At 35.4% G+C, this 71,151-nt stretch overlaps 6 protein-coding genes and 1 long non-coding RNA gene across 8 annotated transcripts; 2 read left to right on the top strand and 5 right to left on the bottom strand.

Annotated features, from left to right (window-relative positions):
• The first annotated feature begins 8,272 nt into the window (after window positions 1-8,272).
• Window positions 8,273-15,219, top strand: LOC133852749 (kinesin-like protein KIN-14R). Its single transcript, XM_062289496.1, has 19 exons — window positions 8,273-8,643; window positions 9,337-9,635; window positions 9,740-9,911; window positions 10,020-10,090; window positions 10,174-10,357; window positions 10,842-10,951; window positions 11,036-11,135; window positions 11,212-11,298; window positions 11,392-11,568; window positions 11,663-11,936; window positions 12,081-12,242; window positions 12,343-12,558; window positions 12,645-12,682; window positions 12,874-13,037; window positions 13,181-13,432; window positions 13,516-13,581; window positions 13,838-13,912; window positions 14,004-14,069; window positions 14,515-15,219. The coding sequence occupies exons 1-19, from the start codon at window positions 8,421-8,423 to the stop codon at window positions 14,971-14,973; spliced, it is 3,195 nt and encodes a 1,064-aa protein (XP_062145480.1). The 5' UTR covers window positions 8,273-8,420; the 3' UTR covers window positions 14,974-15,219.
• A 5,409-nt stretch (window positions 15,220-20,628) lies between these two features.
• LOC133851973 (dof zinc finger protein DOF5.7-like) lies at window positions 20,629-22,667 on the bottom strand. Of its 2 annotated transcripts, XR_009895865.1 has the most exons (2): window positions 21,264-22,667; window positions 20,629-21,041 (listed from the first exon to the last, which is right to left on the bottom strand). XR_009895865.1 is itself a non-coding variant. In XM_062288609.1 (1 exon), the coding sequence occupies exon 1, from the start codon at window positions 22,337-22,339 to the stop codon at window positions 21,317-21,319; it is 1,023 nt and encodes a 340-aa protein (XP_062144593.1). In that variant the 5' UTR covers window positions 22,340-22,667; the 3' UTR covers window positions 21,172-21,316. The 2 variants fall into 2 exon arrangements, 1 of the variants encoding a protein (XP_062144593.1); XM_062288609.1 differs by lacking the exon at window positions 20,629-21,041 and having other exon boundaries at window positions 21,172-22,667.
• Window positions 22,668-33,124: 10,457 nt separating this feature from the next.
• LOC133851385 (probable mannitol dehydrogenase) lies at window positions 33,125-35,834 on the bottom strand. The gene is made up of 5 exons (XM_062287790.1): window positions 35,705-35,834; window positions 35,456-35,569; window positions 33,889-34,402; window positions 33,533-33,686; window positions 33,125-33,447 (listed from the first exon to the last, which is right to left on the bottom strand). Exons 1-5 carry the CDS (start codon window positions 35,803-35,805, stop codon window positions 33,242-33,244), a joined length of 1,089 nt encoding a protein of 362 aa, XP_062143774.1. The 5' UTR covers window positions 35,806-35,834; the 3' UTR covers window positions 33,125-33,241.
• Window positions 35,835-39,659: 3,825 nt separating this feature from the next.
• Window positions 39,660-41,322, bottom strand: LOC133851384 (putative UDP-rhamnose:rhamnosyltransferase 1). Its single transcript, XM_062287789.1, has one exon. It carries the CDS (start codon window positions 41,192-41,194, stop codon window positions 39,797-39,799), a length of 1,398 nt encoding a protein of 465 aa, XP_062143773.1. The 5' UTR covers window positions 41,195-41,322; the 3' UTR covers window positions 39,660-39,796.
• A 4,237-nt stretch (window positions 41,323-45,559) lies between these two features.
• On the bottom strand, window positions 45,560-47,396 carry LOC133851383 (putative UDP-rhamnose:rhamnosyltransferase 1). Its single transcript, XM_062287788.1, has one exon. The coding sequence runs from the start codon at window positions 47,266-47,268 to the stop codon at window positions 45,871-45,873; it is 1,398 nt and encodes a 465-aa protein (XP_062143772.1). The 5' UTR covers window positions 47,269-47,396; the 3' UTR covers window positions 45,560-45,870.
• Window positions 47,397-49,437: 2,041 nt separating this feature from the next.
• LOC133851388 (uncharacterized) lies at window positions 49,438-52,238 on the top strand. The gene is made up of 2 exons (XR_009895803.1): window positions 49,438-50,107; window positions 51,995-52,238. It is a non-coding gene; the product is annotated as an uncharacterized LOC133851388 (long non-coding RNA).
• An 8,310-nt stretch (window positions 52,239-60,548) lies between these two features.
• Window positions 60,549-64,760, bottom strand: LOC133851386 (probable mannitol dehydrogenase). Its single transcript, XM_062287791.1, has 5 exons — window positions 64,554-64,760; window positions 63,979-64,092; window positions 61,494-62,007; window positions 61,222-61,375; window positions 60,549-61,053 (listed from the first exon to the last, which is right to left on the bottom strand). Exons 1-5 carry the CDS (start codon window positions 64,649-64,651, stop codon window positions 60,848-60,850), a joined length of 1,086 nt encoding a protein of 361 aa, XP_062143775.1. The 5' UTR covers window positions 64,652-64,760; the 3' UTR covers window positions 60,549-60,847.
• Window positions 64,761-71,151: the final 6,391 nt, after the last annotated feature.

Raw genomic sequence — 71,151 nt, 5'->3', positions numbered from 1 at the left:
AGCAACGTTGAGACCAGAGAGGAAAGTAGAGTGAGCTGGCCTTATAAACTTCTTTCTCTCTTCAAGAAATAGGCAATTTTAAAGAGATGTGCTGGATTAAGCTTGTAAGATTGTCTGTGTCTACCTCTTCCTCATACAAATATTTCCGATGTGTTGTAACTTCATCCCATTCCCCTTTCCCTCTGTAAATCAAAAAAAAAAAAAAACGTTGGGACCGGAGGGGCATGGACCTTCCAAAGTTTTCTGAAAACAAAATATTGACTTTTATGGAGAATGAGTAAATGGGCTAATGGCCCTTGCAAGTCTTCTTGTCTTTATGTGATAATTAGGTGTCGGATTAGGGATGAAACCGAAAACTCTTATCAAAATGGGCAACACGTGAATGACAAACATATTAGGGTAAACGTCTAATAAATCCCTGAGTCGGAGCGCCATTTGAATTCAATCTCTCACTTTTTGAAAGTAAGTATTCAATGCTTAACTTTTTCGCGAATTTGAAACAGGTCCTTCCGTCATTTTTTATCTATTTTTCTAACCACCGTTAGTGCCACGTCATCCTTTTTGCCATGTCATCCTAAAATATTATTATTTTATTTAATTATTAATTTAAAAACTTAAAATTTATTTTTTATTTTCTAAAAAAAGAAAAAAGAAAAGTAGGAGGTATGGGGCGGCACCCACCCCCTTGGACCGGTGAGTTTTCCTGTGAGTGTCTTTTTTTTCTTCGTTTTGGTTTGTTTGTTCTGTTGGGTGGTTGTTTTCTGATTGAATAACAGAGGGTTCAGGTCATCCCTCTCAATCTCTCCAAAACCGTAACGGCAACAATGGGTCAAGAACTCGACAAATGGAGATCGACCCAAGTTGGAGTTGGATGTGTTTGTTGGAAGTGCATTTGGTTCATACTTGTCTAAAATTTGGGTTGATGGAATAGGCATAGGAGGCGTTCGAGAGATTGCCGATGATGGATGTTGTGTTTTTGAATGCAAATTTCGTCCATTTTTCTGATTTGTTGCTTGTTGTGCATAATGTGAGAAAAGAATTGGCCTTTATTTACAAAAGAATAATTGTTGTGCACAATTTAAAATAAGTTGAAGCGAAAAAGAATAATCAATTGGCCAAAGAATCTAGTTCAACCATTTGGAAATTTTACAAACAAATAACCAAAATATGTTAAAGGGAACACCACCAAGCGCAGATCCATGATTTTAACATGGAGGGAGAGACTGCTTCAACAGTTCAACTTGTTAGCCTTCTCTTGGTCGAACACGCAAAACATGTAGAGGTACTTTGAGCAACGAACCTTGAACATGAGTCTTGACAACACCTTTGCTCTTCTTGATCCTCACCGAGCGTGCATCTTTCCTTCTTGCGATGACAATTAAATATTTGATCTCTTGGATTTGCATAGGCTGTGGGTTAAGCGACAGAGAACAGAAAAACACTCACCGTATAACTCATCGGTCCAAGGGGGTGGCTGCCGCCCCATACCCCCTACTTTCCTTTTTTTCTATTTTTAGAAAATAAAAAATAAATAAGTTTTTAAATTAATAATTAAATAAAATAATAATATTTTAGGATGACATGCCAAAAAGGGTGACGTGGCACTAACGGTGTTTATAAAAATGAATGGAAAAATGACGGAATGACCTGTTTCAAATTCGCGAAAAAGTTAAACACCGAATACTTACTTTCAAAAAGTAAGGGATCGAATTCAAATGGCACTTTGACTCAAGAATTTATTAGACATTTACCCAACATATTAAGATTGAATATTAAATTAATATATAAAAAATAAAATTAGTATACATTTAGTGTTAATAGAATATAAAACACAAAATAATTGTTTATTAATGTGTTTAAATTTTCAACTCAACCACTTATCAAAATGAAACTTGATTTTTTTTAGATCCTAAAAATCATTTATAATTGAGTATGTATTAAATTCGGCTGCAATTTCTCTTTTTATGTACAAATTAAAGAACCAGCCCGAAACTCATATTCGATTTGTTCCGAATCCTATTTTTGACAATATTCATAGCTAAAAATGCTTGATTTATTGTTGCAGTTAAAACTAAAATAGTAAGCACAAATACAACAATTCAAAAAATAAGTTTGAAGACAATTGAGATATTCTGCTTACCAACAATTAGCACTATTCATAAATATTTGGCAATTCTCAAAAGATTGAATGTTGAAGTCATAATTGTGGAGTTTTATTTTCAATTCTTATATTTCAAGATTGGTAAAGTATCGTAGATAAAACTCGCGTACCAACTGACAATTATAATTGACTATAAAAAAAATTGCGCACAACTCGAAGATCAAGAGCCGAGCTAATACAAAACTCCACCCAATGGTCGTTGAACCAGCAATTAAATTCTTGCAATAAGTAATCTATTATGGCACAAAAAATAACAAGCATTCATATATAGGACATCTATGTTGAATTATTCACAAAATGACTTCACATTGGTTAGTAAAACATAACATTTCTTATCTCTAAATTGCCGATAAGTACTTTAGTGGATGAAAACAATATGAGTAACATTTAAAATATCTTGAGATTTTAAGTGTAATTCCTGGCATAGGTAATCAGTGGTCTATATGGTTTTATGAGATGCAAGATGAAGACAACACACAAATGAGGTCATTGCCTAATAAACCAAGTTTGCTTATGCTCGTTTGGAATAAGTAGCTCCCTCATCAATGACTTTAGGAATAACTACACGTGTTGGAATGAGTATTTTGATCGAGTTATAAATTGATTTCAAGTGAAAACTCCAATGAGTATTTCACCACCTTGAGCAGCTCTTAATTGTTTATTACAATTGCACGAGGCACCAACAATATTGATAATAGAAGTTAATTTAGTCAAAATTCGATGAGCGATAATAATTTCTTTTGATGCTGCCACTAATGCCAATTGAAATCGATATGTGAAATAATTGATGTAGTATGCATATGGACAATCATTTGAAACCAAAGCTTGCAACTCATTTCACCCACATCTCATGTTACTTGCACCGTCAAATCTCTACCCTCGAATATTTTGAATATCTACATTGTAATGAGACAATACAGAATATATCCTATTTCTTATGATTAATATCGCAATGTCAACGACACGAAGAAGCCCAACAATTTTTTCGCACAAAGCTATATTTGTCGACAAATCTTAAAACTAAAGCCATTTACTCATCGAGTTTAATTAACAATTATACAAAACTTTGCATCACAAATTTCTTCGTGAATTGCCTTTGTCATTTTGGTTGAAAAACATGTAAAATCTATCCATGTATCCTTGGTGATGTGCAAGAGGCTTCCTTTTTTTTTAAGTGTCACACTTTCATCTCGTCCTCTACAAGAAACACCTCGAAATGCAAGCACCTGACCAATATTAATTTAGGCCTTCAACTACAGCCGATTGTTTGCACTTTGTTCATAAGTGAAATTGTCAACTATCTTTTGTATGTATTAAGATTGGTCAACATGGAGATGCTAATACTGCCTATAAAATGATAATATCATTGGAGTTCATATTTATTTTACATTTAATAAAGGAAAATCATGTGTATTATTGATGTTCTTGTCAAGCTTTGTAACAAAAATCTCAAAACATTTTGAATGCTATTAATTAGGTTTATAGTGTAAAATAATTTATCCAAAACTTTAGAGATAATGGTTTGGATAATTTGCTTGAGGATGTTATATATATATATATTATATATTTCCAAGCAATTTGAAATTAACATTCCATATTGAGTGCTGGTTATCTTGAATGTGAGGTCATCATCAACGGGGTCACGTTACAGTAGAGTATCATTATTATTTTGATATATTCATTGCTATCATAGACTTTTAATTACAATAACTCGATAGTAAGTTTGGTAAAAAGACGATGAAACTTTTGACATTTATCTCAACTTTGGATCAAAATGATGCCTATACATAATTTAAAATTGATGATATATTTAGTTTTGCAAATAAGTATTAACCTCTTGATTATTTATTTATTTATTTATTTTAACATGATAAAATTAACTTGAGATTTTAGTTAAAGCATTTTGAACTTAATGTGCTTAATTATCTAAAATTACAAACTTTGTCTTCCATTGCATAATTATGTTAAGGATTGGTAGATATAGAAAAATAAAAGACATATCATCTTATTGATAAATTAATGACTCATATTGTTTTGACTATTCCAATGTCTATAATAACTACTGAACGTGCATTTTTAAGTATGAACATTGTTAAAACAATACTTCGTAACAAAATGGTAGATAAATTTATTGTAAATAATTTAGCTGTTTGTATTGAAAGGGAAATTGCTGAGAGTTTAAATTCATATTCGATACTTGATGAATTTATTTATCTAACAGAATGTAGGTTGTAATTTTAAACTTTTTTTTTTTTTTTTTTGTATTTTTGTTTATGATTGTACTAGTGCCAACACGTTATGTTGTTGATATATTAATTTTTTGGCATATATTTATGAACTTTGATAAATATATTTTTTGTAATACACATATTGCAAGATAAGTTGCTTCATTTTTGTTTTAAATTATGTTTATCATAATTTTAATTTAGCCCTCGCAATATTTTTACTCTACCACTGTATCAGTATGGGGCCTAGCTAAACTTAAAAATTGTGTATGAATGGGAGAATAACAGAAATTACAAAGGATTATGTTCATTCTTATTTCTTATTCTTAAAAATAATTTCTTTTTGATTGCAAATTCATAATAATAATAATAATGCGAAAACGTGAACTTCGAATAATTATTATTGAAAATGTTTCAAATGATATTTATGTTTTCTATTTTCAGTTAAAAAATAAATAAATTTTGGTGATTAAAAACTTATTTTTAATGTAGCAAAATATGTACCACCTAATAAGTGTGATTTTCTTCCTTGCATGTATCCATGAAAATATGGTTCTAGTATTTGTGGAAGATCGTAGTGGATAATTAGTAAATACTCTTATTAAATCCTTCCCCCTAAAAGAAAGGAAAAGAAAAAAGAAAAAAGACAAATAAATACCAAAAGTGTTTTAAGAGCAGTCCCAGCAGCTTATGTAAAAGCCACTATAAATCTACAATACATAAGAAAACCACAAAAATGCTCCTCCATCAGCTTCGCTATCCCAACGCCAGTTTACATTTGTTGAAGATCGGTGAACAGTGCAACGCCACATGTGGAGTTGCACTATTCATATATGGGTTTATTTTTTTATTGTTTCTTCACAACGGGGAAGCTTCTAGATGGGTTTCTTTTGCAGAATTTCTTCGTCTCTCTCTTTGTGTCGTTGGAGGTTGAAACGCTCGAAGCTAGGCGCCTCGCCGGCCAACGAAAATTCCCGATCGTGTCGTCGATGGACAACCTCGCCGTCGATGGAGTCCCTGATCCTCCAGCTCCACGAGATCTCGGCCATGAAGTTCGGTAGCTTCAAGCTCAAGTCCGGCATCTGATTTTTGGCTATGGGCGTGACGCTTTCGCCAGATATCGCGATGGAGATTCTGATTCCGGCGTGCGCAGTGGTGGGGATCGGGTTCTCGCTAGTCCAGTGGCTCATCGTCTCCCGCTTCAAGGTCTCGCCAGGCAACGACTCCGACTCTAACAATATCGGCGCCGGAAAGGATGGCTACTCCAACTCTGCTAATTTATTGAGTTTTTTTTTTTTGTGTGTTTGTGGGAAACGGAGATGATGGGCTGGAGTTGATGAGAGGAGGGCTTGATTTGGGTATTTGACGAGGGAGAGGCTATCGACGATGGAGATGTTGTGGAGGAGGACGCCGGAGGGGAAATGAGGGAGAAGATGGCGTGGGCAGAATCATCCAGAAGAAAAAAAAAAAAAAGAAAAAAAAATTAAAGAAAAATAATAATAAATAAAAATTTTAAAAATACTTATTTTAATAAAATAGAGAGAAATTTAGATAATCTGATGGAGATGCCTTTTAAAACTCGTTAGCTAAATTAGATAAAGTGAGTTTTGGTTAGCTATAATAAATTGAGAAATAGATAAGCTGTTGGGAGTGGTCTAAGGTATGGCTATTTGTCTATTTGAGTCTGGAGATCCTTCTGGAGGGGGAATCCAGAGATCAGCATGAAGTGATTTGCTTCAGGTCAACAGCCCAGATTTCAATGACTTCTCGATATCGTTGTACAGCTTGATCATCAGATAAAGACGTGATGAGCGAGGATGACGTGATGAGATTGCCCAAATAAGGCCAATGGCTGATCAGAATCCGGACCATATCAATCTCATTTGTGGAAGCCTAATGGGCTGGGCCTACAATTCTTTGCACGTGGACCAGAACAACAGCACAAAATTTGAAAAACCCACACGCAGGGATGAACCCATGTATTAACTAAGAGCAGTCCCAGCGGATTCGTTATTTTTTCCTGGCTATAATAGATAATCATACCCAGAAAAACCCGATTCTATCGGCTTCTCTATCCCAAACATAAACTGGCGTTGATGGAGATTTGTGAACAGTGTAACACCACATGCAGCGTTGCACTGTTTACGGATCTATCATTTTTTCTATTATTCTTTATTTCAGGTTGTCTTATTCTTGATCGTGTCTCCCCGCCTTTCTCTCCGCAAAATCGTTCCATGTCCCCTTCACAAGTCCTCGAGAGACGAGGCCGGTGGATCCTGCTGCGACCCTCTCCCATAAAATGACTCTGACTATGCCAAAACGCCATATTCGATTATTATTATTACTATTTTTCGGATCAAAATTGATGGAGGTGATGGTGGATGATTCGGCTGGACACAAAAACGAATCGTTGAGAGAAACCAGCGGAGCCCTAGCGGTGGGTCTGTGGAAACCATGGGCCGTGCGGCGGAGATGATTCACCGTTCATCAAGATCTCATTCGATTGATTTTGATTTTGATTTTCCAGTGGGTTGTTTTTTATTTTTATTTTTCGGAAGTTTCTGGATTTGGGTTGCCGATCTTCTAGAGGTTTCTGGTGGTCTGGTGTAGTGGTTATGGTTGTCAGTTGTCTGGTGCGGTGGTGATGTCGTGATGATTGCCGGTTGTGTGTAGTTTGTGTGGTGTGTCTATGTCATAATTCTGATAATTCTGGTTGATTCCAGTTGGTTGATAATGGTGTGGTGAATTACAGTGGGTTGATTTTGATCTTGAAAGTGCAGGTCGTTTGGTTGATGAAATGCCTGTGAGGTGATTTCGGGTTGGTGGAGAGGATTGAATATGAGGTTTTAATAAAAATAATTAAAAAATAAAAAAAAATGATTATTTTAATAAAATAGATATAAGTTTAAATAATCGGTTCGATGATAGTTTTATTGGTGGTTATTTAAATTAGCAAAAAGTGGGTTTTGGTCATGTAAAATAAATTGAAATGTAGATCATCCATTGGGGATGCTCTAAGGGGGCTTTAATTTAATTTAATTTGTTTTAATCAAGTTAAAATAGATAAATAGGTTTAAAATTAAGTTTACCACTACTAAAAATAAATTTGACATCTCATTTATACTTTGCCCATTTATGAAAAATCCTGATTTCATCCCTGCCACACATGTATACTAATTTATTTCAAAAAATAAGTAAAGGGTGTCCGGCGTCCGCGTCGCAGAGCACCCAGACATGTTAAGAATAGCCTATAAAGCTACGTTGATCCACGAAATATAAAACGTGATTCTAAAATTTGAGAAAAAATAATTAATTTTATATAATTAGATTAAGATTCTTAAAATAATGTTGTACTATTTGGTTACATTGAAACTCTTTATATTAAAAATAATAAGATATAAAATAAGATTAACAATAATGATTGCAATGACGACGATGATAAAGAAAAAAAAAAAGAAAGGTAATTTTTTCAACTAAAAAAACAAAAAGAGATAAAAAAGGGAAAGAACTGTGATTTTAATAGGTTAAGATCAGCAATTCCTTATAAATTTAATAGTGATTTTCAAAAATAAAAAGATGAAAGAATTAGGGAGGAAGATAAATAGCACGTCTTAATAACTGATCATTTAATTTTTTTTAAATAATATATTAATACATTTACTATATAACATTATATACACAATTAAATAAAACAAAATAAAATCTCAGACAATAAAATAACTTCTCTCTCAGTTTGGTAATAATGTGCTAAATTGGTAATCATACTATTAACGGATGGCGGATTTTTTATTTTTTATTTTTTATTTTATTTTTGGTTCGGACTTTTAGCTTAACGGTCACTTTTACCCAACGGTCACAAATTCAAATTCGAGCATTCTCAAACAAATGTAGCAAAAAGTAAAAAGAACCCAAAATTCTCACACCCTTTTCTTCCTCTCCTCCAAACCCTGATCATTTCTTGCTGCAAGAAAAGCTATTCCGTCGCCGTGACTCAAGATTTTCCCAGTTTCCAAACACCGAGAAGTCCAATTTCCATGGAAGAGATCCAATTCAACACTTTTCACCAAAACCCAGAAACCCTGGGTCCAGATTCGTCAGTCTCCCGGGCCTTTGACTGGGAAAAAGTTGAACCTTTGAATCAAGAACCGGAAGATTCTGCCATGAATGATGAGGGCGACGAGTCTTTGGTGGATTCGATGCTTTGTGACTCCAGATCAAGACTAATCCCTTCTGGGTATACCAGATCCAACTCAACAGGTTAGTATTATGAACTTCAAGATTTAATCTTGGTCTGGTTACCGAGAAAATGAGGGGAGTTATGAAGAAATTAAATCATGGGTCTTTCGTTTTTCATTAAATAGGACGCCAGAAGCAAGAAACCTGAAGCAAATAATGTGATAAAATTATTTGAATCAGTGGATTTCATTTTTTCTTTTCTATTGAAACTAAAGAAAATTGAACAAATGAGTGTTAGATTTTTACTATATTTTCTAAGCAGACGAACATAGGACTAGGGCTCTATATGTTATTTTGGCGGATTTGCTCTGCAAATGTATGAAACCCTAGGACTTCCACTTTACACCAGTTATTATCAGTTTATAAATAGCTGGAGTGTCGGTAATGTACTCCATGGTTTATATTGATATTGAAATTTTGTTTTGTTTTGTTTTTTTTTTTTTTTCTTTTTTTTTTCTTTTTCTTTTTAGTAGTTGTGCAAACTTTACAAAAAAGAAAGAAAGTTGTTAATGCTTTTGTTTAGTTGTAATTGTCAGATAACCCCTGTTGATTGTCGTAATTTGCATACCATATACGATCTATTTATGAATCGTTGAACTTAAACACAGGCTAAAGCTTTTGAGCTTTCTTAGTGGTTTGGAAAGTCATTTCTTGGGGGTGGGGGGACTTGGAAAAGTCTAGTATTTAATTTGTTATATTTCCTTCTTGAACCAGAGGAATGTGTGATGTTTGTAAATGCTGGAGGTGAGGCTCCAAATGAGGTAGATTCCATTACGAAATTTGTGGGTGACACATATTATGAAGGAGGGGATGTTTTACGAACCAACGAGCCAATAACTGAGGCTGGAGATTGCCCATTTATCTATCAATCAGCACGATTGGGAAACTTTTGTTATCGTTTCAATGATCTTCCTCCTGGAAACTATTTGGTTGACCTTCATTTTGTGGAGATCATAAACACAAATGGACCTAAAGGAATGAGGGTATTCAACGTATACATCCAGGAAGAAAAGGCAAGCAAATTTAAGCAAAGGTCCAAGCTTCTGTACATTTGATTGTACTAGTAAACTGACTATAGTTTTATTCTGGGTGTTCTCGTTGTCCGTGAATGTGGCAGGTCCTATCAGACTTTGATGTTTACTCTGTAGTTGGAGCCAATAAGCCATTGCAGCTGGTTGACGTGAGGGTCTCGATGAAGGAGGATGGAGTAATCGTAATACGATTTGAAGGAGTCATTGGAAGCCCAGTAGTTAGTGGAATTTGTATTAGGAAAGCACCAAAGGTGTCAGGTAAATTTATTTGCATTTCTTTTGTTTGCTTTTAATATTTAGTGGTACATGACTGTCATTTATGAACATTTTAAGGCATGTTTAATTTACTTTATGATTTGAGTACAGTTCCTCAGGTGAAACAAGAATATCTTAAATGTAACAAGTGTGCTGCTGAGATAGAAGTTCCTTCAGCTCAGGTTATACACAACTTACGTGAACAGTTGAAGCATTGAAGCTTCTTAATTGTTGCTTACATGGTCTGTGAATTTGGGGTTTGCAGAAGAAACTTATGCAAACGAAGTCCACCATAAAATATGAGAAGAAGATAGAGGAACTCACCATGCAGTGTCAGCGAAAGAAAAAAGAATGCTACGAGGCTTGGATGTCGTTGACTGCAGCAAATGAACAACTGGAAAAGGTCAGGATGGAACTTGACAATGTGACGTTTAAGACACTATCTCTAGGTGAGCTTCAAATGTCTAGTATTTTTTGAATATAATAGAACGAGAATGCTTCAGCAAAGTCAATGAACAACCCAATTATGTTTAATGAATTAATTATGTAAATGTACATTACATGAATAAAACATTTGTTCAAAGTTGTGCATTCTAATAAATGTTGTCATTAGCAATATTTTATTCACAATAAGTCAGTAGTGGCAAGATTCTTATGCAATAGTAACATGATGGGTGCTGGTGATCATCATAGATTAAAGTATTTCACACATTCTAGGCAGAACTCACTTGCTAGTGTTAATTACTTATCCATTAAATGCAAAGAAAAAAAGGATGAGGAAAGGATCCATTAGATTAGTGGGTAGAGTTATTGAGTCAGGTTTGCCTCAGAATGACTACCAGGACTCTCTTTAAGTTCAAATACAGGTTATCCAAGGCTTTCTTCTCATTTGGAAATAATAACCTTTCTCATCTTTTGTTTTTTCTCTGTTAGATCAAACTGTAGAGAAACAAGCTGAAAATTTGAGGAATATCTCCAGCAGGTATGAGTATGATAAGAAGCACTGGGCAGCGGCAATCAATAATTTACATGAAAAAATAAAGGTGAGTAATAGAATGCTATTGGAGCTTAATCAAACTTCATTTTAAGTTGTTATTAAGCATTTCTACAACTGGTTTGTTTTTCAGGTGATGAAAAGAGAGCATGCCCAGCTTTCTTATGAAGCTCATGATTGTGCTGATTCCATTCCTGAGTTGAATAAAATGGTTTTTGCAGTTCAGGCTTTGGGTACGTTTGAGTTAGAAATTAACATTGTAAGTTGATAAATGTTTTGGCTGCATGGACTCATTAAATCACTCTGCAGTTGCACAGTGTGAAGATCTCAAAGTGAAGTACAGCGAAGAGCAAGCTAAGAGGAGGAAGCTCTTTAATGAAGTTCAGGAGGCTAAAGGCACGTTTCACTTTTATGCTAAATAAGCAAGTTGTTTTTATGTTATCTTTCTAATGATTTTAACCCCCACTATTTATGTCTTACACATATCAGGGAATATCAGGGTTTTCTGCCGCTGCCGTCCATTAAGTAAAGAAGAGATATTGACTAACTGTACAACAGTTGTAGACTTTGACGCAGCGAAGGATGGATGTCTTGGAATTCTGGCTGCTGGCTCCATAAAAAAGTCTTTCAAATTTGACCGAGTTTACACACCAAAAGATGATCAAGGTAAATATTTATGTCTGTCTTTTGGTTGATAAACTAGCGATATTTTGATTTGTGAAATGTGTATTAAGAGTTTTTGCATTGGGTTTTTTAACAGTTGATGTGTTTGCGGATGCTTCACCAATGGTGACATCAGTGCTAGATGGCTACAACGTGTGTATCTTTGCCTATGGGCAAACAGGAACAGGAAAGACATTTACAATGGAGGGTACCGATCAGAATAGAGGAGTAAACTATAGGACTCTTGAGCTCTTGTTTAAAATTGCTAAGGAAAGGAGCGAAACTTTTACATACGACCTATCTGTTAGTGTTCTGGAAGTTTATAACGAGCAGATAAGAGACTTGTTGGCTACATCTCCAACATCGAAAAAGTAAGATTGATGTTTCCTTCTTTAAATGCATACATGCAGCCAAGCTAGCAAAGCTTTGGAAGCATACTAGACTTAAAATGGCTTGAAATAAGAGAGAAATTTTCGGTGAAGAAGTCTTACTAAATTTTTTATTTTGAGTATTAGGTTGGAGATAAGGCAAGCTTCTGAAGGATTTCATCATGTTCTGGGAATTGTAGAAGCCAAAGTTGATAGCATTAGGGAAGTCTGGAGTGTACTGCAGGCTGGAAGTAATGCTAGAGCTGTTGGAAGTAATAATGTGAATGAGCATAGTAGTCGATCTCATTGGTACCAAGTTCTGTTGCTTTTTCTCATTGTGCATGACCATGGAAATTTTTACTTTAAATTGTTACATGTTCTCTCATTATTGATTGGCCATACTTTTCAGCATGCTTTGTATTATGGTAAGAGCAAAGAACTTGATGAATGGGGAGTGCACCAAAAGCAAGCTATGGCTTGTAGATTTGGCAGGCAGTGAGAGGCTTGCGAAAACTGATGTGCAAGGGGAGCGCCTGAAGGAAGCACAAAATATAAATAGATCACTTTCAGCTCTTGGAGATGTCATTTCTGCTTTGGCAACTAAAAGCAGTCACATCCCATACAGGTATGAATTACAAATTGGTTGTCTTTAAGTCATTCCTCCATTATAATTCACATTTGACTCTAACAATGTTTGTTTTTTTGTTTCAGAAACTCCAAATTGACACATTTACTTCAAGACTCATTAGGTAAATTTAAGTCAGTCGAGATATAGGAGTGTGTGTTTGTTTTTTAGGAGTGTAAGACATTTGCTTGTCATGTCCATGCTATCAGTATCAGATTGTACAAAGGCTAAATTATCCTTTGATTACGAGCTTTTGATCTTGCAGGCTTTTATTGCTTCTTTTTCATGTAGTTGTTATATATATGTGCATTGCAGGGGGGGACTCCAAAACTTTGATGTTTGTACAAATTAGTCCTTCAGACCAGGACTCGGGCGAAACTTTGAGTTCTTTAAATTTTGCATCTCGGGTTCGAGGGATTGAGTTGGGCCCTGCCAAGAAGCAGATTGATACAAGCGAGCTTCAAAAGGTGAAAGCTATGGTAGGTCTTGTGAACTCTACTTTTGTCCAGTTAAAGTTTAAATATCCATTTCCCTACTTTTTTTTTTTTTTTAATTTATTATTTTTTATAATAGCAGTAATGATTAAGTTTGATTTTTAATTTATTTATTCATTTTCATAAAGCTTGAAAAGGCAAGGCAGGAATCCAAATCCAAAGATGAATCTTTAAGGAAGCTAGAAGAGAACTTACAGAACCTAGAGAGCAAGGCAAAAGGCAAAGATCAGTTTTACAAAAACTTACAGGAAAAGATCAAAGAGCTTGAAGGCCAGATTGAGTTGAAGAAAGCCATGCACAGCCAGTCTGAGAAACAAGTTTTGCAATTATCTGAGAGATTGAGAGGGAGGGAAGAAATCTGCAGCAATCTCCAGCAAAAGGTTCCTTTCCACTTCAATTGTATAGTAGATATATTCTGCTTCCTTTTTGTTTATTGCTAATTTGAAATTAAATTTTTCTAAAGGTCAAAGAGTTAGAGATCAAGTTTATAGGACAAGAGCAGTCAGAATCTGCATCTTTCCAGCAGAAGGTTAGTGTACCAATTTTAAAATCTCTGTTTTTTGAACATAAATAATTTGGCAGGGTACTGTTTTTATTTTATTATGTATCAATATATTTCTTGGAAATCAATATATTTTATTTTATTTCTAACACACTAAATATTCAGTATTTGTGGCCAAATGATAGGGGTTCTTGGATATTCAGAATTGGGTTACTTTGTCAACCAATTGTGATTATGTTAAAATAAAAGCTGCAAATGCTAACCAATATTTTACTTCAAGCAGGTTAAGGAACTTGAAAACAAGCTCAAAGAGCAATTGCAAGAGTCCGAGTCTCATACTACCATCCTTCAACATAAGGTTGTCAAAAACTCACTTAGTGCATATGTTGATGAGCTAATAGGAAGTCAAAATTAACGATGTTTTATATGCCTGTTTACTTCTTTTTCAGGTGAATGAGCTGGAGAGAAAACTGAAAGAGCAGGAACAAAATTCAGAGTCTTGCTTACACCAAAAGGTCTTCTTTTCCTTTTAATTTTGAATAAAAACTCTGTGATAAGTATATATCTATGAGCTAATTTTACTTGTTAAATTAAGTTTGTTATGAAATATTTCTTGAAGAAGTTTCATTGTGTTACAATTATTTGAAGAGCCTTAAACGATCATATATTATTCTAATTCATGAATCAATTATTCCTTTCCAAATTCTTATGATATGTTCATAATTCCACAAACAAGAGAAGATTGTATTATGGGTTTGGATCCCGGTTTTATACGACTGATCTATATTCTTGGACCGTGTTTACCACCCTATGTAATATATTCATGCATCATTGCCATTGCCTACTAATGGTGCTTACTAATTAGTTTCTCAATTTTAATTTGATCTGAGGGAATTGTAAGTTGTAATTTTATTGACAAAAAGGGAATATGAAAATGATCTATTTGACATGTTATGGCAGATTAAGGAGCTTGAAAACAAGTTGAGGGTGCAAGAGCAACAGTTGCAGTGTACTCATGATTGCACTGATGCAGTTAGGGCCACTCCTAATGAAGGAAAAACCTGTATAAGAGATGACTTCATGAATGAGATTGAGCATCGTATACTGAGAAGTTCAAATTCACTAAACCGCTCATTGAATCAAGGGTCTGTAAGAGGAAATGATTCTCTCCATGAGACGAGGAGGAAAAGAGATCAATTGAGAAGTGCTGATACAGAGAACAATATATTTTTACCGTCTTCTTTAAATGATAGCAAGCTCAGTAGGAAATCTGATCCACCTAAAATTGCAACAAGGGTCATGAGAACAACAAAGCTTGTCACTACTGCTCAAGGGCCCTTGACTCACAAGAGGACTAGTAGAGATCAGGTTCAAGGGGTGAAGGAGAGGGACACTAAGAAGAAGATTTGGTCAAGATAGTGAAGCAAGCTCAACAGAAGTGATCCAACATTCGAACGTGTGTGTTCTTTCTGTTTTCAGTATCATATTCTGTACAAAAGAAGAAATGAAATTCTTTTGTTTGTTTTTCAAAACATACAAGCTTCTTTTTAGAAATTTAATTGTTTGGAAGGCAAGCATTGCTGCTTCTGAGTATATTTTAACCCATCTTACCAATGCTAGGTTGAAATTTTAATGGGATACTAAGTACTACTACTTTTACTATAATTCTGTTACAAATTCAAACCGTCCACATGAGTGCCACGTGGTGCCGCATGGATGAAAAAATTAAGTAAATTTAATTGTTTAGTGACTAACGTGGATAAGTATCATGTGAAATGTCACATCAGTCTATAAAAAATTAATAATAAGAGGATGTTCTTCATTCTAGGATTTTTTTTTTTTTTTTTTTTTTTTTTTTTTTAAAGCAACGGTAAAGATTCATGGATGAGGAAAAGGATATCTCCCCCCTTTTAAGAGCAAAAGGGTTGTCCTACAAATGACTCAATGTTGTCCTACAAATGACTCAATGTGCCAGACAGCAATGTTGGTGGTCTGTCCTATAATCAGTGGAAGTCAAACGTAACCGGCCCCCTAACTGCAGCAATAAGTTAATACTCTTTTATGGTGTGTTAAGGATTAATCTAAATGCATATTCCTTTTTGGTTGGGCAGGTGGGGGGAATAGTGCTGCATGGACATCAAGATCTTGTTTCTTAGGTAAGCTTGCAAAACGGCAAAGCTGCAACCTTGCGCCCACTTTATGGAGCAGGCAAAAACACTACTAGGATAGCTAGAAATGCTTAAAAATGTGCATGTTTGGGCAGACAATCTCATGCCACAATGTTCTGTTAATAGCTCAACCCGCACACACTATATGTTTTAATTATCTATGCTAGTGCATGTAGCCAGCGAGCCTTGCAAACAAGTACCTAAAAGTGATAGCTAGTACTTTAGGTACTCCAATAAAAATTTGGAAAATGCTCGGGGCACTATAATTTTTCGACAGTTCACAGATAGAAGTCATTTCATGGTTATGATTTAATGTTGTTGCATCTAGCTGTGTAAATTTACTTGGCATCATCAACACCATTAGATACAACAATATTAAATTATGATCATGAAATAACTTATCTCTATTTCACTAGAAATTATGAGATGATCCTATTCAAGAACCCTAAAAAATTTTAGTGGTTAAGTGTAAGTAATAAATGTAACCTAGAAAGTAGAAACAACAACTAATCTTTGTTAATTATATTGGTGCAATTCGCTAATAAATTCTAGTGGACAAATATCTCAGCAATAATTTGCCTCTTGCGTAGTATGAATGCCTTCTTAAATGTGTATAAGACATAAATGCATACATCTATATCCGCATATAATGCATTTTTACATCTTCTTGAAGCCAATAATATAGAATTTAGGTATGTTTTATTACTTGAAGTGTTATCAAAATTACAATTGCCTAATATTTGTACCTTTCAATTCCCTTAGCAGCAGAATAATTGAAGAGCAGAGACCAACTGCTCAAGGAGTGTAGCTGTGTGTGTAGGCTACAAGTCATGGATCGAGGAACAAATGAATAAACAATGCATATATATAAGAGCTTTGGACACACGTTAGAATCATTGTCCTTCCTCCTTCCTTGACAATTAATTTGGTAATTAACCCACAAAAGAGACTAGAGGTTTTTTTTTTTTTTTTTTTTTTTTTTTTTTTTTTTTTTTTTTTTTTCTTTTGGTTTAAATATTTTTAAGGAAAAATTACAGTTTTAACCTTCTAAATTGTCAGTTATTTTGCAAGTAACCCTACGAACTATCAACGCTTAGACTTTGGCCCCCAAATTACCAAAAAGTTTCAAAAAGACCAATTTTGTTGAAATATGCCTATAATACCCTTGTCACTTGTCATTTTTCAATTAAAAAAATTTAAAAACTAAATTTTTTTATACTATTTTTTAATTAAAAAAAGACACGTGGCATGAGTAATATAGGTATATTTCGACAAAAAAAAAAAAAAAGTCATTTTAAAACGTTTTGGTAGTTTGGAGGGCCAGAGTCGAAGCGTTGAGGGCTGGTAGTTTGAAAGGTTAAATTGTAATTTTTCCTATTTCTAAGAAAAAAAAAGGAGGACATTTAAACTAACTAGAACTCCCTATAGCTATACGTATCATTTTAGATGAAAACTTGAGGCATGGCCTTGGACTACAGCTCACAATCAAAATACGATTAATTAATCTAATTAATCAGTACTAGTTCGAATTGAAATCCATATTAATTTACCTACCACATTACAAAAAATAATAAAAATTGAAAAAATAAACAAAAACAAAACGCACAAAAGGCTAAAATAGAAATGATTAGGGTGGTTTGGTGGGAGGTGTGGGGTTGAAATGTCGGATCCCCAAAGACTAGAAGAGGCCAAAAAGGGTGATGGGCATGGAAGCATTTTTCTCGTTTTGAAGAGCTAGCTCAGGCGCTCCCACCGTTAAACACGTCATCACAGGCGACACGTACGTATATCAAAACAAAAAATCTAATTGGTCAACAAACGTTATTATGCGATGATGACATGTTTGATTAGTTAATTGCACATATGGTCTAGCTTTAGAGAGAGAGAGAGAGAGAGAGAGAGAGAGAGAATCTTCTAATCTAAGTGTTAGAGACACATGCATAGCAATTTGTTCTTCATGAAACCCCAATATTACTCATTAGTACTTCAATATTGATTGATTAACCTCTAATGGTTGCAATTTGATTCATCTATTAGTGACACACCAAAAGCTAAAACTATATATACAAGTTCTAATTAATTGAATTTTGCTTAGTTCTTTTAGAATATAGTGGAGATGTAGATAGTATTTTCTCAAAATTGTCACTAATGGTACGTATTAAAGTCAGGTTTTGATCTGGAGATCTCTGGGTTATGAGCCATGCATCCGATGCGACAAATGTAGCATTAGAACTAATTAAATTGGTACCGTCATTTGATTTTGTAGCATGTATATATTATAGAATATTAATAAAATAATTAAATCAATCATTTTCTTTTGGTTATAAGTAGTGATTTAACAATATTTAAAATTGAGTTATATATATAATTAAGTAACTATAGGGAGGAATATGATATAGATGTGACTAGCTAATACTTTTTTATTTGTAACATGATATATATATATATATATATAAGGTGGCCGAACCACCCCTATGGCCATTGGGGGTGGTTTAGCCACCATCAAGAAGCAAAATGGGGGTGACCGAACCATCTCCAAGGCCAAAAGATCATAACATTTTTTATTTTTATTATTTTTATTATTTTTTTCTTTTTGGCCCTTGGGAGGTGGCCGAACCACCCCCATTTAGCCTAGGGGTGGGTTCGGCCACCCTCAAGCCAAACCCTAATCCTAACCTTATTTTGGCCATTGAGGATGACCGAACCACCCCCATGGCTTTTAGGGGTGGTTCGACCACCCCCAAGCCAAACCCTGACCCTTTTTTTTTTAAATTTTTTTTTTATTATTGGCCCTTGGGGGTGATCAAACCACCACTATGCCCTCGGGGTGGTTCGGCCACCCCCAGACTGGCCGGGCCACCCCCAGACTGGCCGAATTGAGGTGGTTGAACCCACGCTCAGACCAAACGGAGGTGGCTAAGCCACCCCAAGGCTCTTGCAGGTGATTTCGGCCACTCCCATTAGCCAAAATGGGGTGGCTGGCCACATTTTTTAATTTAATTTGTATTATTTTTTAATTAAAAAATAACACGTAATAGTGGTATTATATACATATTTTGACAAAAAAGAATACATTAAAGATCCCTAAAAAAAAATACTAACATTAAAAAATTAATTTAATAATTTAATTTATATTCTTATATGCATGATGTATCTCGGTAGAAAAAGCTCTTTTTCCTGCACAGAAATATGCTCCAACCGTACAAAATGGAGTTCCGTAAGATCGGTTCCATGCTATTTAACGTGTGTCAGCAAGGAATGCAATAACTTTGCTGCAGGGGTTTTGTGGTCATTTTGACATGGGTTCCTGACTTCCTGGTGGGTCATCAAGGTGGGTAACAAGGATGAGGAGCACCGTAGAGTTTCTCATTAAGTCATGAGCTTCTTGCAGGGTGTAAGTTGTAAATGACAGTTGACACAAACACAAACACAAGCAGTCATAACAAAAAGTTTCCTCCACTCAGTCTATATCACGTTAATCACGCAGATTCATGTTCATGTTCAGTTCTTGAGTCATCGATCTCTCTTTCTCTCTCTCCAACAAAAGGCTAAATATTAATTATTATATATATATATATGTCCATATTAATTTGGAAAGAAAACCCATATCCTGATATTCTAAAAGTCTAAAAGAAAAGAGAAAAAGGCTATTAAAAATATGTGTACCGTATAAAAGTAGCAACGATAAAACAAATACAGAAATGATTGCCATGCTTTTGACGAGGTTCTGTCATCTGTGCGCGCGTGTGTGGGAGAGAGAGAGAGAGAGAGAGATGGTATGAAAAAGCACAGGCAAGAAGTTAAAATCAAGGATGGGGGACCTAGCATATCTGAGGCAGGGAGGTGGCTATATATACATGACCTCTTTAGCTTCATATAAACCTAGGAATGTTGCATAAGATGTCTCGAACAAATATAGTTTGCTAAGAGCAAAAAAAAAAATGGCATCGTGGAAGGAAGCCTGGCAGATGTGATAGCTCACTGTATAGAATGTCAACTTCCAGCCATGATGTGGGCCAAACAGAAGGCAAAGAGAGAGAGAGAGAGAGAGAGAGAGAGAGAGAGAGATTGGCCTTGTTACAGGCTGTGATCACTCAGTTACACAGTTTTTCTTTTTCTTTTTAGTTTTTTTTTTTTTTTTTGGCGTTTGAGGACAAGCAGAAGAAATGTGGTAAAGATAGGGGGGAAGAAGCAGAAAGACATCTATTTACGTGACAATCGTAACTATTCCAAGAAGAAGGTGAAGAAGAATAGCTATTAGTGGAGGACAAAAAAGCTTAATCATTCATATGAAAGTTCATTTGCATCGTTCTACATATAGGCCAAAGCAATATGGTTTTTAATAATTGAAAAAATTGCATGGACAAAGCTTTTTTTAATGAGCAGCTTAATGCTAATCCTTTTCAAGATTGTGGGGCCTGTTGTTTTTCACAGAAATAGTGAAAGCAAAGAATAAAGATGACAAAGGCAGCAAAGGAAAAAAGCAAAGCTCTCTCTCTCTCTCTCTCTCTCACTAGTCATACAACAGATCGAGAATCACAATGAGATGATGCTCAGTAGCAATTAGCACGGAAGGGGGGGGGGGGGGGGGGCGTGGGGGCACTCTCCAACACACTAAAAAGCTAATCGTAACAAATTTTTTCGCTATGCAAAAAAACGAACCCTAAGCTTTAGATGCCATATTTCTCATTCATTCAAATGTTGACAGTCTTTCATTCAATACACTTTCAAACCACCACTTTTTCAGACACCACCAAATCACATCATAATGGACCTAATAATTACGGACACAAAGAGAGAAAGAGAGAGAGAGAGAGAGAGAGAGAGAGAGAGAGAGAGAGAGAGAGAGAGAGAGAGAGAGAGAGAGAGAGCTGGCCTAGCTAGGAAGAGGCTGCCAAACGAAGGCCTTTCCCGGCCAGCCACTGCTACTGTGGTGTTTCATTAAATTGATGCTGTTCTGTGGCTGAGCAGCCTGAGACTCAGTTCCTTGATAAAGATGGCTATAGAGAGGGAACACACACAGACTGAGAGTTTCTGGGATACAGACTGAACATAAAACAAATCAAAGATATGGTATTAAGGGCCATATAATAACAGTCCAAAAAGTCCACCACAGATCCCAAAGAGATTTTGTAGAGAAGAAAAGAGCATCATCAAACATTCAAACCCTTAAAGAACCGGTGAGCAAGAACGCTAGAGATTGATCGTTCAAAAAAACCACTGAAAAACATCATAGTAATTAGGGGGAGTCCGACACCCATTGCTTTCACTTCATCATCTAAAACTAGCATTTATTTGCTACCATAATCGGCAATGGCCCTGCTTACATGCAAAAGAAATGGAGAGCACTACAATTAGTAGCATCAACATTAGCAGCCAAAATAAGAACTAAGCCTACTGAGATCAACATCTTCCTGTGAATTAATAATTAGAATATAAGCTTGATCAATATCGATCAGAACAAAACACTATCTCTTTTTTCCCAACTTTTACATGTTGATCTGCACTCAGAAAAAGAACAAGAAATTAACAAACATATACCTAAATGGTTTTTGATAATTTCACATTTTCCCTATTTTCAACATCCTTTTCATCTAGGGCAAAGCGCTATATTGTTGCAAGTCACCCCATGTTTGAATTCCATTCCAGCTGCCCGCGTTATTGTGGCCACCGTTGCCGCCACTGTTGGTCGGAGTAGGTGTCACCGGCCCAAAAGAGTTCCCAAAGAACCACTCCGTCGCTATCTGATCACCACCTGTACCTTCTCTCCTTGAATTACCAACGCTGGAAGCCTCTGGTTTTGAAATCTCCAGATTCTGGAAAACAATGGGTTGCGGTTTCTGAGTGTGGTTTTCAAGAGGAACCGACGAAACGTTGTTATCTTTGTGACTCTCTCCGCCAAATAGCATGGCCAGCCGCTGCTGCTGTAGCTTCCAGTGCAAGTCCTGGTTTATAGTACTCAGAGACTCGATGGAAGAAGCAAGATTGCTGTGAACGTTCATGGAGCTCGTGTTCTGAACTCCAGGACTGAAACTACCACCGGCAGTTGCGGAAGAAAGCGGATAATTGAAAGCCATCAGAGAATTAGAGCTTCCAGAAGGATCAAGATTAAAACAAGGACTGGTGACAGTTCCAGAAGCAGCAGCAAAAGTAGTACCCGAAACGTCTCCAAATGAAGAAAACTGGTTGTAATTAATAGCAGTTGTTGGAGGGTGGAGTCTAGGGAATGATAACCCACCAAGCTGAAAATCCATGGCTGGGGATAGGCCATGGAAGAACTTCAATCCACCGATCTCCGAAGATGAGGCTGAGTCTTTGGAGTCGCCGGAGAGCCTCGAGGATGACTTAACCTTCTTGTTTTTCCTGCAACCGCCGCCTATGGGAACATTGCGCAAAGCCCCACCTTTTGTCCAGTACCTTCTACAAGTCTTGCAGAAATGCCTTGGCTGCGTGAGGCTGTAGTTGTTGTAGTAGCAGAATTTGGTGTTGGGTGAGTCGCATCGGGGGCACTTTAGGCCTTGCTCTGGTGGCCTCGCCGACGCAGTTTTGCGGCTACCAGAGCCTTGGCTGTCGTCTCTGACAACCGACTTTGCCGGAATGTTATCCGGTGACATCATTGCGAGAGAGAGAGAGAGAGAGAGAGAGAGAGAGAGAGAGAGAGAGAGAGAGAGAGAGAGAGAGAGAGAGAGAGGGAGATGTGGGAGCAAATAATTAGATGTGGATGTTGTGGGGGTTGCTCAGTTTCCTTTTGCAGAGGCAAAGATACTCAATTCAATGGTTTCATGCTTGGGGGTGAGAAACGACGGAGGGAGGGATGCTGATGGATGGGTGCTTGTGATCTTCATCAAAGACATAGATTGGGATGTTAATTAGAAAATAATATTTATATTTCAGGAGGGCTAAAGAAAGACTATATCTGGTAGAATAAATAAAGTAAAAGGTAGACTAGGGGAGAGAGAGAGAGAGAGAGCAGATCTCACTAGAAAAAGCAGTCGGTCTATATATATATACAAGGAGAGATAGGAGAGGGACAGGGAAGCTAGCTAGATGATCTGAAACTGAACTGGCAGAAGGAGAGATCCACAACTACGAGCTAGAAAACGATTGGATAAAAATAGTTCTTCATGGTCGATGATGAGAAATATTGTTGGTCATTAATCAATCAATAATAAACTATCATGCCATGTACTGAAAGCAGGAAATGGATTAGGATAGGAATTTAGTTTTAATATTTACTTTTATTTTAATACACATATATAAACAAATTGTTCCTTTAATTATATATATATATATATATGTAGTGTATGTATATATTGTGAGTGTTAAATTCCAAACCAAATAATATATGGTTAATAATATATATATATATACACACATTGTTGAGTTTAAGCTCATAGACTTAAATTGAGACCCCCTACATATTTATCTTTCCAATTTTAAGTGTAATAAAAAAGCAAATACTTCGGTTTGGATGAATATCGTAGTCTTGACACATTCGATAGAGTAATGCTAAGGACCATCTTTTTATCTTTATGGAGTAGATGTGACTTTTAAAATCACAATTGAATCATGTAGTGATTCTAAAAGTCACATCAATTTTGTAAGGATAAAAAGATGATCTCTAAAATTATTCAATTTAATATGACTTTGGAAGTGAGTTGCATTTGGTAGTCATGATTGCATCTGATACAAACTCTCTTATATATCAGGATCCTCTTCAGTTGATTTTGTGAAATTACAAAAATACTTATGCGTATAAAGAACGAGCTCTTCTCCAGTTCCTCTCAACTGGCCGGAAAGGATCCTGGCCCCTCTCTTACAAGCAATACTTTTGGATATGTGAAGAACTCAAGTGTTAAGGGAAGCTTAGCCAATGGATAGAGGTTCACAAATTAGTATAGTCTACTGCCATGGTATTTCACTTTTATTAGTTAGTAATTGACCTATATATATATAGAAGATTCATAGAGATTAATTGTATTGCATGTGAATATTAAATTCTACATTAGATAACAGCTATAATTGTGAGTAATTAATATAAATTTGTTAGGTGTACTAGTGATATTGGATGATGCTTCAAAATTCCGGTTAACTAATTAAAACATCATCGCCCCCATTTTAGACTATAACGACTAAAAAATTGCAACTTGTAAAGGATTATGTATATCTGGTATCGGGATTAACACTTAATCTTATGGAACTCATCTTATCTTTTTCTTTTTTGGCCCAATTACTCCGAAAAAAAAAAAAAAATACATGCGTAGCCAGAAGTTAAAAAAAAGTTGTCAATTTAATGTATCCAACTTCAAATTTTTTGCAATCACACCCCTCCGGTTAGATTTTGAGGTTAAATTAGACGGTCAAATGGTGAAATGACTGTTATATCTGTGTAACCTTTATGGAATTTTAAAATTACCCTTAAATTACAATTAATTTTTTTTAAAAAAATAAAATAAAATACATGGATATTTTGAAAAATTTTATGTCATCCGTTAGGATTTTAACGAAAAATCCTAGTGGATGAGTGATATATTTACTCTTATAAAATTTAATATACTAAATTGAGAATTTTTTAACTTTGGAAGAAAATTACAAAGACGATAAAAGTTTAGAAATTTAGTAGATTTTTATTTTTTAAAAAATTGAATCTAGTACATAGGGAGTGAAGCAGGATGCATAAACATGCGTGAAGAGGGTTGGATAAAGATGGAAATAAGTGATATCAGAGAGCAGCAATGACAGGGCGGGGCATGCAGTACTAGGAGGAGTAGGGGGAGGAGTAGGGTTAAGCAGATGGAGTCAGTGAGGCAACAGCAGCACCGCAGCAGTGGGGCTCTGCCACTCACTGCACCTTTGTCTATTCCTTCCTATGTAATGTCCCTTTTGAACCAAGGTTAACCCCACTCTACTTTACAGAAGGCATAGAGGAACAAACACGCGTGAATTTAATTAGCCCCCTTCTCCTTCGCCATCTCATTTACTATTCTCATAAGCCATAATTAAGATTTAAGGAAAGTAATTCAGAGTCTAATTAACACGCCGCTGATTTTGGTTTTAGACTAGTCATTTCGAGAACAAAAAGAAGGTGCTCATCAACTTATCCATCTGTAGCTCAGATTATGCCTCCGAGTAGCCAAATTTATATGAGCTGTACGGGGAAGAAAGCTTTAGTCCATTAATGAGCCTTAATGGCTTGCCGGGGCTCTCTCAACCTTTTAATTCTCGATCTACACCGTTAACATGAGTCAGGCATGCATGCAGAAGGAAGTACATCTGTGACGAACCACAGAATTGCGAAGATATATATATATATACTCTTCCCACCAGTTGAACAACAGGTTTTAACGGTCTCGATCATCGCTTGCTTGTTTGTCTTCTTGTGGCTTGGCTGATTAAAAAAAAAAAAAGAAACTTTCTGGGAACCATGGGAAATCTAGTTTTACTGTGTGAGAGACAGGAAAAGAGATTTTCTTTGAGCCCATTTTCTCTGCTATTGAACGCAGCAAGGACTGGAGAAATATCTACTTTTTCCCTGCTGCCTATTAGGGAACCCGAAACCTCTTACGTATATTCTTGGTCCATTATGGAATAGTCTTACTTTTTGGACATTTGAGCAATGTGATGCCTGCCTGCCCTGCTTGAACGTCCGGAATTTAATATATATAAAATATACTCTTGAAGCTTGTAGAAAATAATTCTTCGATCTTGGCACCTGAATTGCTGGTTACGCTAGCTATTTGAGAAAACTGTTAAAAAATAAAAGGCCTATTTGTAACTTGAAAATTGAGTATTTTCAATTGAACCATATATACTAGATATAATTTATGTGAGAGGGTCTAAATAATATTTTTATTTAAAAATTATTCTTCTCTCTTTTTGGAATGCAAAATTATCAATTAAGCTTTATATTCAAGTTTTTCTAATAAATTTGTCATAATTGGAGATTAATCATTTTTTTTGAAGGGGTCTCAAATCTCAATTGAACCATATTTTCTTTTTTACCAATACTTTTACTATTTGAAAGCCTTATTCTACTTTGGATACTAATTAAGCGACGGCTTAACTCGCTTAATGCATGGAAGAGCTCCAAGTAGTAAGATGGAATTCATATATTGCCTAAGGAACAAATTAATAAACTGTAATGAGAGAGGGATAAGACTAACGACTCACATATCAATAGTCATCTTTATCTAAAAATGTGTTGTTGGGGATACTAGCTAGGTACAACTTTTACTACAAGTTTTTTTACAAACTAATGTGTCAGTCCATAATTGTTGAAATGATTAAACAAATTAAAAATTTACAGTCTCCAGCCTCAGAAGTTCAAACACGCATACGGGTCTTCATCGACAGTCTCTTCAACGTCTATAAAACACTCTTAATTATTTTATCAATTATGGGCTACTAAATCAGTTTGTATGAAAATGGTAGTCCCCAATGATTTTCCTATCTAAAATTGTATACAAAGTATTGGTCTATATATACGTTGGTTCTCTATATCTATCTATAGTTGTAGGGATTCAAAATAAAGTAAGAAAGATGGAAGAAGAGAAAGAGAGACACATAAATTACGTGGTTCGGCCATACCCTTATATCTACATGTGAAAGTTTGAGAGGCAACATCATTTTTTTTTTTTTTTTTTTGATTGATTTGATTGTGTACGTATATATAAGGCTCTCTGTTTACAACTAATATATATAAATAATTTTAAATCCTTAATTTTTCACATTTTTGCGACGTACTTAACGTTGTCCATTTATGAATTTTATAAGGGCAACATTTTTACCTTAATTAATTACTTGCTTTCAAAGAGCCATGAAAATCTGGCCGGCCAACATAATCATCGCTAACAACAAAAGGCCTAGTATATAAGAACTCCCGCCCACACAAGGCACTACCGACCAAAAACGTTTAAGGAACCCATTTGTGTGGTGGTGGGGGAAACGTGGAGGCTGGAGCGCCGTTAAACTACTAGTTCTGTCCAGCCAGACAGACGCATATCACAGCTGAGAGAGAGAGAGAGAGAGAGAGGCAGACAGACAGAGAGAGAGAGAGAGAGAGAGAGAGGGAGAGGAACACGTGAGAGGGTGGCTGGATTCCCGTGAGAGCAAACCAAAAAACGAAGCCCATACATACATTACACCAATATTGCTTCTTCCACATACCAAACGTTACATCTCACGGGCCTCCCCATCTCAACCTAACCACTTCATTTTCATTTTTGCTTATTATTATTTTTTGTAATTATAAATATTAATGATGTCAATTTTGTTAAACCACCACTTATCTCAAAAATTTAAGCTAATTAATAGAAAGAGATAAATTTAATCATTTAATCAATACTTTAATACTTCCCTCTCACGTGTGGGCTCAAACTCCCTTTTAATAGGTGGGGCCCAATACGTAAAATATTTAATTGAAATGGGAAATAAATGAAGGAGATATGGTTCGAATTACTCAGAAGATACATGTTAAATCACTACTTATCTCAAAAGTTTAAGCTGATAGGAAGAGATAAATTTAATAATTTATCAATACTTAAACTTGAATAAAAAATATATATATATATATTAATACCTTAACAAATTTGTCAAAATTTTCAAGAAGCTTCTCAAATGCCATAGGATTTTTCAATTTTGGACATTAATTTTCCTAGTTTTGATTGAAAAGTCGGTTGAAATTGGCATTGCTTCAAGCCAATTTGAAAGTTATATGTTAGGGTCCTTAATTAGGGTGTCCTTGATTCTCCCATTAATCAATTTTTAGCTGGATCTATGGGTTTTTTCTGATATAATTTTTAGTGTTTTTTTTTTTTTGGCCTATGTTTACCTCCGGGTTGCTTGTGGATCATTTTTTGTCATTGTTGAATTTTTTCAATACATTATTCTACCAAAAAAAAAAAATATTACAAATTGGTATTCTATTTGTACAATTTTATGAACATTATTTCTCATTTGAGTTATTACCAAGAGTCCAAGGCATGCTCAACGGAAATACTTGAAGATATTCAAATAAGAGTATGAAACATATATTGTGACACTCCTTTGTCCCGTGTTTATTTATTTATTTTTTTTTTTTTGAGAAATAATGATGACTGATATCATTAATCAATATAAATATTTTGTTCAGTAAGTACAATACTTTAAATAAAAGGAGGACACTCCTCTATCCTAACGTTATCTAATAATTGCGATAAATCTATCTTGGCCCTTTGTTGGGTGGCTTTGTTGGCCTCCCGTTGAACATGCCTCACCTCATGACACAACAGATTGACTTTGGAGCCGAACCTTTACATCCTCAATCAATTGTCCATATCCTCTCCAACAAAAGGAGGTTTGTCTCAAAGCCGACACAACTTCTAATTAATCGCCTTCAAGAACCACCTTTCGACATAAGAGTTTGAGCTCAATAATAATATATCTTTTTTTTTTTAAAAAAAAAAAAGTAATAATAATATATCAATTGCCTACTCTTTGTAGATATTATCACAGTAGAAAAACTCCATCCAGCATTACCGAAAACATATAGATATCAACTCTAAAGAGTTGGTTCAAGTGATAAGAATTAAGAACCGGCTTTAGTTTTGGTGACATTCTAATAAGGTCTAAAGTACTCGATTCGTGTTCTAATAAGGTCTAAAGTACTCGATTCGTGTGCAGGGAGTGCTTTACACTGTCATGAAATTTGCCCATAGAATTAAATAAGCACACAAAGTAACCATTCCATGAAAAGGTTTATATATATATATATATATTTGCTCTACCGTGTGGCAGGCCTTGCCTTGTACTATGGGGCTGTAGAGAGAGGTGGGCCGATATTCTGCTGTAGCTGCTGCTGCGTGCAACAACCTTCTGCGAGGCCTAAATAGCGGAAATTTATGTCCGGCCTGGAAATACTTTATATTACTATTACATTGATGACCACCATTTCTAATTATTTGCATGAAAATTTCTTCAAATTATAAATCCAAATATTTCAAATTATAAGGTACGGTGGTGATCTGAACGTGTACTAAATTAAAAAATAATTAAAATTTTTTAAATGATATGACATAATTTAAATCATTTATTTAAAATAAATTTATTCCGTACTGTGCAATACGTTGCAACCAATGTCAATCCCTTTCACACATATTTGATTTTTTTTTATTTTTAAAGAAAAAATTGAATCTATTTTTTTGTTTTATTTGAACAATGACGAGAGTATTTTAAAAAAGCGTTCACTTATATTTGTCTCATTATCGCCGCATTTATTTCTGGTACGGGATGGAGTCGTCGAATGAACAATCGCAATCACGTCCGATCCAAACATCAGATTGACTGATTGTGAAAATAACAAAAAAACAAGCGTGGTTCTCTGAAGCGCTCCCTGCTACTGTCTGCACCGTACCACAGCTCTGTCTCTATATCCGCTCTCGATAAAATTACCTCAGAGAGTACGGCTCAGCGTGATCTCTGCTGCTCTGTACCCATTGGAGCTTCCCCCGAGGGTCCTCTCGTCATTTCGCGTGTTAATATACCTTGTTAAGTCGCTCTCCGGTCAATTACCATCATTTTACGTTTATTTTTTGTTTTTGACACGAATGCCAAGGTTTGACATTGGAGAATGCTATTTGGATAGAATTCGTTTGGTCCACAAAGATTATTATCTCAAAATAATACTGATTTATAAAAAAAAATATTTTTAAATTTTGATTCTAAATATTTGGTCCCTTTCAACTATCATTTTCATTGTAATTTTTTAATTGTTTGGATAGAAGTACAACCCGTATAGAACTAGAATACTAGGAGAGGGGACAAAACTAAAAAAGTAAAAATTTATTTTGGAGTCTATTTTGTAAAAGTACATAAAACTAGGAAGAAATTTTCAATTTTTTCGATGTCATTTTTTAAATTTTGTGGGACCTGGGACCCCAAAAATAGGAATGGTGGCACCCTTGAGTGTAACCCCTACGAGAGGTGGTTGCGAGGTTAGAGGTCTACTGCTACTCAATCTTTCATGCGCTAAGGTAGGTCAAGGGGACCGGCCCACCTTTGCATGGTCAGGAGTGCGGGAAAGTTTCCTATGACCATGGGCGGAATTAGAATTTTAGGAAAAAGGGGGATAAAACAAGTTTAAAAAAATACAAAAGAAAGAATTTTTTAAAATTTTGAAGGGGCCCGAGACCCTTTAAGGCTACGGATGGCTTTGCCCCAATCTTGCGACCCATTCTTTTTGGTCTTGGGGGGGGGGGGGGGGTCCCTCGAGACCCATCCCAGTTGCCAGCACATAAGAGGATGGGTTGCGTGGAACTCTCCCACCTTTGCAAACCACCTCCACAACTGAGAGTCTCACGCAAACCACCTCTACAAGGGTGGGGGTGGTCGCCGGATAACTCTACAACTATCCCATTCTTTTTTCTTTTCTTTTCTTCTTCTTCTTCTTCTTCTTCTTTTTTTTTTTAAAAAAAAAAATTTAAATTTTTTGCTTTCTTATTTATTTATGTGTTTTCTTGAAGGATATGGTGATATATATATATATATATATATATATATATATATATATATATATATATATATATATATATAGGGGTGAGCAAAAACTCGCGGATCCCCCCCAACCTGCATCCCCTGCCTTGCCCCTAAAAATACGGTTTTTAGTTTTTTAGTTTTTTTTTTTTTACGGGTACATATTGGATTTTAACCAATCCGTGTGGGGTGGGGCGGGTTGCAGGTTTAAGTTACTTTTTTTCCCCAGATCCCTGCCCCGCCCTGCCCAGCCTCACGTGAATAAAAACAAATAAAAATAAAAATCCCTAGCCCTAATAAACTTAACCTCCTGCACCGCACCGCCCCCCCCCCCCCCCCCCTCCTCAATTTTTTCTTTCTTCTCTTCCTACTTCCTAGTGCCGCACACCTTCGCCTCTTCTTCTTCTTCACGATTTCCTACATCTGGTACCTTAATAAGTGCTTATATTTAGTTGGAATGAGAAGTAATGATTACATTAACAACTACTTCATGCCCCCAACATTACCCAACAAAACACCTATATATTCCAACTCAATATGCTCAAGTTCTTGTCTATCAATATTCTTAGCAAATAAAGGTGCAAAATTTGATATTTTCACTTAATCTCCATGAACTTTCATCACATTTACAATTAATTATCCTCATTTTTCCTTTCTTTTTTTTTTTTTTTTTTTTTTTTTGTGATTTGTTTGAATCCGATTTTCTTGTTTGGTTCCTGAGAAAATCTAGCTATGGTTTGGTTTCTCATGTTTCTAGATCTAGGTATTAAACTCGCCCACCCAACCACACCCCCCGCCCCGTATCACCTTGCACTGCACAGATTCTCTCTTTTTTGTGCTGTTCGCGAGTGCAATTTTTGCAATCCGCAGGAGTGTGGGGCGGGGCCAAAAAGGGGAGAAAACCGCCTCTCCCCGCCCCATGCTCACCCTTATATATATGAGTCCTCCCAAAATTGATGGTGTTAGAATTGAGTAATGCTATAAGCAGGACCCATGTCCTTGAATCCTTTCAAAATTTATGTATTTTTTTTTTTTTTGAACAAAGTGGAAATTCTTTCATTGAAAAAAGAATTGATCTCATAATAGGATCTAGGGACACAATCGGTCCCTAAGTACATCTTGCAATATAAAGCTAGGCATATATTCCAGCCATACCATGTCTATTACCTCCTTAGATAAAACATGAGCTACATTATTAGACTCTCTACCCACATAAACCATTGTAGCATGCCTTAAGCCTTGTAATTCTTCTTGAATCCTTTTCAAAAATTGGCCAGCTGCTGATAGATTTGGACTTGCAGCATTTACTTTAGTTACTACTTGCTTAGCATTCCCTTCTAGAAGCACTTCAAGAAAACTTATTTCTTTGTAAAACAGCACCGCTTCTAGGGCTGTCATAGCTTCAGCAACTTTAGGTGCATCCATTGCACCCAAAAAATTCCCATTATGATCCCTAGCCATTATCCCAATGCCTAGGTAATGCTCCTTAATTTACGGTCAATGATGCATCCCAATTGACCTTGACAACACCCACATGTGGTGGTTTCCAGCCGGTTGTAGATCTATGGATAAGGGACACCCCATTTAATGATGATTTTAAAAGCCCTATCAATTTTGGGATGACACAAGTCTTCATTTTAGTATTACTCGTTACAATTTGAATTATTTGTAGAAAGAAGTTATAAAAGAGAAATCATGATCATGAGCTTTAATTGACATCTTAATTTTGAGAAGATAAATGTTATTTTTCTAACTCCTATTTAATTCCAACAGTTTTTTATTTTTATTTTTTATTTTTAAAATCAATCATAGGAAATGTATGATCCACGTGTAGGAAGACATATCCAACAATTAATTTTAAAAAAATAATTGATGAAAGTTGGATAGGAGTTGGAGAAGCAGCATGTCTCTCTCAAGAAAACATATGACCGCTATGCAATTTTTTTTTTTTAAAAAAAAAATTTATTTTAGGTCCTTGCAAAATATTTTCGACAGCATCCATTTCCAGTTTTTCTTTTTTGAGACTTACTTTCCATTTTCGTTTGGAGACCAGCCTCCTCTACTCCTCACCTAAAATTAGTGTCGTGGTCCACCATTGTAAAAATGCGTAGCCAGAAAATAACACCAATACAACAGCTGTACAATAACCCCTCACATGAGGGTGGGACTCACACACTGGGGCCCACCCTCATGCGAGGGGTTGTTGTGCAGTTGTTGTGATGGTGTAGTGCAAGAATCAAATCCCAAGTTTTTTAGGATTTTTTTTAACAAAAAATAAAATAAATTCATTAGCAAATAATTCAAAACGGCGTATTAATTCATTAACAAAATGCTTCAAATTATTTTGGCCTTTACATTACAACTAAAAAGTAAAAAACGTATGGATACCTTCATAAAATGGTATCAAATTATAAGCCGTTTTGAGATAAGATTACTGAACTAGCAAACGTATCAAATTGATACCCACGTTTTCGTCTTACTTACGGGTACTCCGTTAGGATTTGTTGTTAAATCCTAACAGAGTATCCAAAATATTCCTATTTTTTTTTTTAAGAAAAAAAAAAAGAGAAAAAAAATACTAAGATTTAGGTGTTGGTCAAAATTTAACGGAATTAGCAAAAATATTCATGGATGAAACTTTGAATTTTTTTTTTTAAAAAAATAGGGGTATTTTAGGAATTTTGCAGGATTTAACAACAAATTTTAACGAAGTACCCGTAAGTGAAACGTTTGGAAACATTGATACCTCAGTTTGAGACGTTTACTAGCTAGTTTAATATCTTTATCTTAAAACGGCATATGATTCGATATCCTTACGTGAAGTTATCTTAAAAATAAAAAAAATAGTATACTTCGTTGTCTGAAAGTTAAAGATGTGAACTCACAAACATATATATTAGGAAAACAAACAAGTCTTTATTTTGTACTAGGATCGCCAACAATATAAGATTAATCAAAACTGGCCTAGGATGCGAGCACCGAGAAACTTTAATTTCGATCTGTCCGGCCATTCAAACCGGAGGATTCAACGTGTTGGCCACATCAATGACAAATCGGTACTTAACGTCACCCTTGGCAAGTCGTTCAAGAGCAGTATTTATATACTCCATTGGAATAACTTCAACATCTGCAGTGATATTGTGCTTTGCTGCAAAATCGATCATCTCTTGGGTCTCCTTCATCCCCCCAACTGCGCTACCACCAACAATCTTCCTCCCTTTTAAATCATGTAAAAAATGTTTATTTTTAGAATTAATAGAATTAGGAAAAAAAAAAGGAAAGAAAAAAAGGCACTTAATTACCCATCATTAAAGCAATATGTGGTAGCTCAGGAGGCTTAGATGGAGCGCCAACCAAGATTAATTTTCCGTCGGTCTTCAACAAATCAATCAATGGCTGGAGAGAGTGAGGTGCTGAAACTGTGTCGAGGATCCCATCCATTGTGCCCATGGAAGCCTAATAGCAAAAGAGAAATTGAAGACATTCATGCATTGAAAGATTTACAGCAAATGTTCATGCATGCATGCAGGCTAAATAATATCAATTTGAAAAACGGTAGACGTACAATTCTTTACAACTTGTTAATAAGTGTCGGCATGTGAATTAAGAGCGTCATTAATCCAAAATTAATATATAAAGGCAATTTGCAGTTAGTTACCTGCAATTTCTCCTGGTCATGACTAAGCAAAAAATCATCAACACCAAGTCGTTCTACAGCTTCCTTCTGCTTGCTTGGAGAGGTGCTTATGACGGTGACCTTCATTCCTAGCGCTTTGGCAAACTTGACAGCCAGATGACCGAGGCCACCGAGCCCGACCACACCCAAATGCTGACCGGAGTTGGAGAGTCCAAAGTGCATCATGGGGCTGTACACTGTAATTCCGGCACAAACTAGCGGGGCAGCACCGGCTAATGGCAGAATATTGGGGACTAAGACCGCAAAATGCTCCTCTACGACTAGCTTATCAGAATATCCACCAAAGTTTTTCAGGCCATCGTGGTACTGTCCAACGTAGGTCCATGTCATTTTGGGGCAATAGTTTTCTAAATCCCGCTTGCAATTGTTGCATGAACCGCATGAGCCCACCATGCATCCCACGCCTGCTCTATCTCCAATTTTGAACTTTGTGACATTGGACCCAACATTTGTCACTTCACCCATAATCTCGTGCCTACAGAAATAATTGTTACTTTTTTTCAAAAAAGTCATTGTAATACTTCAACCTTGCAATTGCATGTTATCATGAAAATACACGTCATTTCCCATATGTAGTTATTGTATGCCCCACATGGCTAAATGCAATCTTAATTATATGTTCATAAGTTTTTGAACACCTTTATCTTGTAAGCAAGTTTTTAAGGGTAAATTCAACTCAAAATTTGTATCATTTGATATCAGATTCGTCTCACCACGTTGAGTATGGGATAAGACGCAACTACGCATCATGTTTTTAGTATCCGTATCGGCGCGTTTATTGTGGTTATTATCCGCTATCCGTATTTTAGGTGAGCTTTTTGGGCTTTCCTTAGGCCTACTTTAAATGATTTTGAAAATAATTTAGGCTGGTTTTTATTGTTTTAACTGGGCTTGTTTTAATTTTTTCTAAAGCCCTAATATTTTGAAAACATATTGATTTCACATTACTTTTGTCTTTTTGTCCAAGTGTTACATGAGAAAGCAACCTAGCTAACTAAACCAATGTAAATATAACCTATACCTAATCCAAAACGTATTTTTGTGAATTTATTGAATATAATATATCAAATATATAATTTTTTTTTTATATAAATGGTATGCAGATGCATTTATTAACCACATCAGCATATACTAAAACCGTTATCCACATAGGTGGATAGTGATTTTTACTAACCACATCCACATGTGTAAATAGTGAATATGTGCATATAGCAGATGCAAACGGTTAATACATATCCGCTCGCATGTACAACCCTAACTCGTCGATCAAGTATGTGATCAAATATGTTGTAGCTTTGAGTCGAGTCTCAGATTAAGGAACGACCTATAGGTTGAATCAAAATGTTTTGATACTATGTATGTGCATAATAATTTGAAAGATGAATACATTAAATTGACATTTTTTTTTAAAATTTAAGGGTATGATTTCAAAAATAACGAAATATTAGGGTGGTAAGTAAGTTTCCTTAATAATTTGGATGAAATTTATAGCTAATTAAATATGAAGTCATAGACATATTAAGATTACCCGGGAACAATCGGATAGTTGGTCATTCCTGCTCCATCTTTAACGAAGAAAAGGTCTGTATAGCAAATCCCACAGTAGAGTATCTTGAAGGTAATGTCGTTATCGCCGTTAACCCTATAATTAAAAAGCAAAGCAATTAATTATATAGAGTTTTGGACAATCTTTTGAGTTTATAAACTTTTATATATTGAGAAGATCGAACATCAAGAAAAAGATAGAAACAAGTACTATCTATATATATATATATACCTCCTACAGAAGTGGAAGGGGGAGAGAATTCCCGAGGAATCTCTTGCTGCCCATCCATAAACGTTAACTGTTTGCCCTTCTACTGCTGATGCTTTTGACATTTCTTTAATCTTATAGCGTATGCTTACGGTGGGAACGATGGTGATTATATAATCATGATCGAATGCTTCTTACTTATGCCAATGCAGAAGCGTGAGGAGCAAGAAATGTGAGACTAGTCCGCTGTTTAATATTTAATTATTACGGTAGCAGATATCTATGACGTACCTGATCTTCTACAACTTTCTAACCATTGACCTTTGACATTTAACCATGCACCAAATATACGTACTTTTAAGGTGCATTTGAGATTGTGATTTCATATACAAAAAATGTGATTTTAAATTAAATCGCAAGAAATAAATTGTTTGATAATTGCTTTTTAAAAAATTTCAATTTGAAAATGTAGAAAATCTGTTCTTTAAATCGCAAGTTTTCAAAGCTAAGATTTTACCTAACGCTTAACTATGATTTTAAAAATTATTTTTTCGAATCACAAATCCGGTGGGCTTCTGGTTGGGAAGAGAAGTCGAGGCCTTGGATGCGAATAAGGCTTTAGTACGTAGCATGGTTTTGACATTTGGGCTGTTTTGAGAAGCTTCTTGAATCATTGAAGCATTGCGGAAATTGTTTGAGGCGGTGGAGGAGTGTAATCTTCAACGTGGGCTGAGTAATGTGTTATTGATATTGGGCTTAAAGATCCATCTACTTTGGACCGTGAAAGGTGTTGGGTTAGTAATTAACTTAGTAGCGATGTTTTGGGCTCAACTCTTGTGGGTTTTTCAACTTAATTGTATAGTAAAAGCCTAAAAGGCAATTAAATTTTAATTTTTTTTTGACAATTATTGCATTAGCGTATATATATATATATATATATATATATATATATATATAAACGAAAGAGTATTAATTAGGAAAATAAAGATAAAAGAGAGAAGAAAAAAAAATGTAAGATGATTTGACCTTATAGATTTGTGTTGAAATGCTCAAATAGAACAAAATATTTATTATTGCACGAAATTTTTTTGCGTATTGATAAGGTCTATTTATAGGCCAATATAACCCTAGCTACGATACAATGAACAAGACAAATTGGTGTGCCACGTAATAAACTAGTCTCCTAAAGAATAAAAATAAGTTATATCTACTGCATCGTATCCCTTGCACATGGATTACTAACATTTTGTTATTCTCGGAGGCTCAAGAAATAAGAATGATTGTTCAACGGGATTTGATTCATGCACTACATCATCACAACAAGTGCACAACAACCCCTCACAAGAAGGTGGACCTCAGTGTGTGAGGTATACCCTCATGTAAGGGGTTGTTGTGCAGTTATTGTGTTGGTGTTGTAAATCTAACATCTTCCTTGTCCAACAAAGTGGAGGCCACATAATCAAATATGTTAGTCCACGAACTTCTCCTCTAGCCAACAACGAAGGAAAAAAGACATTCCATAAAGAGAAGGGCATTGAATCATTCAGATCGAGATGTGTTTAATCCTAGCTAAACACTCTCGCTCTTTTACGCTCTTTTACTTTATATGAGTTATTTTGTTTCTCCAAGACAAATTCTGACTTAAGAATCGGAATGTCACTCCGTTGGAACCTTAATTTGACACTTTGAGCTTGACTTTACTTGTCTTTGTAGATACTTTTGATTGAGGCTTTGGAGTACAATAAACTAGATTTTGAATTAGCTCTGTTTCTAGAATTTGATAATTGTGATATCGATTCTTAAAGATAAAAGGTCGTATGCCAAAAATTGTTTCGATGATTACTCTAAGAGACGAAGCAGCTCAGCCTATCCCATATACCCAAAGTCTCTAATTTAAAAGTAGGATTAGTGTGGAGGATTGGAAATGGAGACTCAATTAAAATTTGGGGATAAATGAATTCTATGCAAGGATAAAAGAATTAATAGATGAAGATACGTGGTGAAGTATTAATTTGATCAAATAAATTTTCAATCCAAAAGAAGTAGTGAGAATATGCAATTTGGCCATCAACCCTCATGGAAAAAATTAAAAAAAGATGAGTTGATGAGGATAAGCATTTCAAATGAAAAGTACATATCATTTTGAAAATGAAAGATGTGTACAAGAAAAAAGGTGAACACTCAATAGGCCAGGCCCAATTTACATGATCGAATGTGTGGAGGAGATCGATCATGAATTTGAAAGACTAGAATTCACCCAATGAATCCACATCGACTAAATTATGTAAGAGATAATCACCCAATGGAGTCTCTAAGTGATATCCATGAATATGACTTGTCAGATCGAGGTGGCTACAGTGTTTATCTACTATATATTAAAGACTAATACTATAAACTTATTTTTATTTACAATTATTTTATTATATTAACATGACAATTTCAATCAACTTTTAAATTAATTATTGTTAAAAAAAAAGAAATTAATATTGCCACATTAATTTTATAAGATAATTATTAAATACAAAATATAGAATATTACATTAATTATTACTAAAATGTATTACAGTTTAATATTACAATTTGGACACTTGAGGTTGTCATCTTCAATGTGACGTGTTACTCGTAATACAATGCCAGTAAAGTTGTATTTGAGTATATTATTGAATGTTTAAGTTTGGCTTGTTTAATTTTATTTCGAATACGAGTCGAGTTTGAGCTTTTTACAAACTGCTCAATTAACTTAATCATTTATTATATAAAGTAAATATTATAATTGTTTATCTTTTCGTAAATCCATACTGATCATTAATTATTTTTTTTTTTTTGAAATGAGCTTGTATTCAAATAAATAAATTTTATCATCTGAGTTAATTAAATAAATTAAGCTAAAGATCACATAATTTAATCTAAAATTGTATCATTTGAATTAATTAAAAAAATAAATTTATTATGCACATACACAAACACTCGCGTACACACATATATGATATATCTACGCATACATACTCATAAACACACTCATATATACACAAATCTCTAAAACTACACTCACAACAATAATAATTCAAGTTATATATATATATATATATATATATATATATATATATATATATATATATATATATAAAAGAAGAAGATTTATTTTTACTTAAAATATTCTTATATATAAAAGTAGAATTATACGAATTTATACAAATTTATTCGAGTCGAACCAAATTTATAAAAATATGTCTTATGTAGGGTGCGTTTGGGATTGCGATTTCATAGAGAAAAAATGTGATTTTAAATCAAATTGTAGAAAATGAATCGTTTTGAAACTGCGTTTTTAAAAAATTGCGATTTGAAAAAGCAAAAAATTGTTTTTTCAAATCGTAGGCAATGCAGTATTTTTTTGAAAGCGCAGAATTTTAAAAAGGCTAACCTTCTATTTTAAAAGCCAAAATGCGATTTTGTCAAACACTTAATTGCGTTTTTAAAAATCATTTTTTCAAATCGTACGTTTTAAAATCGTTATTTTTAAATCGCACTTTTTGAAATTACAAATTCAAACATACCCTTAATATTTAAACATATTCTCATATTCATAAACAATTCGTTTATTATTTTAACTAAGGTCAAATTAAATTTACCCGAGTGGTGTTGACGAAACTCATCTTAACCTAAATACATGTCCATATGTTTTTTTTCTTTTTTTGACACAACTTTGCTAAGCCGCAAGGCTCAAAAAGTTGAGTAATGCCAAAAAAAAATTAAGCAAATTTACATATTTTTTACACACCCTCTTACATGTGGTGAGGCTATATGGTAGTGAATTCTACTCCATGTGAAGGGGTGTGTAGAAAGAAAAAATGTTAAAATATACTTTAAAATTGTGCAATAGTTAGATGAGAGTTATATGTGTATAATTAGACCCGTGTAGAAAGCGTGTAAATTTAATTGCTTTTGTAACGCATCCTCAAAAAGTCACGTCAAGCCAAGATAAGCATCATCAATGACGTTAGTGCATCCATGGTATCATACTATCATCAAAGCCCGGTAGGAAGGTAGCTAGTAAAAGTAAAGGGGAATGCTACAGATCATACAATTATTACAGTACTCGTAAAAAAGATTAACTGATCAGCCCTTGGTGACATGCCTGTGGCTCCCAAGAAACTCAACAAATCTGTCTACGTATTTGGATTGGAGATCCTTGTCTCCGAATATGGCAATCATTTCCTTAGCTTTGTCCCGATAAATCTTTCCCTCCTCATCCTTCATCACCAACCTCAGCGTTTGGGCCACCGATTCACTGGTAAACGACCCGTCTTCTTCATTTCTTGGTACCTCAACTCCTGCCTCCCTCTCTTCCAAAAACCTTGCAATCAATCCTTGGTCCATTAAGAAGGGCAACAGAATAAGCGCACGTCCAAATTGAAATGCCTCTGTCACTGAACTCCAACCACAGTGAGTCAAGAAAGCCCCAACCGCCTGGTGAGCCAATAACCTTAATTGAGGCACCCAACCCTTCCAAACAATCCCACGACCTTTGGTTCGCTCTTCGAATCCTTCCGGTAGCTCAATCCGCTTTCTTAGAGCCCAAAAGAAGGGCAACCCCGATTGCTCAAGTCCAAGAGCCAGCTCTATGAAATCCTGTTGACTTGGTTGAGTTTCACTTCCAAATGCTATATAAACCACCGATCCCTTCTCTTGCTTGTCTAACCACTCAACAATCGTGTCCCATGTACTATCTTTGTTGTTGTCCCCGCTTTCTTGCGCCGAGGGTGGTAATAAGCCCGCTGGAATTACAGGTTTATCATAAAGCTCTCCAAGGAGCTTCAGCCACTCACCTTCGACCTCCATGCTGGTTTTAAAAACCATTGCCTCGATGCCTGAGACCACCATCTCGACACGAAACCAGTCTGAAACACCGGAAGCGTTGTCTTCAAGGTTGTCAAGGATTTTCTTGGCCTCAAATAATCGAAACGCTATTTTGGTTGGAAAAGGGACCCATTTGGGAGGGACAGTGAAATGCTCGGGCTCCGTCCTTGTACTTAGATCTTCTGCGTCCGATGTCCTCGACCCTGGTGGTCTAAGGAAACACCACGTTGATGCGTTGAAAATGCTGAAGAAGGCACGGGAGATGCCTAGCTTGGTAGCGATTGGTGGTAACCAGTAAGGGGCAAAGTCGTGAATAATCCAATCAGGAGCCGAAGTTTCTAAAAATTGAGACAATGATTCTTGGAGACCATCGTGGGCTTTCTTAAGGTATGGGATTATGTGGTATGGTACGTCCATGGTTGCTTCTGCGTTTTCTGGCAGGTTCTCTACGTGGGGCAAGGGCAGCTTCACAAAAGTTATGGAAGGTGCTAAATCTGGTGGGATCTTGGGGAGGCGTTCAATGTTTCTTGGGGTTGATATGAATGAAATACGGTGACCCTTTCGGGCTATGAGCTTGCCTAGCTCTAAAAATGGGATCATGTGACCAAAGGCTAGCCATGGGAACATGGCTATGTGTAGCTTCTGAGGATCAGCCATTGAATTCACGGTGGTGGCTCGTAGAGTAACTAGAGTTTATGTTGATCCGATCCGTGGCTGATATATGTAGGGGGAAAGCTTGGACACTGGCTTACGCCTTTTGCACAAGCGATCGTGGAAAATATAGGTAAGAATGGTCGTTGGCCAGTGGTGGCGCAGTCTTTTTCATCATTACATTAACTGGTCAAATTTGGACATTCCTGTGGGAAGCACCACGAAAGCGCCCTACAGCCCACGGAAATATCCTGATCCCTCTCGATTTCGGGTGGCGATTACGAAAGAATACATATAATAGGACTCCTATGCTTATTTATATTTTAATTTAAAATAATTAATTAAAATTTACTTTATTTAGTTTAGCTAATAAATTTCAAAAGAAATTATACATCTAATTATCTACTCTTAACTATATGTTCTTTATTCTTTTTTATTACTTTTCATTATCGTATTTTTTGACTGTCCCTTCTTTTTTCTTTTTTCTTTTTTTCTTTTTTTTTTTTTATTTTAAATTTTTTTTGAAATAGTCATATTTATCAACGGTTGTTTTGTTAAAATGGTTATTTCTCTAATACAAAATTTTTACAGTCATTTTCATCATTTTTCTAATAGTCATATTTTTTAACAGTCGTTTTGTTAAATCTGTCATTTTTCTAACGCAATAATTTTTATAGATAATTCTACCACTGGTCCCTGAAGTTGGCTTAAATTACGAATCACTCCCTATGGTACTATAATTACAAATCACTCACTAATCTCATTTTCCGTCCACCAAGTAAACAAAGCCCGTTAGTAAATTACAATACAAATAATATTTAGAGATTGTTTCACTATTTATATGACGTAACAAACTAACGGAATTCTGTTAACTTGGTAGACGAAAAACGGGTTTAGGAAGTGATTCATAATTATAGTTTACCACAATGACCCTCCATGAATTTTTTATACTACATGGAGTGATTCGTAATTTAGGCCAACTCTAGGGACCAGTGATGTAATTATCCTTAATTTTTAAACGATCACTCCAATTTAACGAAAAAGATTATCCTTTTATTATTACTAGTAATTAAACAAATGAATAAGTGGCATTGGTGGCATGAAAAATGATGGGATAAACAATAGACGTAAAGCAACTTGGAATATTTTCATTTGTGCAAGTAAAATATCACAACTAGTTGAAATATTTATGGAATCTCATTGGCAGTACTGTTGCTTCATGTAGAACGTGGAGTAAAGAAAAAAAAATAAAAACAAGAACGTGGTGGAAAAAAAAAATAGATATGTGAATAATGCAACTCTATATTTACGGAATTAAGTAAAATTTATTCTAAAGTTTGAATAGATAAGCTAATGGAGTCTCTTTTTAGCACTTTGATATATATTCTATCCTAAAGGTAAAAATACATAAGCCATTGAAAGTGCTTTAAGTCCTAAAAATGATATTTTTATAATTCTTATGTATTTATTTTGAAAATCTCATTTTTAAATTTATTTTTAGATTTACAATACTTATATTGAGCCCCATAAATTTAATAGTAGATTTAAAACTTAATTACATGTAAATATACACGAAATATATAGAAAATATAAGTGCATCATTTTTCTAAGTCCATACAATACAATGAAGTATTACTTTTTATGGTTTAGAGTGTGTTAGTCTTATAAATGTTAATTATATTTTCTTTTTTTCTCGTGTAGAAGACTCATTAAATACTCTTTAAAACTTTTTATTTAAAATATTCTCAAAACACAAAATAAATATATACAAATTAATTTTGAAAATACAGAATTTGCAAAAATCATTTCTCCAAAATTGACGGCTTTTAAAATTCCCTATTTACAGGCTTATAGCATTCCTTTTCCATTTTCCATATACGATATAAATAAACATGGCGGCTGGTTACAGGACATTCGACATTTCGTGCGGGCATTTTCCGTTCTTGTCTCTTTGTGACTCTGAGTTTGGTTGTCTTTGTTGCTGGTCCCCCTTGTTTAATTTGTGTCAAATGAGTTATTTCTTGAATTTTTTTCCTTGTTCTTCCAAATTTGACATATACTTCCAAGAATAAAACTGGGGGCTGATTTCATGTGGATCAGAAAAAAGAAAAAGAAAACATTGTTTATACTTGGATTCATTGGATTTAAAGATTCGGAATCTTTAATATTTTTTTTTAGCAATGTTAGTGGTATCAATTATGACAATTGTATGTGGGTAACTCAATCGGCTGGAGACCACGCTTCATGAAGCGGAGGTTATTAGTTCGAATTCTCTCTCTCCCTCTTTCTCTTTTGTAGACATGTAAAAACAAAAAATACGACAATTGGCAAACAAGTCGACAAATTAGAAAAAAAATAAAATAAAAATGATATACAATAATTTTTTATTTTTTATTTTTACAAAAGTTAGTTTCAAAGATATGGTTACTTTTGGATGCGCTCCATTTACAGAGCAGACGTTTTAATGAAAAGGGGTTAAATAATAATAATAATTATTTTTTGTTTTTAAAATAGGGGTTAATGTATAAAAAAAATTATACATAACCCAGTATTTAATTTTTATATATACAAAATCAAATTTTAAGTAAATTAAACATAACCCAGTTTTTATATTTTTATTATTCTCTTCAAATTAAAAATCAATAAGCAAAATTGAAAAGAAAGTTTTTTGAAAAAAAAAAAAAAGTAAAGAAAACCACTGTCCAAAAATTCAGAAAATAATAATAATAAAAAAAAGAATAGAAAAAAGTCTCAAGTTCTGTACTAAAATTGATAAATTTCAGTTGGATGAATTGTGCGATTCTCGGCGTTCTCACAAAACTTTACCTCCTGGATGACATGACTTTTAAAACTAACATTCTCTCTCTCCTTTTGTTAGAACAGTCCACTCTAACTTACACAGTAGTCTACTAACTGTTATACAAAACACACTATATTCTACACAAAACACGTTCGGCTAAACGCAACATAAAACAAATGAAACATATATTTTCTAGACTTTTCTATTGGCATCTAACTATATTAAAATGAATCCTCATTTTTGTAAAGCTCTTTTCATTATTATCCTTCTTAGACATGTCCATTACTACCCGTGAATTATTAAAAGAAAAAGTTTTGATATTAATGAAGCTATCATTTCAAATGAGATGAAACCTGTTGAAAAGATGATAAAAAAGAAGGGGCAAGAGGCTAAAAAAATTTCTTACCAGGGACCGATAGGTCAAAAAAAAAAAAAACCTTATATATAGAGATAAATATTTTTTTTTTGCCTTATAATTTTTTTCTTCTTTTAAGAGTTGACCCCCCGCGCGCACGGGGCGGGTGACTGGGCTCCATCCATATTTTTTTGTCCATCCATAATGATTTTAAGAGCCACATCAATTTTGGGAGGATGAAAGATGAACAAGAGGATGATGTGTAACATTACTCCATATTTAGATCCTTACAATAAACACAAATTGGAAGCTAGAACTCGTCACTGCATATTCCCCTTAATTGGCTCCGGGGTTCAACGTTAAGCTACAAATTAATGCCTTGATTTCATCCGCATACGGGAAGAATCTTTTTGTCCCATCATTGGGTCTTTGACGAACACTTACTTCCTTTTGCAGGTGTTGTTCATCGTACACCTCCCCCCTCATCAGATCGTCCAATTGTGCTTAATTCAGTGGTTGTTTCCAGACATACTCTTGTAGTATCGACAGCCTCTCCGACACACCCGTCGCGTAATTAAATAAATTAATCTAAATCTTACATAATTTAATCAAAAATTGTATCGTTTGAATTAATTAAATAAATAATTTCATTATGCACCTACACAAACACTCAGCGTACACACATATATGATATATCTAAACATACATACTCATAAACACACTCATATATACATAAATCTCTAAAACTAAACTCACAACAATAATAATTCAAGTTATATATATATATATTAAGAAGATGATTTGTTTTTACTTGAAATATTCTTATTACAAAATTAAAATTATATATATATATATATATATATATATATATATAGAATTATACAAATTTATACAAATTTATTCGAGTTGAACCAAAATTATAAAAAAAATGTCTTCTTTAAGATGCGTTTAGGATTGTGATTTCGTAGAAAAAAATGTGTAATTTTTTAAATCAAATCGCAAAAAATGAATCATTTGAAAACTACGCTTTTAAAAAATTGAGATTTGAAAACTCAAAAAACTGCATTTTCAAATCGCAGGCAATTTGATGTTTTTTTTTTAAAACACAAAATTTTAAAAGGCTAACCTACAATTTTAAAGGTCAAACTGCGATTTTACCAAACGCTTAATTGTGTTTTTAAAATCACTATTTTTAAATCGTACTTTTTAAAATTACAAATCTAAATAAACCCTTAATATTTAAATATAATCTCATATTCCCAAATTGAATTTACCCGAGTGGTGTTGACGGAACTAATCTTACCCCTAAATACAGGTCCATATGTTTTTGCCTTTTTTGACCGGACTTTGCTTAGCCGCCGGGCTCAAAAAGTCACGTCAAGCCAAGATAAGCATCATCAACGACGTTAGTGCATCCATGGTATCATCAAAGCCCGGAAGGAAGGTAGCTACGTACTAAAAGTAAAGGGAAAGGGAAATGCTACACATCATACAATCATTACAGTACTCGTAAAAAAGATTAACTGATCAACCCGTGGTGACATGCCTGTGGCTCCCAAGAAACTCAACAAATCTGTCTATGTATTTGGACTGCAGATCCTTGTCCCCGAATATAGCGGTCATTTCCTTGGCTTTGTCCCGATAAATCTTTCCCTCCTCATCCTTCATCACCAACCTCAGCGTTTGGGCCACCGATTCACTGGTAAACGACCCGTCTTCCTCATTTCTAGGTACCTCAACTCCTGCCTCCCTCTCTTCCAAAAACCTTGCAATCAATCCTTGATCCAACGCGAAGGGCAACAGAATAAGCGCACGCCCAAATTGAAACCCCTCTGTCACTGAACTCCAACCACAGTGAGTCAAGAAACCCCCAACCGACTGGTGAGCCAATAACCTTAACTGAGGCACCCAACCCGTCCAAACAATCCCACGACCTTCGGTTTGCTCCTCGAATCCTTCCGGTAGCTCAATCCGGTTTCTTATAGCCCAAAAGAAGGGCAACCCCGATTGCTCAAGTCCAAGAGCCAGCTCTGTGAAATCCTGTTGACTTGGTTGAGTTTCACTTCCGAATGCTATATAAACCACCGATCCTTTCTCTTGCTTGTCTAACCACTCAGCAATCGTATCCCATGTACTATCTTTGTTGTTGTCTCCGCTTTCTTGCGCCAAGGGTGGCAATAAGCCCACTGGAATTATAGGCTTATTATAAAGCTCTCCAAGGAGCTTCAACCACTCACCTTCGACCTCCATGCTGGTTTTAAGAACCATGGCCTCGGTGCTTGAGATCACCGTCTCGACACGAAACCAGTCTGAAACACCGGAAGCAGTGTCTTCAACGTTGTCAAGGATTTTCTTGGCCTCAAATAATCGAAATGCTATTTTGGTTGGAAAAGGGACCCATTCGGGAGGGGCAGTGAAATGTTCAGGCTCCGTCCTTGTACTTGGATCTTCCGCGTCTGATATCCTAAACCCTGATGGTCTAAGGAAACACCACGTTGATGCGTTGAAAATGCTGAAGAAGGCAAAGGAGATGCCTAGCTTGGTAGCGATTGGTGGTAACCAGTAAGGGGCAAAGTCGTGAATAATCCAATCAGGAGCCGAAGTTTCTAAAAATTGAGACAAAGGTTCTTGGAGACCATCGTGGGCTATCTTAAGGTATGGGATTATGTGGAATGGTACGTCCATGGTGGCTTCTGCGTTTTCTGGCAGGTTCTCTACGTGAGGTAAGGGCAACTTCACGAAAGTTATGGAAGGTGCTAAATCTGTTGGGATCTTGGGGAGGCGTTCAATGTTTCTTGGGGTTGATATGAATGAAATCCGGTGGCCCTTCCGAGCTATGAGCTTGCCTAGCTCTAAAAATGGGATCATGTGACCAAAGGCTAGCCATGGGAACATGGCAATGTGTAGCTTCTGAGGATCAGCCATAGAATTCACGGTGGCGGCTTGTAGAGTAACTAGAGTTTATGTTGATCCGATCTGCGGCTGATCTATGTAGGGGGAAAGCTTGGACACTGGCTTACGCCTTTTGCACAAGCGATCGTGGAAAATATAGGTAAGAATGGTCGTTGGTCAGTGGTGGCCCGGTCTTTTACATTATTACATGCACTTGTCAAATTTGAACATTCCTGTGGGAAGCGCCCGCCCTACAGCCCACGGAAATATCCTGATCCCTCTCGATTTCGGGTGGCGATTACGAAACAATACATATAAGTCCTAGAAATGATATTTTTATATTTTTTATGTATTTTTTTTTTTTTTTTTTAAATCTCATTTTTAAATTTATTTTTAGATTTACAGTACTTACATTGAACCCCACAAATTTGAAGATAAATTTAAAACTAAATTACATATAAATGTACACAAAATATATAAAAAAATGCATAATAATGTTTCTTGCATAACTTATACACAACAACTATTGAATATTTAAGGCCCACACGTAGGAAAACAAATTTAATAATTGATCATAAAATAAAAATAATTAAAGTTGTGTAAAAATTATATAAGAATCGTGTAAAAAAACATTACTAAAAAATTTAAGTGTATCATTCTCTAAGTCTATACTGTGAAGTATTACCTTTATGGTTTAAAGTGTATTGGGCTTATAAATGTTAATTATATTTTCTTTTTTTCTCACGTGGAAGACTCATTAAATACTGTTTAAATTTTTTTTATTTAAAGTATTCTTATTAAAAAAAAAAAAAAAGTAAATATATACACATTAATTTTGAAAATGCAGAATTTGCAAAAATCATTTCTCCAAATTAAAATTGACGGCTTTTAAAATTCCCTCTTTATAGGCTTATAGCATTCCTCTTCCATTTTCCATATACGACATTTCGTGTGGGCATTTTCCGTTCTTGTCTCTTTATGACTCTGGGTTTGGTTGTCTTTGTTGCTGGTCCCCCTTGTTTAATTTGTGTTGATGAGTAGTTTCTTGAATTTTTTTCCCTGTTCTTCTAAATTTGACACATACTTGCAAGAATAAAACTGGGGCCTGATTTCATGTGGATCAGAAAAAAGAAAAAGAAAAAAAGTACATTGTTTATACTTGGATTCATTGGATTTAGAGATTTGGGATCTTTAATTTTTTTTGAGCAATGTTAGAGGTATCAACTATGACAAACATGTCAACAAATTAAAAATAAATAAAAAGAAATTATACTCTTACTAATTTTTTTTCTGTCAAAAAAGTTAGTTTCAAAGAGATGGTTACTTTTGGATGCGCTCCATTAGGGACAGAGCTAGACATTTTAATGGGAGGCGGCCAAATAATAATAATTATTATTATTTTTAAAAGTAGGGGTTAAATTATGAAAAAATAAACATAACCCAATTTTTAATTTTTATATATATAAAGTCAAATTTTAAGTAAATTAAACAGGACCTAGTTGTTATATTTTTATTATTCTCTTCAAATTAATAATCAATAAGCAAAATTGAAAAGAAATGTAACGCCCCAAATTTTAACACATAAAAATATAAGAATAATGATTCAATGCCACCTAAATATACAACTTTTCACCACCTTGCCTATGTGGCAAGGTGGTCCCCCACTATTTTTTGAGTTTTTTTATTTTTTAAAAATAAATTAAAGTGGGGGACCACCTTGCCACATAGACAAGGTGGCGAAAAGTTGTATATTTAGGTGGTAGTGAATCACTACTCAAAATATAATGTCTTAAATTATATTTTAAGACCTATAAATAAAGCAAAAGAATATATATGAATAAATAAATATTCATCGATTAAAAATACATTTATAGTTCTAATTTAATAAAAAGTTTAAAATGGACCTTAAACTTTGGAATAATGAAAATAGGGTCAAACGAACTCCGTTTTGGTTGATTCGAAAGTCAAAACATTCATCTCGAAATCCTCTAGCTACCCTCTGAATTTCATAATTTTTGGACTCCATTTAGTACCCGAAAACATCTGCGAAAAATAGTACCTCGAATCTGGACGAAAATTCAGATATAAAACATTTTGTGGGCCCTTTTTTGCTACCCATCAGCCCAGCCCAGCCCATGGCAGCCCAGCTCTCACGTATAAGCCCGGTTCACTCATGCACATAGCTTCGTTAGTTGCAGGAAAACAGCAAACTAAGTTTCTAAAGTTAGAAATCTAAGTATTGGTTAGAAGGAGATAAGAGATATTAGAGTTTGAAATGATGATTTTCTATCCTCTTGCTAGCCACCGAACACTTGTGTAATCCCCAACCTTTGATTAATGGTGACTCAAACCGATCTTGGCCTCTCAATAGTGCATAAATAGAGGTGCAGCCCCATTCGTATTCACGCATCACCTCTCCTTCTTTCTCTGATTTTTCTCTCTAGCAGGAACTCTCTCTGTTCTCTCAACTTCCAGCAGCTCTCAAACTGCTCTCTCTTCTGATTTTGTGTAAACAGATAAGGAGATCTTCTCCTTCTTTCTTTGTTAGTTCAGCAACCCAAAGAAGAAGCAAAAACCAGCAGCACTTCTCCTCTTTGCTGCAGAAAAACAGCAGCTCTTTCCCTCTGACGTAGCTGCAGAAAACACTCCCTGTTTACCTTCCTACCAGCAGCCCGGAAACAGAAAAGGATTCTCTTCCCTCTGTCATTCCCTCGGCCAGAAACCAAACCAAACAGTGAAGAAACAAACTCTTCTTCTTCTCTGTGTAGTTCCGGCCAGCAGCAGAAAAACAGAGCATAAGAGCTCTCTGTTTCTCCCCACTCGACCAGCAGCAAATCTCTTCTTCTTCTCCATCTCGGGACAGCAACTGCAGGTAAGAATCCTCTCTTTTGGATTCTAGTTTCTCTTCTCTTCTCTCTGTCTCTCTCGGGTACCTGCTGTGTGTGTGTCTTGGTGAATAAAAGAATAGAAGAAGAAAGAAACAGGAAAGAAAGAAAAGAGTAGAAGTGGAAAAGAAAAAGATATGGAAAGAAAAGAAAGGAAAAAGACAAGAAGAGGACCGGATGAAGAAAAAGAAAAAGGAAGGAAAAAATAAGACAAGGGAAAAAGGGACCCACTTCTCTCTTTCATCTTACCTTTTGGTTTATTTCTTTTATATATATATATATATATTAAAGGAAATAGTGGATATAACTCAACAGAAAATAAGAGCTTTGTTTTCGGCTTATCGGGATAGGAGTGCCGCCTGAGGAAGCAGGGGCAGCAGTAGCTGCTGAATCTTCTACTGGTACATGGACAACTGTGTGTGGGGGCTGACGCCTGCCCAGTGCCGGAAGGTCAAGGAAGTTGGTGACCTGATGACAGGGGAGCCAGCGACCGAAGCCCCGGTGAACGGCGGCAGCAGCCAAAAATTTGTATCCATTTTTCATGATATTATGCATGGATCAGATATATCATGGCGAATTTAGTTTCATGAATTTTATATATTTTACTATTATATATTATAAGTGTTTTAATGTGTTTTATGTTGTGTTTTAAACAGGACTTTTTAACTGGCGCAGATAAGTTATAAAATACGCCGTTATGATGTTCGATTAAAAGTCATTATTTTATAAAAGCGTCGTTGCGCTGCCCAAATGTTTTAAAAGTAGTATTAGGCATTATTAAATACTTATGCCGTTATTCTACTCAATTTTTATAGAACATAAAATTGGAATTATTTTATAACTATGTCAAATTAGTTATATTAACTGATATATTTATTTTTATAAAAATAGAATGTTATATTTGTGATTTATATATATATATATGATTATTATATAAATAGCAGTTATGATTATAGAAGTTTTTAAAACGATCCTTATGTAGATAACTGTTTTTAATGAAAAATTGTATTTTGGTCATTTGATAAATGTTGTTATAATGCCCGCATAAAATATGTGGCATTATGATTAACTAATTTTATATGTCGTTATTATGTTTAAATGATGTTAGACATTATGTAAGGCTTAAAGGTTAAAAATGCAAATAGTGTTAATATGAGTCTATTAGTGATTTGTACTAATTCACTATTATTGGTATTAAATTATAGTGCAGCTAATATTTGTGTGAACACTTTTCTAAAGCAAAGAAATAACTGTTGAGTATTTCTTACTCACTGAGGATACGTGGTGATCTTTGATGATGTTTTGATTTCTGATTTCTTTAATTGTAAACAAGTTGTTTGGCATATTGTTTGGAATCATGCCTATTTTATTGTTATGAATGGTAAACATGTTGATAAACTGTTATTGCATATTTACTGTGAAAAGATATGAACTTGTTAATAAAAAGACCAAGGGTTGACGTCCTAAGGCACTAATGGATCAAAGACTGCGGGTTAGAATCCCTAGGCATCAATCAATCGCTGAAGACCGAAGGTTAATGTCCCATGGCAAAAGACCGATGGTTGGAGTCCCAAGGCAGTGCTGATTCAGACCATAGGTTCAAATAAGACCAAAGGCGGTTAGAGTCCCCAGGCACTGATCAGTAATCACCAATAATAAGACCAAGGTCAGAGTCCTATGGCACTAATCAGGATTAAGACCGATGGCTTAAGTCCTGAGGCAATAAGTAACAAATAGATTGCAGGTTAAAGTCCTAAGGCAAAGACTAAGATCATGCATACATATAACTGTCATCATAATATTGTGTGGTATACTTTTAAATGATTCAGTATTTCATTATGTTATTGGAAACAGTTGACTCACTATTCCGACAGTATGGGATTGTGGTGTTAACCACAATCACATGCGAGTTTTTGCAGGACGGAGGGAAGGAACTGCTAATATTTATATTTAAGGATAATACTTTTGTTATGTAATATTTTTATATGTTGATTCGAATTAGTTAAGAACAATGGTATTTATTAAGTGCCGCATGTGGTACATATGTTATTGCTTTGAGTGTATTTATAGTATTAAAACTCATGGTTCATGTTTTAATATCATGAGGTAATTAAGTCAGCTCTGTTGTGTTATGTTTCATAGTTTTCAAAGAAAAAAATATATTCCGCTGCCAATTATTTAACTCTGATGACGTCGTAATGACACGTGGAAATTGAAATTTTCACTTACGCATTTTTGTAAAAAACGGATCGTTACAAGAAATTTTTTGGAAAAAAAAAAAAAGTTGTAAAGAAAACCGATGTCCAAAGATTCAAAAAAAAAAAAAAAAAAAAATTAGTTTCTGTACTGAAACCGAGAAATTTCAGCTTGATGAATTGTGTGTTTCTGAGCATTCTCACAAGGCTTTACTAGAATGACATGACTCTTAAAGCTAACATAACCAAAGTTGAATTGTAAATATGAATTGCTTAGGTATTTTTATCTTTAGGCTACAATAGATAACCAAAGTGTTAAATTTTTTTTTTTATTGACTTATCTATTCAAACTCTATAATAGATTTTACTTAATTCCATGTAGAGTTACATTATTCACATATCTTTTTTTTTTTTTTTTTCACCCCCCATTTTACATGTAACATTAGTACTGCCAATGAGATTCCTTAAATATCTCCACAAGTGAGATATTCTAAGTTGCTTTACGTCTATTGTTATCCCATCATTTTCATGCTGCCAATGCCACTTATTCGTTTGTTTAATAACTAGTAATAATAAAAGGATAATCTTTTTCTTTAAATTGGTATGATCGTTTAAAAATTTTTGCATTAGAAAAATGACATTTAACAAAACAACTGCTAAAAAATATGACTGTTAGAGAAATAGTGATAATGACCGTAAAAATTTTGCATTAGAGAAATAACCGTTTTAACAAAACGACAATCGGATGTATAGAGTTAAAAATAAAAAAGAATAAAGAAAGAATATAGAGTTAAGAATAGATAATCGGATATATGATACATTTTAAAATTCATTAGCTAAGCTAGATAAAGTGGGTTTTGGTTAGTTATTCTAGATTGAGATATACATAAGCCATTAAGAGTGCTCTTAATGGACTGAAACTTGCTACTAACCCTCGACTAACCCACTAATGCATAGCCCACGTTAATTTCATCTAGAATATTCCAGGATTGAAACAATAGAGTTTTAGGGAATTAAATACCGGAATTCAAATTAAAGACAAAAAAAAAAAAAAAAGAGAAAAAAAAAAGGGACTCCACTCTTCCATTTTCTTCATGATTACATTCATTTTGGTAATCGATCATACGGATTATTTTTTTTTTTTAATTTTTTATTTTAAGTACTACAGAGGGAAAACCGAATTAAGGAACATAAAAAGAAGAAGAAATGAACTTTCCAAAATAAGGAGGAAAGGAGCCAGAACTGAAAGAGAAAGAGAGAATGTAGCTAGATGAGAATTTAGTTACGGTCTAATTTGTCACATTGTGGGCACGGAAGTTTGCATTTCGGTTGACATGACTAGCAGACCAGCTAGTAGTAATGGGAATGGTAGATAGAATATAGGAGACCATGAACGCGATCCTCCAATCTTAAGTAATATTAGAGTGATAAACAGCCAGAGAATCACCTTCAAGAATGACAGAAGACAGATTCGGTGAAAGAGCCAAACAAGCTGCCAATAAAAGCTACAGTAGCCTCACCCAAAATAGCAGAACAAGGTGGACTAATAATAGAAGTGCACTGAATAATAGAACCTGTAGAATCCCGACAAACCGTAGCCTGAGCCGAGAAAGATGAACGAATGGTTGTATCATAATTAATCTTGTAAAAAGGCGGAATAGGAGTAGACCAAACCGCAAGGTGGGGAACAAGCTTAGTGTGCCAAGCTGAATGATGATTCGAAGCAATCCTGTTAATGCGGCCAGAGATATCGAGGGCGTTGGGAATCAAGTCCTCATGGAGAGCTTTATTTCTGGCAAACTAAATTTGATCACAAGTAACTACAGCAAATATTTGAAATAGATGTGAATCTGAAATAAGAATCCCAATAGTTTCCGGATGCAGAATAATAGACAACCAATCAGACAAAGTATTAATCCGTAGAGCAAGGCTATCCAAAGGCCAGAAAGAATTCCTCCAAACGACCTGAGCAATCGGACAAGAGAAAAATAAGTGTAACAGGGAATCAGTAGGAAAAGGGCAAAGAGAGCAGGAAATGTCAATTGGAGAAGAGGCAATGGAGAATGAAATACGACTCTTTGTGGGGAGAATATTCCAAACCATATTCCAAAGAAGCAAACGCAATTGATGATTCAGTTTGAGTTTCCAAAGCGCTTTCAAGGTTGCAGGAGGGAGAGGGGAGATGGGTAAAATACGATCAGAGGTGAGAAGGTGATGAGCAGATTTAGTTGAGAAGAATATAGGGTCCAAAGAAGAGAATCATTGATATTATGAATGCCGATATTCAAAATTTCCAAGATAGTAGTTGGAGTGAACAACAAAGGAAGCAGGTACATATTCCAAGTACGAATTGAAGGGTAAATGAGATCCGCCATTGACAAAGGAAAGCGATCAGTGAAAGAGGGATCACGGGCAATTGGCTTAAAATTTAATAAAGTGGGGGTCCAAGGGGAAAACCAAACAGATAATTGATTAGAGAAATGGGGAATATAGCAAGCGCCCAGAGTTAAGATAGGTACAATATGGCTTTAATACCGTTCCAAATAAAAGAACCAGATGGCAGAGGGCATGCTAAAAGATTACCATACTTGATATACTTCTTGTTAAAAAGAGAAACCCAAAGACTGTCATTATCAGTGAGAAGCTTCCAACCCAACTTCGCAATGAGAGATAAATTGATGTCTTTCATAAGCCAAAAACCCAAACCTCCCTGATCCTTAGGCAAGCACAAAGAGATCCAAGATTTGAGAGATAGGTTACGAGATTTATCCCTAGGGAAACCGCACCAGAAATTTTTAAAGACCATGTCCAATTTATGACAAAAATTATCAGATAATAGAAAAGTGCTCATGGCATAAGAAGGGATAGTGGAAGCAACCACCTTAATCAGAACGGTTTTGCCCGCCTGAGATAATGTTTTGGATCTCCAACCTTCCATTTTTCCTTGAAATTTATCTATAATATCAAGAAAGGAAGCATGCTTGGATCGTCCAAACAATATAGGGAGCCCCAAATGTTTTGCAGAGGTAGGAGTAGCCACTTAAGGAATAATAGCCCTGAATGCCAGAGATAGTAGAAACATTCGTATTCTTACTAAGAACAATATTGGATTTGAAGATATTAACCGTCTGCCCTGACCAGGAACTATATTTTTCCAAACAAGTTTTAATAATACTAGCTTTGCTAGAAGTAGTAGAAGTGAAGATAACCAAATCATCAGCAAAAAGTAAGTGATTTAAAGGATTACAGGAACGAGAGATTTTAAAACCACGAAGACTTTGATGGAGCAATCTAGATATAACTTCGGTACCAATAATAAAAAGAAAATGTGATAAGGGGTCACCTTTCCATAATCCCCGAGAAGGTGTGAAGTGTCCAAATGAGCTGCCATTTAGAAGAACAGGAAAGAGATGAAGTAGAAATACAAAGGCGAATCCAATTTATCCACTTAGCATGAAAACCAAGTTTATGCAAAATAGAAAAAATGAATTTCCATTCCATTTTATCAAAAGCCTTTTCCATATCAATGTTGACTGTCATGAGGCCCCCATGCCCACGTTTAGACTTGAGAGTGTATAACATTTCATGAGCCAGAATCGAGTTGTCCTGTATAAGGTGACCTGGAACAAAAGCCGTTTGGAAATGAGAGATAATCTTATCCAACAGAGGCTTAAGCCGATTGGCAAGCAATTTAGAAATAATCTTGTAGATAATATTACATAAACAAATAGGACGGTAGTGTTAAACCGAAGAAGCCCCCAATTTTTTAGGAATAAGAGCAATAAACGTGTGATTCTGCTCACGGAGTAATTGGTTGTGCTAAAAAAAAAAATGCCCAACTGCCTGTAACACGGTCACTTTAATGTGATCCCAGCATTTCACATAAAACAAAGCAGTAAAACCATTCGGCCCCAGAGCTTTATATTGTCCCAGACTAATGAGAGAAGCATATATCTCGTATTCTGTAAGAGTAGCACATAGCATGACATTATCCTCCATTGAAACAATACTATCAAAAGGTGCCAAAAGGTCCTCATGAGGAGAAGGACTAGTAGAAGTATAGAGTTCTTTAAAATTGTTGACAAAACAATCACCAATAGCTTGTCGGTTAGAGAGCCAACCAGAATTCGGAGATTGTAAAAGAGAGATGGTATTCTGACTACGACGAATGAGAGTGCTTGTATAAAAGAATTTAGTATTGAAATCCACACAAGTAAGTCATAACTCTCGAGATTTAGTCTTCCAAAGAGATTCTTCATGAAGAAGATATTCATCCAACGGAGACTGAAGATGCAATTCCAACGCCAAGTTAGAGTCAAAGGGTGGAGCCCACAGAGTAGCATCAACTATCAAGAAGCTTCAAAGTGGAGTTAAGTTTAGTCCGAATATCACCAAAATAATGTGTATTCCAATGACGAATTGCTTTATTTGTATACTTCAATTTCTTTGTTAAGCAATAAGATGGAGAACCCGTGGTAGGAGTGGACCAGGCTTCACCAACAAAAATGCCACAAGATGGATCTCTTGTCCAAAATTCCTCAAAACGAAACGGACGGGGGAGAGAAGGAAGGGGAAGGGAAGAATTCAGAAGCAGGGGGTTATGGTCAAAGGTATAAGCTGGTAAATGGGTAATTGAGTATGAAGGGAAACAATGAATCCACTGGCTAGTAGCAATACTACTGTCGAAAGGTTCCTTAATAATGCCTAAACCTTGTCTATGATTTGACCAAGTGTAGGGATTACCAGAAAAACCCAAATCAACCATTCCAAATGAGTTAATAAAATCAGAGAAAGGATTAGCAGTGAAATTATTAAAAGGTTGACCACTGAACTTATCATCAGAGGTGGAAATAGCATTGAAGTCACCAACACATAACCAAGGCTCAGGATATGTTGCACCAAAGCTAGCCAAAGTAGTCCATAAATCAGAGTTGTTTTTGTTGTATGGAGGACCAAAAACAAAAGAGATCAAATATTTCACATTAGGAACATCAGAATAACACCAAGCACATATAATATTATTAGACACATAAAACTAGTCAGCTTAACATCAGTTTTCCAGTCCAACAAAAGACTTTCTTTAGTGTTGGAGGGAGGAGCCTGAACAAGCATCAAAAACCCCAATTGTTGCAAAATAGGGCTTGTAAGATGTGGAGCAGTTTTTGTTTCTATAAAAAAGAGAACATCAAGATTATGTTTCCTGATCAAACCCCGGAGACAACGAACCGTAGAGCACTTGGCCAAACCTCTACAGTTCCATGATAAGAAGATCATGGGGATGGAGGGGGCATGGCCACGCCAGCCGCCTCTGTTGAAGTTGCAGTAATATAACTAGTATTGGACCAATCATCGACAAGAACCAGCTAAGTAACACTTCTCGATTTCTTGGCTGTCTTGAAGACCTTTTTTTGACTCCAAGGATGGAGTGATACCAATAAGCAGAGAATCCAGTAGAGGAATAGATGAAGCCACAAGGTTATGTAAAACCAAACTATCCGTTTCTGAGGGAGGAAATGTAGCGGCCATTGAAATAGTGGTGGGGGTAGTTGGTGAAGAATACTTCAGGGCCGTAAGAGACATGGCAGCCATGTCCAGCTGATTCTTCAGATTCGGGGGGCAGGAACACTTCTTTAATGGTGGAGTAAAGAGCTCAGAAGCATCAGAAACCACCATTCGTTTGTGACCTGAAATAGCAGCAGCTGATGGAATATGTATCATTGAGGCCGGAGCTTTACCATGAACAGTCGAAACTTGTGTTTTTTGGGGGTATGGGTGATGACAGATGGAGGGGTAAATGGACGAAGGTGACTTATGAGTGAAGGCAGCATGTGTGGGATAAACTGGTTGATTAAGTGAGGGGGGATTCGGAGCAAGTTGGAAAGGCGGAGGAGGGAGGAGGATAGCTAGGCGGGGAAAACCAGGAGGGCTAGCATGGGAGAGTGATTGATCAGAGAGGGAGTGGTATGGGCTTTGAGGAGTAGTTGGAGAATGTAATGGGCTAGGAGAAGAGCTATGTAGAATGGGGAAGTTAGTGGGGCTAACTTGAGTTGGGTTGGCTAAAGACAGAAGGCCCACGAAATTGAAGAGGACCAGTAGTTAGTCAGTCAGTTCCCAGAAACCAAGGCCGGGTCGAGGAAGGATCGAGGAGGAGGCCCAGCAGACTGTTAAGATATTTTGTCCTTGCCTTTGTCACGCGTGTCTTGTGGAGCAAGAGAAGGAGACATGGCCAATCCAGAACCATGTTTTGGAATATACGAATTCTGCGAGTGTACTGATGTTGTGCGGTAGCGATAGCTTCCTCAGCAAGCTTCCCAAAGGAGGAGTCAGAAGAATGTTGATGAACAGGAGCCGCTACAGTAACCAGCTTGGATTGTAAAGATGAGGCAACAGAACGGCAAGCATCCATATTAACCGAGAGATCAGCAATAGAAGGATGAACCAAACCTGCACAACTAGGAACAGATGGAGTAATAATCATAGTAGAAGCAGAAGCATGGTGGTCCTGTGGCACAGCAGGAGAAATCCGGGAACCTGGGTACACATATCCTCGTAGTGAAAATCCATACCGGTTCTGCTAACCCAGAGGCGGAGGAACAGGACAGAAGTTCTTCCTATGACCAATTAAACCACAGAGAGAGCAATAATCTGCTAGACGTTCACATAAAAATTTGATCCAAATAGAAGAACGACCTTGACGTGATAATAGAAAACCAGGAACCAAAGGTTGAGTAATATCAATAGCAACTTTAATACGGAGAGGATGGTTACAGATAATACCTGGTATTTCTCCATTCTTAACATCAAGGACAGTTACAATAAACTTACCAATTTTGATAGCGTTTACAATGGTCATATTCTGAAGTGGTAAGCCATGAACTTGCACCTAAAACACACAAGAGTTGAGATTCACTTCATCATAGGTAAGCTCCTGGGGCCACGGTTGAAGGATAAGAAGATCACCTTTAACATTCTAGGGCCCAGAGTCCATAATCTTAGTGACATGAGAGGGATAATGCACCGTAAACAGGAACCGGTCAGTTGGGAGAACATCAATATCGAAAGGGAGAGCAAACTTCCAAGCATGAGTTAAAACATCCCTAGCCCAGTAAACAGACGGAGTGTTGAGAGAAAGTAGACGACCAAGTAGACAAGAAGAGCAAGGGGAATCGACTCCAGAGGAAAAGGATCTGCGCAATTGAGAGCCGTTGTTTCCGATATGAGGGCTTGAAGATTGAGGGTTGGGGTTTGCATTAGTAGAAAAGAAACTGAAAAGGGAGATGGTGACTTGTGGAAGAAAAGGTGACTAAGGTGGGAATATTCAGTAGAGAAAGGTGGCTGTGTAAGAAAAGGATGGTGAATGGCTTGATTGGAAGTAGGTTGGATATGTGTGTGACAGCACGAGGGTTGAAGGCTAAAAAGTGGGTATAGTGTGTTGAAGAAACCTTACTCTGTAGAGAGAAGGCGGATAGTCTCTCTCTAAAAACAAACTTGTACACAGAGTTAGGTCACCAAAGTTAAGAGGGGTCATACGGATGTTGTTGACAGAAATTGAGCACAATTTTGCAAAGAAAAGTCCATGTGCGTTGTAGGCGAGTATCATTCGGGAATGGAATTGTAGGGGAATATAATTTCGTAACAGTAAGCTTTAGGTCATTGTTGAGTGGCATGCACCGACCATCCCACTTTTGTCAAAACAAACCACTAGCTGCAACTCAAATTCAAATGTCATGGAGCGTATGATTTTTATACCGAAGATATTATTAAAATTTAGGCTGCCAACAAATACATTGAATGCCAAAAAAAAAAATTAAGCTGAGTTTGTTCTGACGTAATACATATATATATATTTTGAATTGATTGATATTTGATAGTAATCGGTATAATCGAAAATCATCGTCAAATCGAAAACCCTTTAATTTCTGTAAGATGATTTATTTTTTTTAATATAATAAACAATTTTTCAAGTTTAGTTTATCTCTCTCACACGCGCTCTCTCTCTCAATTTATTTTCTGCCGCCATCACTAGAATTTATCACTAGAATTCATCATCAAATTTGATATTTCTTAGCCAGTGCCAACTAACAACCTTCATGGGCTTCTTCTCACTAAACTGTAACGCCCCCAGACTGTTAGGATTAGGTTCATTTATTTACTTATTCAGAAACGCAAAGAATCATAATGTTTGTCAGAGAATTTAATTAACATGCTGAATTATTAAAGTAAAAGAAAATAGTTTTAATTCAAAACCTCAATAATTGCAAAAGCAATTATCTTAAATAACATTTATATTCAAAAGCATAAATAAAAACCCAATCAAAACATAAGTTCTATGCTAGTGCATTTATTATGGAGAATTCCATAAATTCCACAAAGTAATCTTAATTGACCATAACACACCTATCTCCCAAGTTATGACGCTGCCATGCATCTAATAAAGGGAAAAAATCACAAGGCTCACAATATCCCACTAAATCTTAAAAATCCCAAACCAAAATATCCTTCAGTATCTTTTATTATCCTAAAACGCAGAATTCAAAAGCTCGACTTCAATGAGTTCCCAATGTCGATGACAAAACGGTATCTCACATCGGCTTTCGAGAGGCGCTCCATGGCAGTGTTCACATAATCAATTGGGATAACCTCAATGTCAGCTGTTATGTTGTGTTTGGCTGCAAAATCAACCATTTCTTGTGTCTCCTTCATGCCTCCAATGCAACTACCACCTACCATCTTCCTTCCTGCATGTGATTCCATGATAATAGACAATCTCTGATCAGTTGAAATTCACAGGCAACAGCCATAAGAAGCTGCCTCCCAATAACAACGAAGAAGTGCATGTGACAAAGACAGCATGCATGTGAATCATGATCAAATGTCGAAATTGTTAAAGCCGTATGCTTGCTTACCCAATAGCAAAGGAAAGACTGGTAGCTCTAGTGGCTTCTCTGGCGCACCAACCATGACGAGCTTTCCATGTGACTTCAACAGGCCAATTAGAGGCAGGAGAGGATGCTTTGCCGAGACCGTATCAATGATACCATCCAAAGTGCCCTGGGCAGCCTATACAATTGATAAAATCAGAAATTTAGATACAATACACATATCGGTAACTCGCATATATGATATACTTCAAAGTTCAATTTTTAGATAAGCGGTAATTTAACAAAGAACTCCTTACCTGCATCTGATCTTGGTCAGTGCTAACCAAAAACGAGTCAGCGCCAAGATGTTCCAAAGCTTCCTTCTCCTTCTTGGGTGAGGTACTGATCACTGTCACCTTAACCCCCATAGCTTTAGCGAACTTCACAGCCACATGGCCTAGCCCACCAAGGCCAACCACACCCAATTGCATGCCGGGTTTGTCAAGTCCATAAAATCTCAAGGGGCTGTACACAGTAATCCCAGCACAAAGGAGGGGAGCACCAGCATCAAGCGGTAGGTTGTCTGGAATACGGACGACAAAGTGCTCGTCCACAACCATGATGTCGGAGTAGCCACCATATGTTGTGGTTCCATCATAGTACTTGGCGCCATAGGTGAGGATCGATTTTGGGCAGTAATTTTCAAGGTTGTTCGAGCAGTTATCGCAAGAGTGACAAGCTCCAACCATGCAGCCTACGCCAACATTGTCTCCAACTTTGAATTTCTGTACCTTGCTCCCCACCTCTGTCACTAAACCCACAAACTCATGCCTGCATTATCCATTAATTCGGTTGACATGATTTAAATATGGGATAATAAAAAGACTAGAAAGTGAAATCCATGCACTCCATTAATTCGTTGATAAGATTTTATGTAATGGACAAATAGCATGTAACCAAATATAAAATCAGAAACACACGACAGGGCGGGTAACTTGAGCATTGTTGAGAGTACTGAAAAGGAAATAACATCTGTGAAATGATTCCATATTTTTTCTTTTTTGCTCTGGAACATAAAAATAAAAGTAATTAATTTTAAGCATTTAGTGTTTTGATTCGTTTCTATTACTTTCTCTTTTTTACTAAAAAGCAAAAGGCAACCCTAGAAGACGACAAGAAGTTATCTTAAGCATTTAAGCTATTTAATAATTCTCACCTTTATTCATTTTTTCTTTTTTAATTAACCCATTAACTCTACTTGGACTACTTTCCGAAACCCCAACTTCCAAACTATCATTCACGAATATCTTGAGTCAAGAGATAAAACTTAATTACAAATCACAATATAACAAATTGACAATGATTTTACTTTCACACTTTTTTTTGAAGGGTTAAAACTTTCTCAAATTTTAAATACCACTTTAAACATTACTATAATTTATCAACAACACAAATGAGTCACACAAATGACAAAAATAATCCCTCACACTGTCCTCACAGTTCACGAGTCAATCGAGAGCGGGGGTGTACAAATTACAATTTCTTTCGAGTCTTTTTTCCCTTAGTCAATGTCGGTCTAGGTCTAAACTCTTTATTTCTCTTATTTTATATTTTGTCTTACTCTCTTTCTCTAGACTTTTCTTCTCTTCCAAGACTCGCTTTTCTAGACTCTTCTTTCGGATTATACAAAGGAAAAGGCAAAATAAATGATAAAAAAGAGGAGGACACAAACGACTCTTCCTCTTCTAAAAGACTAGGAGTATAGTATAGTAGGCAGGCGAGTCTCCGAACCTAGCCTAATCTAATAGGCCTTCCAGGCCTGAAAACACCGATGCAGCATGGTTTCATAGTGTAGGATGGCTCTTATCAGAACTTCTTCACTCAATTATCAAGATTAGAGAACAACGTACGCCAGCCCAGCCAGGCTGCCTCCTACCGAGAAGCAGATCCCTATTTAGAAAGCAAGGCTGGTATTGGTTCAGAAGCAGGCCTCAGAACCCACATTAGCACTTCTCAACTTAAAGCCCCTAGAGCCCTTTTGTGAATCCTATGTTTGAACTGTGAACCCTATTGTATCGACTTACTCATCATCTCGATCAGGTGACCTGGTTGAGCCTGGTCTCACTATTATTTCAAAAGAATTGACGATGTAATTACATCTGCGCTATTATTTGCCAAGTCCCCCTCCCCTCCCCTTATTTTTATCTCTCCCAAAAAAACATCAACTCAAAACATTTTTAACCTTTTTTTTTTAACTTTTTATATCACATCAATAATTTTTTATTATTATTTAAATAAAAAAATTTATTACAATACAAATTTTTTTTATTTTTTCATATAAATTCTCTTTACTTTATATCACATCAATCACTTTTTACTTTTACTCAACAAAAATATTCTTCCACAGAGAAAAAGGAGGGGAGGGGAGGGGAGGGAAGGAGAGTACTAAACGGGACCAGAGTCATCGATCTGTCGCACACAACTAGTATACGAAACAAAAATCAGACTCTGCAACGCGTGAGCCTAGCTAGCTTAGCTCTCTACATCTCAGAAAGCGACAGGCTAGAGAAAATTGAATTTGTAGAGCAGTGAGCTGAAGAAAAAGAAAAAGGTTCAGTGTATGGTTCTCAAACGTCCATTTGTGTGGCTCTAAAATCAATATGTATGATCAGTAACTTTCAATCTTTCATCACAAACCGGTCAGTCAAAGGCAGCATTTTCCCAAATAATAATAATAATAATAAGCAATTAGACCACAAAAAAATAGTATATACTTCTGTACGTGGTTTCTGAAAAACATACCCAGGGATAAGGGGGTAAAAGGACGTGCCCCATTCATTCTTGAGCATGTGAAGGTCCGAGTGGCATATCCCACAGTAAAGAACTTTGAATGTTACGTCCTTGTCTCCGGTTGCCCTGCACGCATTCCATTTTGAAAAGCACGTATCATAGTCAATATATATATATAGTTGTTGATCAATGCAATTACCATTCACCAGCGCCAAATTGTCAATCGATGCATGAATTTAATTAAGCCTAACTCATTTCTAATCAAATGAACCCGACAGTCTCTAATTTCATAATCATGTGGATTCTAACATACATTAACAACATCTTGAATCCAATTTTATTCTTGATTTGCCTTTAGAAAGCAGGAGAAAAATGAAGAACATGTGTAACAGATTGCGTATACATTTCAAACATTTTCCATTCCAACCCGTTTTATTTTTCAAGAACCAAATTAAGTTTTAGATCAAACGAAAACCAATCAAGCAAAGAAATTCAATTAATAAAAGTTTTCCCCTCCAATTAATGCTCTCTATTTTTCATGAAATAAAATTCTAGATTGAAACAAAAACGAATGAGAGAAAGAGCACCTTCTCGAGAATTTGAAGGGGGAGAGGACTCCGGAAGAATCCCTGGCAGCCCATCCAGCTGCCTTAATGGGGTGCTCTTGCTCTGGTGATTTTGCCATTAATCCTCTCTTTTATCGCACGTTGAAAGCAACTATGAAGAAACAAACAATCGGAATAGTAGCAAAAATGGAGAGAATAAAAGTACGTGCAGAAAATGAATTGTGTTAGTGGTGTGTGCTTTTACTGCTTTATATAAAGAGTGACCGGAGACCGTGGGATTTTACTGTTTGGGTAGCTGACGTATTCAGTGAGCTCATGAGATAGCCGCCACAGTTCTTAATCAATTTGGCCGGCCGTTCCTTTTTTTTGGGAACTCTCTAGTGGGCATTTACCGTTTCTTGTGCCCCTTTTCCTTAAAAGTTTGTTTTCTATTAAGAAGTTGTCTATGATGTATTAAGAACTGTGGCGGCCGTTTACTTTTTTTTGGAACTCTCTAGAGGTCATTTACCGTTTCCTGTCACCTCTTTTCCTTGAAAAACTTATTTTTTTATTAAAAAGTTGTTTATAATGTATTAAGAACTGTGGCGGCCGTTTACATTTTTTTTTGAACTCTCTGGAGGCCATTTACCGTTTTCTGTCGCCCCATTTTTCTTAAAAAATTTGTTTATTATTAAAAAGTTGTCTCTGATGTGGCATCAGAGACAACTTTTTAATAAAAAACAAATTTTTTAATATCAATGGGGTGCTGGGGACAGTAATTAGGCTTGACAATTCGGGTTGTCATGTCAACCCATCGGGTTTGGTTAGCGTGTTAACCCGTTTAGCTAATTTGATAAAAAAATGTGTCATTAACGCGAAAATACCATAAATTTGACCATTGAAAAACAAAAATTACCCTTTCTTTTATATATATATATATATTTTAAAAAGTAGACATTGACAATGGAGTGGTAGTTTGAAATGGTATCACTGGTATGTGTACTTTTTCTTAAAAAAATTAATAATTTGTTAATGTAATTTTTTTTCTACTAATTAATAAATACAAAGGTTAATTTTTGGTTTTACAATTGTCAAAAGAAGGGTATTTTAGAAATATTTTTGTCAAATTTGAATTTTCATCCAACATAACGGTTAAGACTAACAAATATGGCTAAGTTGCAACAAATTGATAATTTGAAAGACTAAAATATGACACTTGTTAATTTTTTATGTTTTATAAAAAAATGTCGTTAGTCGAGGAGCTAAATAATAATTAACCAAAAATAAATTTTGTTGCCATGTCATCTTCAAGAAAGTGCAGACTCGGTGACTGGCCACCGAAAATTGTTCAACAATTTGTTTTCCTCTGTTGTCATTGTTTAACTAGCTAGCATGCGTCCATTGCAGTTGAAGAAAAAATAAAAAGAGATCAATTTAAGAAATATGAATTGACAATAGTTGAATTGTAAAGATGGATAATTGCATTACTGGTCTTTGAAGTTTGTATAAATTACGAATCATTCATTGTGGTACAAAAAGTTTATGGAGGGTTCTTGTGTAAACTATAATTACAAATCACTCTCTTAACATATTTTCTGTTCACCAAGTTAACAGAGTTCGTTAGTGAATTGCAATACAAATAATATTTAGAGGTTGTTTCACTATTTAGATGATGTAGCAAACTAACGGATTATATTAATTTGATGGACCGAAAACGGATTCAGGGAGTGATTCGTAATTATAGTTTACTACAATGACCCTCCATAAGCTTTTTGTACCACAGAAAGTAATTCGTAAGTTAAGCTAACCTCAAGAACTATTGGTACAATTATTCCTTATAAATAAAGAATTAAATAGTTTGGACATTTTTGGATAACATTTGTTTTTTTTATTATATTTTATTATTTTTCAACATGTTTGGATTGTTTTTTTGGAGTTAAAATTCTACTAAAATTCCAGTCACGAATCACGATGACATTACCAAGGTGCTCACTCATGCGTGCCTTTTGTATTTTTTTTTTTAATTCGAGCTCAGAAAAAGCATGCTGTTCATTCCTCTACCCATGTTTATTAATTAAACTGACGCAGAGTGACGTATGTTCTTTTTTTAAAAAAAAATAATAAAAATTATAATTAAGTTTATAATCGTTTATCAAAGTGGAGGCATATAACTCTTAATTATTCTCCTTTAAGCTAGAATAGATAACCAAAGTGCTAAAAAAAATTTTATTGGCTTATTTATTTAGACTCTATAATAAATTTTACTTAATTCCATATAGAGTTGCATTATATATATATATATATTTTTTTTCTTTTTCTTTTTTCACTCCACGTTCTACGTAAAGCATTAGTACTGCAAATGAGATTCCATAAATATCTCTAGTAGTTGTGATATTTTCCTTGCACAAGTGAGAACATTCCAAGTTGTTTTATGTCTATTTTTTATCCCATCATTTTCATACTACTAATGCCACTTATTCATTTGTTTAATCACTAGTAATAATAAAAGAATAATTTTTTTGGTATGATCGTTTAAAAAATATTGTATTAGAAAAATGACAGATTTAACAAAACACTGTTAGAAAAATGGTGAAAATGATCGTAAAAATTTAGCATTAGAAAATGACCGTTTTAACAAAACGACAATTGAATGTATATAGAGTTAAGAATAAAAAAGAATAAAGAAATAATATAGAGTTAAGAATAAATAATCGGATGTATGATGCCTTTTATTATTGAAGGGGACTCCACCCTTCCATTTTCTTCATGATTACATTCATTTTGGCAATGGGTCATACGTTTTTTTTTTTTTTTCGTAAGTACTACAATGGGAAAACCGAATTAAGGAACATAAAAAGAAGAAGAAATGGACTTTCCAAAATAAGGAGGAAATGAGCCATAATTGAAAGAGAAAGTGGGAATGTAGCTAGATAAGAATTTAGTTACGACTCAATTTGCTACATTGTGGGCACAGAAGTTTGCACTTCGGTTGACATGACTAGCAGACCAGCTAGTAGTAAAGGGAATGGTAGATAGAATACAGGAGACCATGGATGCGATCCTCCAATCTTGAGTGATATTAGGGTGATTAACAACCAGAGAAACAGTAAGATAATCACCTTCAAGAATGACAGAAGACAGATTCAGTGAAAGAGCCAAACGAGCTGCCAATAAAGCTGCAGTAGCCTCACCCAAAATAGCAGAACAAGGTGGACTAATAATAAAAGTGCATTGAATAATAAAACCCATAGAATCCTGACAAACCGCAGCCTGAGCCGAGAAAGATGAACGAATGGTTGTATCATAATTAATCTTGTAAAAAGGCGGAATAGGAGCAGACCAAACCGCAAGGTGGGGAACAAGTTAAGTGTGCCAAGTTGAATGATGATTCAAAGCAATCTTGTTAATGCGGCCAGAGATATCGAGGGCATTGGGAATCAAGTCCTCATGGAGTGCTTTATTTTTGGCAAACTAAATTTGATCACAAGCAACTATAGCAAATATTTGAAATAGATGTGAATCTGAAATAGGAATCCCAATAGTTTCCATATGCAGAATAATAGACAACCAATCAGACAAAGTATCAATTCGGAGAGCAACGCTATCCAAAGGCCAGAAAGAATTCCTCCAAACCACCCAAGCAATCGGACAAGAGAAAAATAAGTGTAACAAGGAATTAGTAGGAAAAGAGCAAAGAGAGTAGGAAATGTCAGTTGGAGAAGAGGGAATAGAAAATTAAATACGACTCTTTGTGGGAAGAATATTCCAAACCATTTTCCAAAGAAGCAAACGCAATCGATGATTCAGTTTGAGTTTCCAAAGCGCTTTCCAGGTTGTAGAAGGGAGAGGGGAGATGGGCAATATACGATCGGAGGTAATGAGCAGATTTAGTCGAGAAAACACCCGAAGAAGATGGGGTCCAAAGAAGAGAATCATTGATATTACGAATGCCAATATTCAAAATTTCCAAGACAGTAGCTTGAGTGAACAGCAAAGGAAGCAGGTGCATATTCCAAGTACGAGTTGAAGGGCAAATCAGATCCACCACTGACAAAGGGAAGCGATTAGTGAAAGAGGGAACACGAGCAATTGGCTTAAAATTTAATAAAGTGGGGATCTAAGGAGAAAACCAAAGAGATAATTGATTGGAGAAATGGGGAATATAGCAAGCGCCTAGAGTTAAGATAGGTACAATGACAGAGGGCATGCTAAAAGATTACCATACTTGATATACTTCCTGTTGAAAAGAGAAACCCAAAGATTGTCATGATTAGTGAGAAGCTTCCAACCCAGCTTCGTAATGAGAGATAAATTGATGTCTTTTATAAGTCGAAAACCCAGACCTCCATGATCCTTAGGCAAGAACAAAGAGCTCCAAGATTTGAGAGATAGGTTACGAGATTTATTCCTAGAGAAACCCCACCATAAATTTTTAAAGACCATGTCGAATTTATGACAAAAATTATCAGATAACAGAAAAGAGCTCATGGCATAAGAAGAGATAGTGGAAGCAACCACCTTAATCAGAATGGTTTTGCCCGCCTGAGATAATGTTTTGGATCTCCAACCTTCTATTTTTCCTTGAACTTTATCCATAATATCAAGAAAGGAAGCATGCTTGGATCGACCAAACAATATGGGGAGCCCCAAATGTTTTGTAGAGGTAGGAGTAGCCACATAAGGAATAATAGCTCGGATGCCAAAGATAGTAGAAGCATCTGTATTCTTACTAAAAACAATATTGAATTTGGAGATATTAACTGTCTGCCTTCACCAGGAACTATATTTTTCCAAACAAGTTTTAATAATACTAGCTTCGCTAGAAGTAGCAGAAGTGAAGATAACCAAATCATCAGCAAAAAGTAAGTGATTTAAAGGATCACAGGAACGAGAGATTTTAAAACCATGAAGACTTTGATAGAGCAATCTAGATATAACTTTAGTACCAATAATAAAAAGAAAATGTGATAAGGGGTCACCTTGCCATAATTCCCGAGAAGGTGTGAAGTGTCCAAATGAGCTGCCATTGAGAAGGACAAACAAAGATGAAGTAGAAATACAAAGGTGAATCCAATTTATCCACTTAGCATGAAACCCAAGTTTATGCAAAATAGAAAAAAGGAAATTCCATTCTATTTTATCAAAAGCCTTTTCTATATCAATGTTTTGACTACCATGAGGCCCCCACGACCACGTTTAGACTTGAGAGTGTATAACATTTCATGAGCCAGAATCGAGTTGTCCTGTATAAGGCGACTTGGAACAAAAGCTGTCTGGAAATGAGAGATAATCTTATCCAACAGAGGCTTAAGCCGATTGGCAAGCAATTTAGAAATAATCTTGTAGATAATATTACATAAACTAATAGGACGGTAGTGTTAAACCGAAGAAGCCTCCAATATTTTAGGAATAAGAGCAATAAACGTTTGATTCTGCTCACGAAGTAATTGACTGTGCTGAAAAAAAAATGCCCAACTGCCTGTAACACGGTCACTTTAATGTGATCCCAGTATTTCACATAAAACAGAGTAGTAAAACCATCTAGCCCCAGAGCTTTATATTGTCCTAGACAAATGAGAGAAGCATATATCTCGTATTCTCTAGGAGTAACACATAGCATGACATTATCCTCCACTGAAACAACACTATCAAAAAGTGCCAAAAGGTCCTCATGAGGAGAAGAGCTAGTAGAAGTATAGAGTTCTTTAAAATTGTTGACAAAACAATCACCAATAACTTGTCGGTCAGAGAGCCAACCAGAATTTGGAGATTGTAAAAGAGAGATGGTATTCTGACTACGACGAATGAGAGTGCTTGTATGAAAGAATTTAGTATTGAGATCCATAAAGGTAAGCCATAACTCTCGAGATTTAGTCTTCTAAAGAGATTCTTCATGAAGAAGATATTCATCCAAGAGAGACTGAAGATGCAATTCCAACGCTAAGTTAGAGTCAGAGGTGGAGCCCACTGAGTAGCATCAAGAAGCTGCAAAGTGGAATTAAGTTTAGTCCGAATATCACCAAAATAATGTTTATTCCAATGACGGATTGCTTTCTTTGTATACTTCAATTTCTTTGTTAAGCAATAAGATGGAGAACCCGTGGTAGGAGTGGACCAGACTTCACCAACCTACATAAGAAAATCTTACCCCATAGGTGCTCTCGGTAACATTAAAAAATAAAAATAAAAAAAAATAAAAAAAAATCTGTAAAGATTGTCTTTTTAAAAAGATTATTTAAGTTTTTTCTTAATTATCCCACCTCCATGATTTATTTATTTTTTCACTAAAAGAAGCCAATCTACATAAGAAAATCTTACCCCATAGGTGCTCGCTGTAAAAAAAAAAAAAAAAAAAAAAAAAAAATCAAACCCCATATGTAATTAATGAGAAAGAGAAAGAAGGTTCTATTTCTGTCAAACCATTCCGTGCTTCGTGTTCGTGAGGATCATCGAGATGACGGGAAAAAGTGATGCTGATTTTGTCTACAACAAATACTCAGGGCTTGTTTGACAAACCATTCTCTAACTCTCACTCTTTTTCTTTTTATTTCTCTCAAAAAAATCAAATAAAAAACATTCTAACTTTTTTATACTTTTTATATCACATCAATCATATTTTATTACTATTCAAATAAAAAAA

Source organism: Alnus glutinosa, chromosome 12 (genome assembly GCF_958979055.1).
Source record: "Alnus glutinosa chromosome 12, dhAlnGlut1.1, whole genome shotgun sequence".
Taxonomy (NCBI): Eukaryota; Viridiplantae; Streptophyta; class Magnoliopsida; order Fagales; family Betulaceae; genus Alnus; species Alnus glutinosa.
This window is presented reverse-complemented; position numbering and strand designations above follow the sequence as displayed.

Excerpts from the sequence above, each read along its gene's own strand:
- LOC133852749 (XM_062289496.1), top strand. The coding sequence starts at position 8,421 with ATGGAAGAGATCCAATTCAACACTTTTCACCAAAACCCAGAAACCCTG. Across the intron at positions 11,136-11,211 it reads TTTTGCAGTTCAGGCTTTGG|TTGCACAGTGTGAAGATCTC; the intron begins GTACGTTTGAGT and ends ATCACTCTGCAG. Across the intron at positions 13,038-13,180 it reads TTCAAAAGGTGAAAGCTATG|CTTGAAAAGGCAAGGCAGGA; the intron begins GTAGGTCTTGTG and ends ATTTTCATAAAG.
- LOC133851973 (XM_062288609.1), bottom strand. The coding sequence starts at position 22,339 with ATGATGTCACCGGATAACATTCCGGCAAAGTCGGTTGTCAGAGACGAC.
- LOC133851385 (XM_062287790.1), bottom strand. The coding sequence starts at position 35,805 with ATGTCAAAAGCATCAGCAGTAGAAGGGCAAACAGTTAACGTTTATGGA. Across the intron at positions 33,687-33,888 it reads ATGACCAGGAGAAATTGCAG|GCTTCCATGGGCACAATGGA; the intron begins GTAACTAACTGC and ends TTTTGCTATTAG. Across the intron at positions 33,448-33,532 it reads ACATATTGCTTTAATGATGG|GGAGGAAGATTGTTGGTGGT; the intron begins GTAATTAAGTGC and ends ATGATTTAAAAG.
- LOC133851384 (XM_062287789.1), bottom strand. The coding sequence starts at position 41,194 with ATGGCTGATCCTCAGAAGCTACACATAGCCATGTTCCCATGGCTAGCC.
- LOC133851383 (XM_062287788.1), bottom strand. The coding sequence starts at position 47,268 with ATGGCTGATCCTCAGAAGCTACACATTGCCATGTTCCCATGGCTAGCC.
- LOC133851386 (XM_062287791.1), bottom strand. The coding sequence starts at position 64,651 with ATGGCAAAATCACCAGAGCAAGAGCACCCCATTAAGGCAGCTGGATGG. Across the intron at positions 64,093-64,553 it reads CCCTTCAAATTCTCGAGAAG|GGCAACCGGAGACAAGGACG; the intron begins GTGCTCTTTCTC and ends GAATGCGTGCAG. Across the intron at positions 61,376-61,493 it reads CTGACCAAGATCAGATGCAG|GCTGCCCAGGGCACTTTGGA; the intron begins GTAAGGAGTTCT and ends TCAATTGTATAG.